General features: G+C 51.7%; 5 protein-coding genes across 5 annotated transcripts; all 5 read left to right on the top strand.

Annotated features, from left to right (window-relative positions):
- The first annotated feature begins 9,500 nt into the window (after positions 1-9,500).
- LOC133747647 (homeobox protein MIXL1-like) lies at positions 9,501-11,673 on the top strand. Its single transcript, XM_062175970.1, has 3 exons — positions 9,501-9,537; positions 10,379-10,527; positions 11,341-11,673. Exons 1-3 carry the CDS (start codon positions 9,501-9,503, stop codon positions 11,671-11,673), a joined length of 519 nt encoding a protein of 172 aa, XP_062031954.1.
- A 3,225-nt stretch (positions 11,674-14,898) lies between these two features.
- LOC133747646 (homeobox protein MIXL1-like) lies at positions 14,899-17,074 on the top strand. The gene is made up of 3 exons (XM_062175969.1): positions 14,899-14,935; positions 15,782-15,930; positions 16,742-17,074. The coding sequence occupies exons 1-3, from the start codon at positions 14,899-14,901 to the stop codon at positions 17,072-17,074; spliced, it is 519 nt and encodes a 172-aa protein (XP_062031953.1).
- Positions 17,075-20,270: 3,196 nt separating this feature from the next.
- Positions 20,271-22,403, top strand: LOC133747645 (homeobox protein MIXL1-like). Its single transcript, XM_062175968.1, has 3 exons — positions 20,271-20,307; positions 21,150-21,298; positions 22,071-22,403. The coding sequence occupies exons 1-3, from the start codon at positions 20,271-20,273 to the stop codon at positions 22,401-22,403; spliced, it is 519 nt and encodes a 172-aa protein (XP_062031952.1).
- Positions 22,404-26,408: 4,005 nt separating this feature from the next.
- Positions 26,409-28,546, top strand: LOC133747644 (homeobox protein MIXL1-like). Its single transcript, XM_062175967.1, has 3 exons — positions 26,409-26,445; positions 27,284-27,432; positions 28,214-28,546. The coding sequence occupies exons 1-3, from the start codon at positions 26,409-26,411 to the stop codon at positions 28,544-28,546; spliced, it is 519 nt and encodes a 172-aa protein (XP_062031951.1).
- A 4,021-nt stretch (positions 28,547-32,567) lies between these two features.
- Positions 32,568-34,707, top strand: LOC133747643 (homeobox protein MIXL1-like). The gene is made up of 3 exons (XM_062175965.1): positions 32,568-32,604; positions 33,443-33,591; positions 34,375-34,707. The coding sequence occupies exons 1-3, from the start codon at positions 32,568-32,570 to the stop codon at positions 34,705-34,707; spliced, it is 519 nt and encodes a 172-aa protein (XP_062031949.1).
- Positions 34,708-51,090: the final 16,383 nt, after the last annotated feature.

Genomic DNA, 51,090 nt, shown 5'->3' with positions numbered 1-51,090 from the left:
AGTTCAAGCCTGAGCCGGCGCTGGCGAGGACCGCGCCTGGTGGATGGAGCCACCCAGCCCGCGGGCGGCAGCCGAGAGCCGCCCGCACAGGCGGAGCAAACACGTGTGGTGCAGGGAGCGCCTGTACACATTGTATGTCTTTGCATTTGTTGGAGGAAACGCAATGAGACAGAATGTCTTTGTAAGATGTATTTAGTATTTCTTTGAAAGAGTTCGAGGCGGCATAGACCCCCATGGCCTAATGACCCCACCAGGCCTCCCCTCCGAGGGTCTCCGCACCTCTCAGTACTGTGTCCTTGGAGCCCGAGCTCCCAGAACGGGAGCCTTTGTGGTGCACACCCCAGCGCGGAAAGTTCTAGGTTCGCTTGGGAGCAGGGCAGAGGCAGCCCGGCCCCCTCCCCTGTACCTGACGCCTGCGGCTCGGGGGGGGGGGGGGGGCCGGCACAGCAGTTTAGAAAGAGGCTGAGCCGAGCGCTCCCACGCCACAAGGGCCCCGAGCTTCTGAGGCCCGTGGGGTCTCCCTGGGGTCGTTGCCGCTGGACTAACCTGTTCCCTCCCTTCCTCCCCAGACGTGGTTTAAAAATCAGCGCGCCAAGCAAAGAAAACTGCAGCGAAAGGGCCAGCCCCACCAGCCCAGCGAGTCCACACCTCAGCCTCCTGCTCCACTGCCGCCGCCGCCAGGCTCAGAGCACAGCGCGCCTGCGCAGGAAGATCACGGCCTGGGAGCTCCCAGGCGCAGGGCCCCGAGGCGGCTGCCGAGGCCCCGCTGCCCGCCGACCTCCAGGACATCCATCTGGACTCCTCTGCGCCCTGGGCTTCGCTGCCCCACGACTTCGGGGAGCTCGTGCGGATGTGCAGCTTGTTCGCTGGCGAGGAGCCCGACGACCTAGCAGATATCTGAAGCCCCAGACTTAAAGGGCCTAATGTTGTCCAGGAATAGAAACAAGAACAAGAAAAACCAATGAAGCAGTCTGTAGGAGCCCCTGCCAGCGACCTGGAGACAGCCCTGGAGGGACCACTCCTCTGCCTTGTGCTCTACCAAAGCCAACGTGATGGGAGTTTGGGGGATCTCTGGGCTGGGCCGAGGCATCACAGCCTGGAGGCTGGTGTTCTGCAGTGTGTGGCCATTCTGTCACGGTGAACTTAGACGCTTGTGAAGGGCTCAAGGAGAGGATTGATGGGATTCCTGAGGGCCAGTCAGGCGGGCCTGGGGAGCTCGCAGCGGCCTTGGCCCCCAGCCGCCGCCCGACAGTCGGGGGTCGCCGCCACCGTGGAGCGCCAGGGGGCGCCATCGTAGACAACAAGGCGAAAGCCGGGGCCGCGGGGGCGGGGCGCGGCGGCCGCGTTCGTGGGCTGCGGTCCTGCGCGTGCTCTCGGGCGGTGGGTGGGCAGCGGGCCCTCCCCGGGCCACGCACGAGGGGACGGGCTGAGACTCGGGCGCCCAGACCCGCTTTCCAGTGGTCAAGTTCTCCCGGAGTTCTGGGCTCTGCTTCCCGCAGGGCGCTCAGCGCTTCAGGCCCGCCCCCTTGCTCTTCCTGTCCAATCAGGAGCGAGGGAGGGATGCCTTCGGGCTCCAGCTGGGCAGGGGTTGTTTTCCGTGTTTCATTGTTTGCAGGCAGAGTTCCAGAGGGGTAGAGGGCGTGAGAGAGATAGCGGCAGAGAGATATGCAGAGTGATAGAGTTAGAGATAGAGAGTTAGAGGTAGAGAGAGAGACCGAGGTGGAGAGAGATAGATAGTGATAGTGATTGTGATAGTGATAAGAGCGGGAGACGAGAGAGAGAGAGAGAGAGAGAGAGAGAGAGAGAGAGAGAGAGGCCTGCAGTGCCTGCATGCCATAGGGGCCCCGGTCTTCCGATCCAGCTCTCTGCTATGGCTGGGAAAGCAGTAGAGGATTTGCCCAAGTCCTTGGGCCCCTGCGCCTGTGTGTGGGGGAGACCCAGAAGAAGCTCCGGATCCAGGCTTCGGAACAGCTCAGCTCTGGCTGGTGTGGCCATTTGGGGAGTGAAACAGCGGGTGGAAGACCTCTCTCTCCCTCTCTGGAACTCTGCCTTTCAAATCAATAAATACATCTTTAACAAAAAGTGTCTTTTGTTTGTTTGTTTGTTTGTTTTTAATGTGTTAATTTTTAGGTTTTTTTAATCTTTTATTTAATGAATATAAATTTCCAAAGTACAGCGTATGGATTACAATGGCTCCCCCCCCCCATAACTTCCCTGCCACCCGCAACCCTCCCCTTTCCCACTCGCTCTCCCTTCCATTCACATCAAGATTCATTTTCAATTCTCTTTAGACACAGAAAATCAGTTTAGTATATATACAGATTTCAACAGTTTGCCCTCACATAGCAGCACAAAGTGAAAAAATGCTGTTGGAGTACTAGTTCTAGCATTAAATAACAGTGTACAGCACATTAGTGACAGAGATCCTGCATGATACTTTTTAAAAAATTGATTTATTTTCTATTTAATTTCCAATTTAACACCAAGGTTTTTTTTTTCATTTACAATTATCTTTATATACAGGAGATCAATTCAGTATCTACTAAGTAAAGATTTCATCAATTTGCACCCACACATAAACACAAAGTGTAAAAATACTGTTTCATTTTAGTACTAGCTATATCATTACTTCACCTTGGACAACCCATTAAGCACAGATCCCACATGGGATGTAAGTACACAGTGACTCTTGATGTTGATTTAACAATTTAACACTCTTGTTTATGGTGTCAGTAATCTCCCTAGGCTCTAGGCATGAGTTGCCGAGGCTATGGAAGCATTTAGGGTTCACCGACTTCGATCTTATTCGACAGGGTCATAGTCAAAGGGTCACACTCGCTGAGATCCTTCATTTAGGTCTCCCTCTCCCTCTCCCTCTCCCTCTCCCTCTCCCTCTCCCTCTCCTCCCCCTCCCCTCCCCCTCCCCCTTCTTCTTCTTCTTCTTCTTCTTCTTCTTCTTCTTCTTCTTCTTCTTCTCCTCCTTCCCCAGAGTGTCTTGGCTTTCCATGCCTAAAATACTCTCATAGGCTCTTCAGCCAGATCCGAATGCCTTAAGGGCTGATTCTCAGTCATGCTAACTCACATACCACCTCCTCACTCTCTGATGATTGTTTTTCAGAAAGATGATTGTATTTTCTTTTTTAAAGATTTGATTGATTGGGGCCAGCGCTATAGCACAGCGGTTTCAACCTCCAGCCTGCAGCGCCTACAGCCCATATGGGCACTGGTCTTTCAAATAAAATAAAATGAAATAAAATGAAATCAATCGTTGTTTTCGGACATTGTTATTTAATTCTTTGAGAGGTAGAGTTGCAGACATTGAGAAGAAGAGCCAAGAGAGAAGGTGTCCCTTCCGTTGCTTCACTCCCCAAATGGCCACAACGGTGAGAGCTGTGCCAGTCCGGAGCCAGGAGCCAGGGGCTGAGGTCAAGCTCTTCAAGTGCCACATCTGTCAGTGAGGTCTAGGTTGTGACTTAGGGAGGGTCCATCAAAGCCTTACTCGCATCCCAAGTGGGCTTCCTTGTCTAAAGGAGCCCTCCGGGAGGGCGGGCGGGCGGGCGGGCGGGGCCGGCCGGCGGGAGGGCGGGCGGGCGGGTCCGCGGGCGGCAAGGGGCAGATGAGCGCAGACGCTGGAGAAGCAGCAGCTTCGGAAATCCAGCCTGCCGGTCCGCGTCCTGATGTCCAGTGAGCAAGTGGCCGAGGCGGCTGGGCCAGAGGTTGGCTGTGCAGGGCTGGCTTGGTGGTAGACCAAGCCATGGCGGCACCGGGTTGCCCATTTGCGGGATCGCTGGCTTAGAGCAATGGAGAAAACAGGAGCACCGTTTGCTGCAGGGCTCCCCGCCAGCACTGAGTTGTCAGTGTCCGCCTCTCCCATCCTTTTGGATGCCCGTGACTGTCGTGACTGTCGTGACTGTCGTCCAGCGAACACGGCAGCCAGTTGCGTCTCCGGAAAACTCGGATGTTGGTTGCACAGAAAACCTTCCAGTCTTTGGCTTGTGTTTTCCGTTTGCTTCCGAGTTGCACTGTTGAGATATTTTCCAGGTCGATGTGATACAAGGTACTAAGTACCCTTGTACTTGGAATTTTAAAACATGGACTTTGGGAAAAACTCTTTGGAAACCTATGCAGGTAAGAGGTCTTCAGAAAGTACGGGGGAAAATAGGTATAAAGAAAAAGTTATGCATGGCGTTCAAAACAATTCTTTTTTTTTTTTTTTTGACAGGCAGAGTGGACAGTGAGAGAGTGACAGAGAGAAAGGTCCTTCCTTTTTCCGTTGGTTCACCCTCCAATGGCCGCCGCGGTAGCGCGCGCTGCGGCCGGCGCACCGCGCTGATCCGATGGCAGGAGCCAGGTGCTTCTCCTGGTCTCCCATGGGGTGCAGGGCCCAAGCACTTGGGCCATCCTCCACTGCACTCCCTGGCCACAGCAGAGAGCTGGCCTGGAAGAGGGGCAACCGGGACAGGATCGGTGCCCCGACCGGAACTAGAACCCGGTGTGCCGGCGCCGCAAGGCGGAGGATTAGCCTAGTGAGCCGCGGCGCCGGCCCAAAACAATTCTTTTTGCACCAGAATGAGCTCGTTTTTTGACTCCTATTTCCATGCATTTCTTAGTCTCTCTGTATGCGTGTGGGGGGAGGGGGGGCGTGGGGGGATGTGTGGGTGTGTTCTTGTGTATGTATGTATGTGTATTTCTGTGTGTCTGTCTGTCTGTCTCTCTCTCTCTCTCTGTGTTTGTGTGTGCGTGTGTGGCAGTAGAACATGTATGCCTCGTGAAGTTCCAGCTCACGTCGAAAATGCATGACCATGAGATCAGGCTCTGCCTCCACGGTGCTTTTTCCAAAATTCCTTTGCGAGACCCTGGCAAAGAGGAGAGCCCCCGAGAGCGCTGGTGTCTACCGACATCAGGAACTCCAATGGATTCTTTCTTGCTGAAAGCAAACCAAAGCCCTTTGTTCCTGTTCCCTCTGCAGCGCCCAGGTCCTCTCGCCGCAGCCGCACGGCCTTTACCCCCGACAGCTGGGGATGCTGCAAGCTGTTTTCCAAAGCACCGCCTGTCCTGACTGGGAGAAGATACAAGAGTTATCGTCAAAACTCCATCTGGATGAGTGCGTCATAAAGGTATGTGCTGAGCCCCGCGCCCTCCACGCCGCGCACTCACTGGCGGTCCCCAATGTGCGCGCTGCGCTTCGCAGTCCCCGCGAGGCTGGCAGGCAGAGGCTGCCCCTTTGGGGCTTGTGCCCAACTTCCTGCGCTTGGGCGCTTGACAAGAGAGACTCCCCCGGGCGCTCGCGGCTGCCTGGCGGGTGGCGGTGGCGGTGGCGGTGGCTGGTGGCGGTGGCGGTGGCGGTGGCGGTGGCGGGCGGAAGAGTTCAAGCCTGAGCCGGCGCTGGCGAGGACCGCGCCTGGTGGATGGAGCCACCCAGCCCGCGGGCGGCAGCCGAGAGCCGCCCGCACAGGCGGAGCAAACACGTGTGTGCAGGGAGCGCCTGTACACATTGTATGTCTTTGCCTTTGTTGGAGGAAACGCAATGAGACAGAATGTCTTTGTAAGATGTATTTAGTATTTCTTTGAAAGAGTTCGAGGCGGCATAGACCCCATGGCCTAATGACCCCACCAGGCCTCCCCTCCGAGGGTCTCCGCACCTCTCAGTACTGTGTCCTTGGAGCCCGAGCTCCCAGAACGGGAGCCTTTGTGGTGCACACCCCAGCGCGGAAAGTTCTAGGTTCGCTTGGGAGCAGGGCAGAGGCAGCCCGGCCCCCTCCCCTGTACCTGACGCCTGCGGCTCGGGGCGGGGGGGGGGGCCGGCACAGCAGTTTAGAAAGAGGCTTGAGCCGAGCGCTCCCACGCCACAAGGGCCCCAAGCTTCTGAGGCCCGTGGGTCTCCCTGGGGTCGTTGCCGCTGGACTAACCTGTTCCCTCCCTTCCTCCCCAGACGTGGTTTAAAAATCAGCGCGCCAAGCAAAGAAAACTGCAGCGAAAGGGCCAGCCCCACCAGCCCAGCGAGTCCACACCTCAGCCTCCTGCTCCACTGCCACCGCCGCCAGGCTCAGAGCACAGCGCGCCTGCGCAGGAAGATCACGGCCCTGGGAGCTCCCAGGCGCAGGGCCCCGAGGCGGCTGCCGAGGCCCCGCTGCCCGCCGACCTCCAGGACATCCATCTGGACTCCTCTGCGCCCTGGGCTTCGCTGCCCCACGACTTCGGGGAGCTCGTGCGGATGTGCAGCTTGTTCGATGGCGAGGAGCCCGACGACCTAGCAGATATCTGAAGCCCCAGACTTAAAGGGCCTAATGTTGTCCAGGAATAGAAACAAGAACAAGAAAAACCAATGAAGCAGTCTGTAGGAGCCCCTGCCAGCGACCTGGAGACAGCCCTGGAGGGACCACTCCTCTGCCTTGTGCTCTACCAAAGCCAACGTGATGGGAGTTTGGGGGGATGGATGGGCTGGGCCGAGGCATCACAGCCTGGAGGCTGGTGTTCTGCAGTGTGTGGACATTCTGTCACGGTGAACTTAGACGCTTGTGAAGGGCTCCAAGGAGAGGATTGATGGGATTCCTGAGGGCAGTCAGGCGGGCCTGGGGAGCTGGCAGCGGCCTTGGCCCCCAGCCGCCGCCCGACAGTCGGGGGTCGCCGCCACCGTGGAGCGCCAGGGGGCGCCATCGTAGACAACAAGGCGAAAGCCGGGGCCGCGGGGGCGGGGCGCGGCGGCCGCGTTCGTGGGCTGCGGTCCTGCGCGTGCTCTCGGGCGGTGGTGGGGCAGCGGGCCCTCCCCGGGCCACGCACGAGGGGACGGGGCTGAGACTCGGGCGCCCAGACCCGCTTTCCAGTGGTCAAGTTCTCCCGGAGTTCTGGGCTCTGCTTCCCGCAGGGCGCTCAGCGCTTCAGGCCCGCCCCCTTGCTCTTCCTGTCCAATCAGGAGCGAGGGAGGGATGCCTTCGGGCTCCAGCTGGGCAGGGATTGTTTTCCGTGTTTCATTGTTTGCAGGCAGAGTTCCAGAGGGGTAGAGGGGCGTGAGAGAGAGAGCGGCAGAGAGATATGCAGAGTGATAGAGTTAGAGATAGAGAGTTAGAGGGAGAGAGAGAGACCGAGGTGGAGAGAGAGAGATAGTGATAGTGATTGTGATAGTGATAAGAGCGGTAGACAGAGAGAGAGAGAGAGAGAGAGAGAGGCCTGCAGTGCCTGCATGCCATAGGGGCCCCGGTCTTCCGATCCAGCTCTCTGCTATGGCTGGGAAAGCAGTAGAGGATTTGCCCAAGTCCTTGGGCCCCTGCGCCTGTGTGTGGGGGAGACCCAGAAGAAGCTCCGGATCCAGGCTTCGGAACAGCTCAGCTCTGGCTGGTGTGGCCATTTGGGGAGTGAAACAGCGGGTGGAAGACCTCTCTCTCCCTCTCTGGAACTCTGCCTTTCAAATCAATAAATACATCTTTAACAAAAAGTGTCTTTTGTTTGTTTGTTTGTTTGTTTTTAATGTGTTAATTTTTAGGTTTTTTTAATCTTTTATTTAATGAATATAAATTTCCAAAGTACAGCGTATGGATTACAATGGCTTCCCCCCCCCCCATAACTTCCCTGCCACCCGCAACCCCTCCCCTTTCCCACTCGCTCTCCCCTTCCATTCACATCAAGATTCATTTTCAATTCTCTTTAGACACAGAAAATCAGTTTAGTATATATACAGATTTCAACAGTTTGCCCTCACATAGCAGCACAAAGTGAAAAAATGCTGTTGGAGTACTAGTTCTAGCATTAAATAACAGTGTACAGCACATTAGTGACAGAGATCCTGCATGATACTTTTTTAAAAAATTGATTTATTTTCTATTTAATTTCCAATTTAACACCAAGGTTTTTTTTTCATTTACAATTATCTTTATATACAGGAGATCAATTCAGTATCTACTAAGTAAAGATTTCATCAATTTGCACCCACACATAAACACAAAGTGTAAAAATACTGTTTCATTTTAGTACTAGCTATATCATTACTTCACCTTGGACAACCCATTAAGCACAGATCCCACATGGGATGTAAGTACACAGTGACTCTTGATGTTGATTTAACAATTTAACACTCTTGTTTATGGTGTCAGTAATCTCCCTAGGCTCTAGGCATGAGTTGCCGAGGCTATGGAAGCGTTTAGGGTTCACCGACTTCGATCTTATTCCGACAGGGTCATAGTCAAAGGGTCACACTCGCTGAGATCCTTCATTTAGGTCTCCCTCTCCCTCTCCCTCTCCCTCCTCCCTCTCCCTCTCCCTCCTCCCTCCTCCCTCTCCCCTCTCCCTCCTCCCTCCCTCCCCCTCCCCTCCCCCCTCCCCCCTCCCCCTTCTTCTTCTTCTTCTTCTTCTTCTTCTTCTTCTTCTTCTTCTTCTTCTTCTTCTTCTTCTTCTCCTCCTTCCCCAGAGTTGTCTTGGCTTTCCATGCCTAAAATACTCTCATAGGCTCTTCAGCCAGATCCGAATGCCTTAAGGGCTGATTCTCAGTCATGCTAACTCACATACCACCTCCTCACTCTCTGATGATTGTTTTTCAGAAAGATGATTGTATTTTCTTTTTTAAAGATTTGATTGATTGGGGCCAGCGCTATAGCACAGCGGGTTCAACCTCCAGCCTGCAGCGCCTACAGCCCATATGGGCACTGGTCTTTCAAATAAAATAAAATAAAATAAAATGAAATAAAATGAAATCAATCGTTGTTTTCGGACGTTGTTATTTAATTCTTTGAGAGGTAGAGTTGCAGACAGTGAGAAGAAGAGCCAGAGAGAAAGGTGTCCCTTCCGTTGCTTCACTCCCCAAATGGCCACAACAGTGAGAGCTGTGCCAGTCCGGAGCCAGGAGCCAGGGGCTGAGGTCAAGCTCTTCAAGTGCCACATCTGTCAGTGAGGTCTAGGGTGTGACTTAGGGAGGGTCCATCAAAGCCTTACTCGCATCCCAAGTGGGCTTCCTTGTCTAAAGGAGCCCTCCGGGAGGGCGGGCGGGCCGGCCGGCGGGAGGGCGGGCGGGCGGGTCCGCGGGCGGCAAGGGGCAGATGAGCGCAGACGCTGGAGAAGCAGCAGCTTCGGAAATCCAGCCTGCCGGTCCGCGTCCTGATGTCCAGTGAGCAAGTGGCCGAGGCGGCTGGGCCAGAGGTTGGCTGTGCAGGGCTGGCTTGGTGGTAGACCAAGCCATGGCGGCACCGGGTTGCCCGTTTGCGGGATCGCTGGCTTAGAGCAATGGAGAAAACAGGAGCACCGTTTGCTGCAGGGCTCCCGCCAGCACTGAGTTGTCAGTGTCCGCCTCTCCCATCCTTTTGGATGCCCGTGACTGTCGTGACTGTCGTGACTGTCGTCCAGCGAACACGGCAGCCAGTTGCGTCTCCGGAAAACTCGGATGTTGGTTGCACAGAAAACCTTCCAGTCTTTGGCTTGTGTTTTCCGTTTGCTTCCGAGTTGCACTGTTGAGATATTTTCCAGGTCGATGTGATACAAGGTACTAAGTACCCTTGTACTTGGAATTTTAAAACATGGACTTTGGGAAAAACTCTTTGGAAACCTATGCAGGTAAGAGGTCTTCAGAAAGTACGGGGGAAAATAGGTATAAAGAAAAAGTTATGCATGGCGTTCAAAACAATTCTTTTTTTTTTTTTTTTGACAGGCAGAGTGGACAGTGAGAGAGTGACAGAGAGAAAGGTCTTCCTTTTTCCGTTGGTTCACCCTCCAATGGCCGCCGCGGTAGCGCGCGCTGCGGCCGGCGCACCGCGCTGATCCGATGGCAGGAGCCAGGTGCTTCTCCTGGTCTCCCATGGGGTGCAGGGCCCAAGCACTTGGGCCATCCTCCACTGCACTCCCTGGCCACAGCAGAGAGCTGGCCTGGAAGAGGGGCAACCGGGACAGGATCGGTGCCCCGACCGGAACTAGAACCCGGTGTGCCGGCGCCGCAAGGCGGAGGATTAGCCTAGTGAGCCGCGGCGCCGGCCCAAAACAATTCTTTTTGCACCAGAATGAGCTCGTTTTTGACTCCTATTTCCATGCATTTCTTAGTCTCTCTGTATGCGTGTGGGGGGAGGGGGGCGTGGGGGGATGTGTGGGTGTGTTCTTGTGTATGTATGTATGTGTATTTCTGTGTGTCTGTCTGTCTGTCTCTCTCTCTCTCTCTCTGTGTTTGTGTGTGCGTGTGTGGCAGTAGAACATGTATGCCTCGTGAAGTTCCAGCTCACGTCGAAAATGCATGACCATGAGATCAGGCTCTGCCTTCCACGGTGCTTTTTCCAAAATTCCTTTGCGAGACCCTGGCAAAGAGGAGAGCCCCCGAGAGCGCTGGTGTCTACCGACATCAGGAACTCCAATGGATTCTTTCTTGCTGAAAGCAAACCAAAGCCCTTTGTTCCTGTTCCCTCTGCAGCGCCCAGGTCCTCTCGCCGCAGCCGCACGGCCTTTACCCCCGACCAGCTGGGGATGCTGCAAGCTGTTTTCCAAAGCACCGCCTGTCCTGACTGGGAGAAGATACAAGAGTTATCGTCAAAACTCCATCTGGATGAGTGCGTCATAAAGGTATGTGCTGAGCCCCGCGCCCTCCACGCCGCGCACTCACTGGCGGTCCCCAATGTGCGCGCTGCGCTTCGCAGTCCCCGCGAGGCTGGCAGGCAGAGGCTGCCCCTTTGGGGCTTGTGCCCAACTTCCTGCGCTTGGGCGCTTGACAAGAGAGACTCCCCCGGGCGCTCGCGGCTGCCTGGCGGTGGCGGTGGCGGTGGCGGTGGCGGTGGCGGTGGCGGTGGCGGTGGCGGTGGCGGGCGGAAGAGTTCAAGCCTGAGCCGGCGCTGGCGAGGACCGCGCCTGGTGGATGGAGCCACCCAGCCCGCGGGCGGCAGCCGAGAGCCGCCCGCACAGGCGGAGCAAACACGTGTGTGCAGGGAGCGCCTGTACACATTGTATGTCTTTGCCTTTGTTGGAGGAAACGCAATGAGACAGAATGTCTTTGTAAGATGTATTTAGTATTTCTTTGAAAGAGTTCGAGGCGGCATAGACCCCATGGCCTAATGACCCCACCAGGCCTCCCCTCCGAGGGTCTCCGCACCTCTCAGTACTGTGTCCTTGGAGCCCGAGCTCCCAGAACGGGAGCCTTTGTGGTGCACACCCCAGCGCGGAAAGTTCTAGGTTCGCTTGGGAGCAGGGCAGAGGCAGCCCGGCCCCCTCCCCTGTACCTGACGCCTGCGGCTCGGGGCGGGGGGGGGGGCCGGCACAGCAGTTTAGAAAGAGGCTTGAGCCGAGCGCTCCCACGCCACAAGGGCCCCGAGCTTCTGAGGCCCGTGGGGTCTCCCTGGGGTCGTTGCCGCTGGACTAACCTGTTCCCTCCCTTCCTCCCAGACGTGGTTTAAAAATCAGCGCGCCAAGCAAAGAAAACTGCAGCGAAAGGGCCAGCCCCACCAGCCCAGCGAGTCCACACCTCAGCCTCCTGCTCCACTGCCACCGCCGCCAGGCTCAGAGCACAGCGCGCCTGCGCAGGAAGATCACGGCCCTGGGAGCTCCCAGGCGCAGGGCCCCGAGGCGGCTGCCGAGGCCCCGCTGCCCGCCGACCTCCAGGACATCCATCTGGACTCCTCTGCGCCCTGGGCTTCGCTGCCCCACGACTTCGGGGAGCTCGTGCGGATGTGCAGCTTGTTCGATGGCGAGGAGCCCGACGACCTAGCAGATATCTGAAGCCCCAGACTTAAAGGGCCTAATGTTGTCCAGGAATAGAAACAAGAACAAGAAAAACCAATGAAGCAGTCTGTAGGAGCCCCTGCCAGCGACCTGGAGACAGCCCTGGAGGACCACTCCTCTGCCTTGTGCTCTACCAAAGCCAACGTGATGGGAGTTTGGGGGGATGGATGGGCTGGGCCGAGGCATCACAGCCTGGAGGCTGGTGTTCTGCAGTGTGTGGACATTCTGTCACGGTGAACTTAGACGCTTGTGAAGGGCTCCAAGGAGAGGATTGATGGGATTCCTGAGGGCAGTCAGGCGGGCCTGGGGAGCTGGCAGCGGCCTTGGCCCCCAGCCGCCGCCCGACAGTCGGGGGTCGCCGCCACCGTGGAGCGCCAGGGGGCGCCATCGTAGACAACAAGGCGAAAGCCGGGGCCGCGGGGGCGGGGCGCGGCGGCCGCGTTCGTGGGCTGCGGTCCTGCGCGTGCTCTCGGGCGGTGGGTGGGCAGCGGGCCCTCCCCGGGCCACGCACGAGGGGACGGGGCTGAGACTCGGGCGCCCAGACCCGCTTTCCAGTGGTCAAGTTCTCCCGGAGTTCTGGCTCTGCTTCCCGCAGGGCGCTCAGCGCTTCAGGCCCGCCCCCTTGCTCTTCCTGTCCAATCAGGAGCGAGGGAGGGATGCCTTCGGGCTCCAGCTGGGCAGGGATTGTTTTCCGTGTTTCATTGTTTGCAGGCAGAGTTCCAGAGGGGTAGAGGGCGTGAGAGAGAGAGCGGCAGAGAGATATGCAGAGTGATAGAGTTAGAGATAGAGAGTTAGAGGGAGAGAGAGAGACCGAGGTGGAGAGAGAGAGATAGTGATAGTGATTGTGATAGTGATAAGAGCGGTAGACAGAGAGAGAGAGAGAGAGAGAGAGAGGCCTGCAGTGCCTGCATGCCATAGGGGCCCCGGTCTTCCGATCCAGCTCTCTGCTATGGCTGGGAAAGCAGTAGAGGATTTGCCCAAGTCCTTGGGCCCCTGCGCCTGTGTGTGGGGGAGACCCAGAAGAAGCTCCGGATCCAGGCTTCGGAACAGCTCAGCTCTGGCTGGTGTGGCCATTTGGGGAGTGAAACAGCGGGTGGAAGACCTCTCTCTCCCTCTCTGGAACTCTGCCTTTCAAATCAATAAATACATCTTTAACAAAAAGTGTCTTTTGTTTGTTTGTTTGTTTGTTTTTAATGTGTTAATTTTTAGGTTTTTTTTAATCTTTTATTTAATGAATATAAATTTCCAAAGTACAGCGTATGGATTACAATGGCTTCCCCCCCCCCATAACTTCCCTGCCACCCGCAACCCTCCCCTTTCCCACTCGCTCTCCCCTTCCATTCACATCAAGATTCATTTTCAATTCTCTTTAGACACAGAAAATCAGTTTAGTATATATACAGATTTCAACAGTTTGCCCTCACATAGCAGCACAAAGTGAAAAAATGCTGTTGGAGTACTAGTTCTAGCATTAAATAACAGTGTACAGCACATTAGTGACAGAGATCCTGCATGATACTTTTTTAAAAAATTGATTTATTTTCTATTTAATTTCCAATTTAACACCAAGGTTTTTTTTTTCATTTACAATTATCTTTATATACAGGAGATCAATTCAGTATCTACTAAGTAAAGATTTCATCAATTTGCACCCACACATAAACACAAAGTGTAAAAATACTGTTTCATTTTAGTACTAGCTATATCATTACTTCACCTTGGACAACCCATTAAGCACAGATCCCACATGGGATGTAAGTACACAGTGACTCTTGATGTTGATTTAACAATTTAACACTCTTGTTTATGGTGTCAGTAATCTCCCTAGGCTCTAGGCATGAGTTGCCGAGGCTATGGAAGCGTTTAGGGTTCACCGACTTCGATCTTATTCCGACAGGGTCATAGTCAAAGGGTCACACTCGCTGAGATCCTTCATTTAGGTCTCCCTCTCCCTCTCCCCTCTCCCTCTCCCTCTCCCTCTCCCTCTCCCTCTCCCTCTCCCTCTCCCTCTCCCTCCCCCTCCCCCTCCCCCTCCCCCTCCCCCTTCTTCTTCTTCTTCTTCTTCTTCTTCTTCTTCTTCTTCTTCTTCTTCTTCTTCTTCTTCTTCTTCTCCTCCTTCCCCAGAGTGTCTTGGCTTTCCATGCCTAAAATACTCTCATAGGCTCTTCAGCCAGATCCGAATGCCTTAAGGGCTGATTCTCAGTCATGCTAACTCACATACCACCTCCTCACTCTCTGATGATTGTTTTTCAGAAAGATGATTGTATTTTCTTTTTTAAAGATTTGATTGATTGGGGCCAGCGCTATAGCACAGCGGGTTCAACCTCCAGCCTGCAGCGCCTACAGCCCATATGGGCACTGGTCTTTCAAATAAAATAAAATAAAATAAAATGAAATAAAATGAAATCAATCGTTGTTTTCGGACGTTGTTATTTAATTCTTTGAGAGGTAGAGTTGCAGACAGTGAGAAGAAGAGCCAGAGAGAAAGGTGTCCCTTCCGTTGCTTCACTCCCCAAATGGCCACAACAGTGAGAGCTGTGCCAGTCCGGAGCCAGGAGCCAGGGGCTGAGGTCAAGCTCTTCAAGTGCCACATCTGTCAGTGAGGTCTAGGGTGTGACTTAGGGAGGGTCCATCAAAGCCTTACTCGCATCCCAAGTGGGCTTCCTTGTCTAAAGGAGCCCTCCGGGAGGGCGGGCGGGCCGGCCGGCGGGAGGGCGGGCGGGCGGGTCCGCGGGCGGCAAGGGGCAGATGAGCGCAGACGCTGGAGAAGCAGCAGCTTCGGAAATCCAGCCTGCCGGTCCGCGTCCTGATGTCCAGTGAGCAAGTGGCCGAGGCGGCTGGGCCAGAGGTTGGCTGTGCAGGGCTGGCTTGGTGGTAGACCAAGCCATGGCGGCACCGGGTTGCCCGTTTGCGGGATCGCTGGCTTAGAGCAATGGAGAAAACAGGAGCACCGTTTGCTGCAGGGCTCCCGCCAGCACTGAGTTGTCAGTGTCCGCCTCTCCCATCCTTTTGGATGCCCGTGACTGTCGTGACTGTCGTGACTGTCGTCCAGCGAACACGGCAGCCAGTTGCGTCTCCGGAAAACTCGGATGTTGGTTGCACAGAAAACCTTCCAGTCTTTGGCTTGTGTTTTCCGTTTGCTTCCGAGTTGCACTGTTGAGATATTTTCCAGGTCGATGTGATACAAGGTACTAAGTACCCTTGTACTTGGAATTTTAAAACATGGACTTTGGGAAAAACTCTTTGGAAACCTATGCAGGTAAGAGGTCTTCAGAAAGTACGGGGGAAAATAGGTATAAAGAAAAAGTTATGCATGGCGTTCAAAACAATTCTTTTTTTTTTTTTTTTGACAGGCAGAGTGGACAGTGAGAGAGTGACAGAGAGAAAGGTCTTCCTTTTTCCGTTGGTTCACCCTCCAATGGCCGCCGCGGTAGCGCGCGCTGCGGCCGGCGCACCGCGCTGATCCGATGGCAGGAGCCAGGTGCTTCTCCTGGTCTCCCATGGGGTGCAGGGCCCAAGCACTTGGGCCATCCTCCACTGCACTCCCTGGCCACAGCAGAGAGCTGGCCTGGAAGAGGGGCAACCGGGACAGGATCGGTGCCCCGACCGGAACTAGAACCCGGTGTGCCGGCGCCGCAAGGCGGAGGATTAGCCTAGTGAGCCGCGGCGCCGGCCCAAAACAATTCTTTTTGCACCAGAATGAGCTCGTTTTTTGACTCCTATTTCCATGCATTTCTTAGTCTCTCTGTATGCGTGTGGGGGGAGGGGGGCGTGGGGGGATGTGTGGGTGTGTTCTTGTGTATGTATGTATGTGTATTTCTGTGTGTCTGTCTGTCTGTCTGTCTCTCTCTCTCTCTCTCTGTGTTTGTGTGTGCGTGTGTGGCAGTAGAACATGTATGCCTCGTGAAGTTCCAGCTCACGTCGAAAATGCATGACCATGAGATCAGGCTCTGCCTTCCACGGTGCTTTTTCCAAAATTCCTTTGCGAGACCCTGGCAAAGAGGAGAGCCCCCGAGAGCGCTGGTGTCTACCGACATCAGGAACTCCAATGGATTCTTTCTTGCTGAAAGCAAACCAAAGCCCTTTGTTCCTGTTCCCTCTGCAGCGCCCAGGTCCTCTCGCCGCAGCCGCACGGCCTTTACCCCCGACCAGCTGGGGATGCTGCAAGCTGTTTTCCAAAGCACCGCCTGTCCTGACTGGGAGAAGATACAAGAGTTATCGTCAAAACTCCATCTGGATGAGTGCGTCATAAAGGTATGTGCTGAGCCCCGCGCCCTCCACGCCGCGCACTCACTGGCGGTCCCCAATGTGCGCGCTGCGCTTCGCAGTCCCCGCGAGGCTGGCAGGCAGAGGCTGCCCCTTTGGGGCTTGTGCCCAACTTCCTGCGCTTGGGCGCTTGACAAGAGAGACTCCCCCGGGCGCTCGCGGCTGCCTGGCGGTGGCGGTGGCGGTGGCGGTGGCGGTGGCGGTGGCGGTGGCGGTGGCGGGCGGAAGAGTTCAAGCCTGAGCCGGCGCTGGCGAGGACCGCGCCTGGTGGATGGAGCCACCCAGCCCGCGGGCGGCAGCCGAGAGCCGCCCGCACAGGCGGAGCAAACACGTGTGTGCAGGGAGCGCCTGTACACATTGTATGTCTTTGCCTTTGTTGGAGGAAACGCAATGAGACAGAATGTCTTTGTAAGATGTATTTAGTATTTCTTTGAAAGAGTTCGAGGCGGCATAGACCCCATGGCCTAATGACCCCACCAGGCCTCCCCTCCGAGGGTCTCCGCACCTCTCAGTACTGTGTCCTTGGAGACCGAGCTCCCAGAACGGGAGCCTTTGTGGTGCACACCCCAGCGCGGAAAGTTCTAGGTTCGCTTGGGAGCAGGGCAGAGGCAGCCCGGCCCCCTCCCCTGTACCTGACGCCTGCGGCTCGGGGGGGGGGGGGGGGGGGCCGGCACAGCAGTTTAGAAAGAGGCTTGAGCCGAGCGCTCCCATGCCACAAGGGCCCTGAGCTTCTGAGGCCCGTGGGGTCTCCCTGGGGTCGTTGCCGCTGGACTAACCTGTTCCCTCCCTTCCTCCCCAGACGTGGTTTAAAAATCAGCGCGCCAAGCAAAGAAAACTGCAGCGAAAGGGCCAGCCCCACCAGCCCAGCGAGTCCACACCTCAGCCTCCTGCTCCACTGCCGCCGCCGCCAGGCTCAGAGCACAGCGCGCCTGCGCAGGAAGATCACGGCCCTGGGAGCTCCCAGGCGCAGGGCCCCGAGGCGGCTGCCGAGGCCCCGCTGCCCGCCGACCTCCAGGACATCCATCTGGACTCCTCTGCGCCCTGGGCTTCGCTGCCCCACGACTTCGGGGAGCTCGTGCGGATGTGCAGCTTGTTCGCTGGCGAGGAGCCCGACGACCTAGCAGATATCTGAAGCCCCAGACTTAAAGGGCCTAATGTTGTCCAGGAATAGAAACAAGAACAAGAAAAACCAATGAAGCAGTCTGTAGGAGCCCCTGCCAGCGACCTGGAGACAGCCCTGGAGGGACCACTCCTCTGCCTTGTGCTCTACCAAAGCCAACGTGATGGGAGTTTGGGGGGATGGATGGGCTGGGCCGAGGCATCACAGCCTGGAGGCTGGTGTTCTGCAGTGTGTGGACATTCTGTCACGGTGAACTTAGACGCTTGTGAAGGGCTCCAAGGAGAGGATTGATGGGATTCCTGAGGGCAGTCAGGCGGGCCTGGGGAGCTGGCAGCGGCCTTGGCCCCCAGCCGCCGCCCGACAGTCGGGGGTCGCCGCCACCGTGGAGCGCCAGGGGGCGCCATCGTAGACAACAAGGCGAAAGCCGGGGCCGCGGGGGCGGGGCGCGGCGGCCGCGTTCGTGGGCTGCGGTCCTGCGCGTGCTCTCGGGCGGTGGGTGGGCAGCGGGCCCTCCCCGGGCCACGCACGAGGGGACGGGGCTGAGACTCGGGCGCCCAGACCCGCTTTCCAGTGGTCAAGTTCTCCCGGAGTTCTGGGCTCTGCTTCCCGCAGGGCGCTCAGCGCTTCAGGCCCGCCCCCTTGCTCTTCCTGTCCAATCAGGAGCGAGGGAGGGATGCCTTCGGGCTCCAGCTGGGCAGGGATTGTTTTCCGTGTTTCATTGTTTGCAGGCAGAGTTCCAGAGGGGTAGAGGGCGTGAGAGAGAGAGCGGCAGAGAGATATGCAGAGTGATAGAGTTAGAGATAGAGAGTTAGAGGGAGAGAGAGAGACCGAGGTGGAGAGAGAGAGATAGTGATAGTGATTGTGATAGTGATAAGAGCGGTAGACAGAGAGAGAGAGAGAGAGAGAGAGAGAGGCCTGCAGTGCCTGCATGCCATAGGGGCCCCGGTCTTCCGATCCAGCTCTCTGCTATGGCTGGGAAAGCAGTAGAGGATTTGCCCAAGTCCTTGGGCCCCTGCGCCTGTGTGTGGGGGAGACCCAGAAGAAGCTCCGGATCCAGGCTTCGGAACAGCTCAGCTCTGGCTGGTGTGGCCATTTGGGGAGTGAAACAGCGGGTGGAAGACCTCTCTCTCCCTCTCTGGAACTCTGCCTTTCAAATCAATAAATACATCTTTAACAAAAAGTGTCTTTTGTTTGTTTGTTTGTTTGTTTTTAATGTGTTAATTTTTAGGTTTTTTTAATCTTTTATTTAATGAATATAAATTTCCAAAGTACAGCGTATGGATTACAATGGCTTCCCCCCCCCCCCATAACTTCCCTGCCACCCGCAACCCTCCCCTTTCCCACTCGCTCTCCCCTTCCATTCACATCAAGATTCATTTTCAATTCTCTTTAGACACAGAAAATCAGTTTAGTATATATACAGATTTCAACAGTTTGCCCTCACATAGCAGCACAAAGTGAAAAAATGCTGTTGGAGTACTAGTTCTAGCATTAAATAACAGTGTACAGCACATTAGTGACAGAGATCCTGCATGATACTTTTTTAAAAAATTGATTTATTTTCTATTTAATTTCCAATTTAACACCAAGGTTTTTTTTTCATTTACAATTATCTTTATATACAGGAGATCAATTCAGTATCTACTAAGTAAAGATTTCATCAATTTGCACCCACACATAAACACAAAGTGTAAAAATACTGTTTCATTTTAGTACTAGCTATATCATTACTTCACCTTGGACAACCCATTAAGCACAGATCCCACATGGGATGTAAGTACACAGTGACTCTTGATGTTGATTTAACAATTTAACACTCTTGTTTATGGTGTCAGTAATCTCCCTAGGCTCTAGGCATGAGTTGCCGAGGCTATGGAAGCATTTAGGGTTCACCGACTTCGATCTTATTCCGACAGGGTCATAGTCAAAGGGTCACACTTGCTGAGATCCTTCATTTAGGTCTCCCTCTCCCTCTCCCTCTCCCTCTCCCTCTCCCTCTCCCTCCCCCTCCCCCTCCCCCCTCCCCCTCCCCCTCCCCCTTCTTCTTCTTCTTCTTCTTCTTCTTCTTCTTCTTCTTCTTCTTCTCCTCCTTCCCCAGAGTGTCTTGGCTTTCCATGCCTAAAATACTCTCATAGGCTCTTCAGCCAGATCCGAATGCCTTAAGGGCTGATTCTCAGTCATGCTAATTCACATACCACCTCCTCGCTCTCTGATGATTGTTTTTCAGAAAGATGATTGTATTTTCTTTTTTACAGATTTGATTGATTGGGGCCAGCGCTATAGCACAGCGGGTTCAACCTCCAGCCTGCAGCGCCTACAGCCCATATGGGCACTGGTCTTTCAAATAAAATAAAATAAAATAAAATGAAATAAAATGAAATCAATCGTTGTTTTCGGACGTTGTTATTTAATTCTTTGAGAGGTAGAGTTGCAGACAGTGAGAAGAAGAGCCAGAGAGAAAGGTGTCCCTTCCGTTGCTTCACTCCCCAAATGGCCACAACGGTGAGAGCTGTGCCAGTCCGGAGCCAGGAGCCAGGGGCTGAGGTCAAGCTCTTCAAGTGCCACATCTGTCAGTGAGGTCTAGGGTGTGACTTAGGGAGGGTCCATCAAAGCCTTACTCGCATCCCAAGTGGGCTTCCTTGTCTAAAGGAGCCCTCCGGGAGGGCGGGCGGGCGGGCGGGCGGGCCGGCCGGCCGGCAGGAGGGCGGGCGGGTCCGTGGGCGGCAAGGGGCAGATGAGCGCAGACGCTGGAGAAGCAGCAGCTTCGGAAATCCAGCCTGCCGGTCCGCGTCCTGATGTCCAGTGAGCAAGTGGCCGAGGCGGCTGGGCCAGAGGTTGGCTGTGCAGGGCTGGCTTGGTGGTAGACCAAGCCATGGCGGCACCGGGTTGCCCGTTTGCGGGATCGCTGGCTTAGAGCAATGGAGAAAACAGGAGCACCGTTTGCTGCAGGGCTCCCGCCAGCACTGAGTTGTCAGTGTCCGCCTCTCCCATCCTTTTGGATGCCCGTGACTGTCGTGACTGTCGTGACTGTCGTCCAGCGAACACGGCAGCCAGTTGCGTCTCCGGAAAACTCGGATGTTGGTTGCACAGAAAACCTTCCAGTCTTTGGCTTGTGTTTTCCGTTTGCTTCCGAGTTGCACTGTTGAGATATTTTCCAGGTCGATGTGATACAAGGTACTAAGTACCCTTGTACTTGGAATTTTAAAACATGGACTTTGGGAAAAACTCTTTGGAAACCTATGCAGGTAAGAGGTCTTCAGAAAGTACGGGGGAAAATAGGTATAAAGAAAAAGTTATGCATGGCGTTCAAAACAATTCTTTTTTTTTTTTTTTTGACAGGCAGAGTGGACAGTGAGAGAGTGACAGAGAGAAAGGTCTTCCTTTTGCCGTTGGTTCACCCTCCAATGGCCGCCGCGGTAGCGCGCGCTGCGGCCGGCGCACCGCGCTGATCCGATGGCAGGAGCCAGGTGCTTCTCCTGGTCTCCCATGGGGTGCAGGGCCCAAGCACTTGGGCCATCCTCCACTGCACTCCCTGGCCACAGCAGAGAGCTGGCCTGGAAGAGGGGCAACCGGGACAGGATCGGTGCCCCGACCGGAACTAGAACCCGGTGTGCCGGCGCCGCAAGGCGGAGGATTAGCCTAGTGAGCCGCGGCGCCGGCCCAAAACAATTCTTTTTGCACCAGAATGAGCTCGTTTTTTGACTCCTATTTCCATGCATTTCTTAGTCTCTCTGTATGCGTGTGGGGGGAGGGGGGCGTGGGGGGATGTGTGGGTGTGTTCTTGTGTATGTATGTATGTGTATTTCTGTGTGTCTGTCTGTCTGTCTGTCTGTCTCTCTCTCTGTGTTTGTGTGTGCGTGTGTGGCAGTAGAACATGTATGCCTCGTGAAGTTCCAGCTCACGTCGAAAATGCATGACCATGAGATCAGGCTCTGCCTTCCACGGTGCTTTTTCCAAAATTCCTTTGCGAGACCCTGGCAAAGAGGAGAGCCCCCGAGAGCGCTGGTGTCTACCGACATCAGGAACTCCAATGGATTCTTTCTTGCTGAAAGCAAACCAAAGCCCTTTGTTCCTGTTCCCTCTGCAGCGCCCAGGTCCTCTCGCCGCAGCCGCACGGCCTTTACCCCCGACCAGCTGGGGATGCTGCAAGCTGTTTTCCAAAGCACCGCCTGTCCTGACTGGGAGAAGATACAAGAGTTATCGTCAAAACTCCATCTGGATGAGTGCGTCATAAAGGTATGTGCTGAGCCCCGCGCCCTCCACGCCGCGCACTCACTGGCGGTCCCCAATGTGCGCGCTGCGCTTCGCAGTCCCCGCGAGGCTGGCAGGCAGAGGCTGCCCCTTTGGGGCTTGTGCCCAACTTCCTGCGCTTGGGCGCTTGACAAGAGAGACTCCCCCGGGCGCTCGCGGCTGCCTGCTGGTGGCGGTGGCGGGCGGAAGAGTTCAAGCCTGAGCCGGCGCTGGCGAGGACCGCGCCTGGTGGATGGAGCCACCCAGCCCGCGGGCGGCAGCCGAGAGCCGCCCGCACAGGCGGAGCAAACACGTGTGTGCAGGGAGCGCCTGTACACATTGTATGTCTTTGCATTTGTTGGAGGAAACGCAATGAGACAGAATGTCTTTGTAAGATGTATTTAGTATTTCTTTGAAAGAGTTCGAGGCGGCATAGACCCCATGGCCTAATGACCCCACCAGGCCTCCCCTCCGAGGGTCTCCGCACCTCTCAGTACTGTGTCCTTGGAGCCCGAGCTCCCAGAACGGGAGCCTTTGTGGTGCACACCCCAGCGCGGAAAGTTCTAGGTTCGCTTGGGAGCAGGGCAGAGGCAGCCCGGCCCCCTCCCCTGTACCTGACGCCTGCGGCTCGGGGGGGGGGGGGGGGCCGGCACAGCAGTTTAGAAAGAGGCTTGAGCCGAGCGCTCCCACGCCACAAGGGCCCCGAGCTTCTGAGGCCCGTGGGGTCTCCCTGGGGTCGTTGCCGCTGGACTAACCTGTTCCCTCCCTTCCTCCCCAGACGTGGTTTAAAAATCAGCGCGCCAAGCAAAGAAAACTGCAGCGAAAGGGCCAGCCCCACCAGCCCAGCGAGTCCACACCTCAGCCTCCTGCTCCACTGCCGCCGCCGCCAGGCTCAGAGCACAGCGCGCCTGCGCAGGAAGATCACGGCCCTGGGAGCTCCCAGGCGCAGGGCCCCGAGGCGGCTGCCGAGGCCCCGCTGCCCGCCGACCTCCAGGACATCCATCTGGACTCCTCTGCGCCCTGGGCTTCGCTGCCCCACGACTTCGGGGAGCTCGTGCGGATGTGCAGCTTGTTCGCTGGCGAGGAGCCCGACGACCTAGCAGATATCTGAAGCCCCAGACTTAAAGGGCCTAATGTTGTCCAGGAATAGAAACAAGAACAAGAAAAACCAATGAAGCAGTCTGTAGGAGCCCCTGCCAGCGACCTGGAGACAGCCCTGGAGGGACCACTCCTCTGCCTTGTGCTCTACCAAAGCCAACGTGATGGGAGTTTGGGGGGATCTCTGGGCTGGGCCGAGGCATCACAGCCTGGAGGCTGGTGTTCTGCAGTGTGTGGCCATTCTGTCACGGTGAACTTAGACGCTTGTGAAGGGCTCCAAGGAGAGGATTGATGGGATTCCTGAGGGCAGTCAGGCGGGCCTGGGGAGCTCGCAGCGGCCTTGGCCCCCAGCCGCCGCCCGACAGTCGGGGGTCGCCGCCACCGTGGAGCGCCAGGGGGCGCCATCGTAGACAACAAGGCGAAAGCCGGGGCCGCGGGGGCGGGGCGCGGCGGCCGCGTTCGTGGGCTGCGGTCCTGCGCGTGCTCTCGGGCGGTGGGTGGGCAGCGGGCCCTCCCCGGGCCACGCACGAGGGGACGGGGCTGAGACTCGGGCGCCCAGACCCGCTTTCCAGTGGTCAAGTTCTCCCGGAGTTCTGGGCTCTGCTTCCCGCAGGGCGCTCAGCGCTTCAGGCCCGCCCCCTTGCTCTTCCTGTCCAATCAGGAGCGAGGGAGGGATGCCTTCGGGCTCCAGCTGGGCAGGGATTGTTTTCCGTGTTTCATTGTTTGCAGGCAGAGTTCCAGAGGGGTAGAGGGCGTGAGAGAGATAGCGGCAGAGAGATATGCAGAGTGATAGAGTTAGAGATAGAGAGTTAGAGGGAGAGAGAGAGACCGAGGTGGAGAGAGAGAGATAGTGATAGTGATTGTGATAGTGATAAGAGCGGTAGACAGAGAGAGAGAGAGAGAGAGAGAGAGAGAGAGGCCTGCAGTGCCTGCATGCCATAGGGGCCCCGGTCTTCCGATCCAGCTCTCTGCTATGGCTGGGAAAGCAGTAGAGGATTTGCCCAAGTCCTTGGGCCCCTGCGCCTGTGTGTGGGGGAGACCCAGAAGAAGCTCCGGATCCAGGCTTCGGAACAGCTCAGCTCTGGCTGGTGTGGCCATTTGGGGAGTGAAACAGCGGGTGGAAGACCTCTCTCTCCCTCTCTGGAACTCTGCCTTTCAAATCAATAAATACATCTTTAACAAAAAGTGTCTTTTGTTTGTTTGTTTGTTTTTAATGTGTTAATTTTTAGGTTTTTTTAATCTTTTATTTAATGAATATAAATTTCCAAAGTACAGCGTATGGATTACAATGGCTCCCCCCCCCATAACTTCCCTGCCACCCGCAACCCTCCCCTTTCCCACTCGCTCTCCCCTTCCATTCACATCAAGATTCATTTTCAATTCTCTTTAGACACAGAAAATCAGTTTAGTATATATACAGATTTCAACAGTTTGCCCTCACATAGCAGCACAAAGTGAAAAAATGCTGTTGGAGTACTAGTTATAGCATTAAATAACAGTGTACAGCACATTAATGACAGAGATCCTGCATGATACTTTTTTAAAAAATTGATTTATTTTAGCCGGCGCCGCTGCTCACTAGGCTAGTCCTCCGCCTTGCGGCGCCTGCACACCGGGTTCTAATCCCGGTCAGGGCACCGATTCTATCCTGGTTGCCCCTCTTCCAGGCCAGCTCTCTTCTGTGGCCCAGGAGTGCAGTGGAGGATGGCCCAAGTCCTTGTGCCCAGTACACCATGGGAGCCCAGGAAAAGCACCTGGCTCCTGCCATCGGATCAGCGCGGTGTGCCGGCTGCAGTGCTCCTACCGCGGCGGCCATTGGAGCGTGAACCAATGGCAAAAAGGAAGATCTTTCTCTCTTTCTCTCTCTCACTGTCCACTCTGCCTGTCAAAAAAAATTGATTTATTTTCTATTTAATTTCCAATTTAACACCAAGGTTTTTTTTTCATTTACAATTATCTTTATATACAGGAGATCAATTCAGTATCTACTAAGTAAAGATTTCATCAATTTGCACCCACACATAAACACAAAGTGTCAAAATACTGTTTCATTTTAGTACTAGCTATATCATTACTTCACCTTGGACAACCCATTAAGGACAGATCCCACATGGGATGTAAGTACACAGTGACTCTTGATGTTGATTTAACAATTTAACACTCTTGTTGATGGTGTCAGTAATCTCCCTAGGCTCTAGGCATGAGTTGCCGAGGCTATGGAAGCATTTAGGGTTCACCAACTTCGATCTTATTCCGACAGGGTCATAGTCAAAGTGGAAGTTCTCTCCTCCCTTCAGAGAAAGGTACCTCCTACCTTGATGGCCCCGTTCTTTCCACTGGGATCACACTCGCTGAGATCCTTCATTTAGGTCTTCTCCTTCTCCTTCTCCTTCTCCTTCTCCTTCTCCTTCTCCTTCTCCTTCTCCTTCTCCTTCTCCTTCTCCTTCTCCTTCTCCTTCTCCTTCTCCTTCTCCTTCTCCTTCTTCTTCTTCTTCTTCTTCTTCTTCTTCTTCTTCACCAGAGTGTCTTGGCTTTCCATGTCTAAAATACTCTCATAGGCTCTTCAGCCAGATCCGAATGCCTTATGGGCTGATTCTCAAAAAGTGTTTTTTTTTAAAAAGATTGATTTGATTGTTACCACCACAGACACGCGAATTATCATACCACCTCCTCGCTCTCTGAAGATTGTTTATCAGAAAGATGATTTTATTTTCCTTTTTCTTTTTTATTTCTTTTTTTTTTTTTGACAGGCAGAGTGGACAGTGAGAGAGAGAGACAGAGAGAATGGTCTTCCTTTTGCTGTTGGTTCACCCTCCAATTTCCGCCACGGTAGGCGCGCTGCCGTTGGCGCACCACGTGATCGGATGGCAGGAGCTAGGTGCTTCTCCTGGTCTCCCATGGGGTGCAGGGCCCAAGGATGTTGGGCCATCCTCCACTGCACTCTCTGGCCTCTTCAGAGAGCTGGCCTGGAAGAGGGGCAACCGGGACAGGATCAGTGCCCCGACTGGGACTAGAACCCGGTGTGCCTGTGCTGCAAGGCAGAGGATTGGCCTAGTGAGCCGCGGCGCCGGCTGTATTTTCTTTTTTAAAGAAATGATTGATTGGGGCCAGCGCTATAGCACAGCGGGTTCAACCTCCAGCCTGCAGTGCCTACAGCCCATATGGGCACTGGTCTTTCAAATAAAATAAAATAAAATGAAATGAAATCAATCGTTGTTTTCGGACGTTGTTATTTAATTCTTTGAGAGGTAGAGTTGCAGACAGTGAGAAGAAGAGCCAGAGAGAAAGGTGTCCCTTCCGTTGCTTCACTCCCCAAATGGCCACAATGGTGATAGCTGTGCCAGTCCGGAGCCAGGAGCCAGGGGCTGAGGTCAAGCTCTTCAAGTGCCACATCTGTCAGTGAGGTCTAGGGTGTGACTTAGGGAGGGTCCATCAAAGCCTTACTCGCATCCCAAGTGGGCTTCCTTGTCTAAAGGAGCCCTCCGGGAGGGCGGGCGGGCCGGCCGGCAGGAGGGCGGGCGGGTTCGCGGGCGGCAAGGGGCAGATGAGCGCAGACGCTGGAGAAGCAGCAGCTTCGGAAATCCAGCCTGCCGGTCCGCGTCCTGATGTCGAGTGAGCAAGTGGCCGAGGCGGCTGGGCCAGAGGTTGGCTGTGCAGGGCTGGCTTGGTGGTAGACCAAGCCATGGCGGCACCGGCTTGCCCGTTTGCGGGATCGCTGGCTTAGAGCAATGGAGAAAACAGGAGCACCGTTTGCTGCAGGGCTCCCGCCAGCACTGAGTTGTCAGTGTCCGCCTCTCCCATCCTTTTGGATGCCCGTGACTGTCGTGACTGTCGTGACTGTCGTCCAGCGAACACGGCAGCCAGTTGCGTCTCCGGAAAACTCGGATGTTGGTTGCACAGAAAACCTTCCAGTCTTTGGCTTGTGTTTTCCGTTTGCTTCCGAGTTGCACTGTTGAGATATTTTCCAGGTCGATGTGATACAAGGTACTAAGTACCCTTGTACTTTGAATTTTAAAACATGGACTTTGGGAAAACCTCTTTGGAAACCTATGCAGGTAAGAGGTCTTCAGAAAGTACGGGGGAAAATAGGTATAAAGAAAAAGTTATGCATGGCGTTCAAAACAATTTTTTTTTTTGACAGGCAGAGTGGACAGTGAGAGAGTGACAGAGAGAAAGGTCTTCCTTTTGCCGTTGGTTCACCCTCCAATGGCCGCCGCGGTAGCGCGCGCTGCGGCCGGCGCACCGCGCTGATCCGATGGCAGGAGCCAGGTGCTTCTCCTGGTCTCCCATGGGGTGCAGGGCCCAAGCACTTGGGCCATCCTCCACTGCACTCCCTGGCCACAGCAGAGAGCTGGCCTGGAAGAGGGGCAACCGGGACAGGATCGGTGCCCCGACCGGAACTAGAACCCGGTGTGCCGGCGCCGCAAGGCGGAGGATTAGCCTAGTGAGCCGCGGCGCCGGCCCAAAACAATTCTTTTTGCACCAGAATGAGCTCGTTTTTTGACTCCTATTTCCATGCATTTCTTAGTCTCTCTGTATGCGTGTGGGGGGAGGGGGGCGTGGGGGGATGTGTGGGTGTGTTCTTGTGTATGTATGTATGTGTATTTCTGTGTGTCTGTCTGTCTGTCTGTCTCTCTCTCTCTGTGTGTGTGTGTGTGTGTGCGTGTGTGGCAGTAGAACATGTATGCCTCGTGAAGTTCCAGCTCACGTCGAAAATGCATGACCATGAGATCAGGCTCTGCCTTCCACGGTGCTTTTTCCAAAATTCCTTTGCGAGACCCTGGCAAAGAGGAGAGCCCCCGAGAGCGCTGGTGTCTACCGACATCAGGAACTCCAATGGATTCTTTCTTGCTGAAAGCAAACCAAAGCCCTTTGTTCCTGTTCCCTCTGCAGCGCCCAGGTCCTCTCGCCGCAGCCGCACGGCCTTTACCCCCGACCAGCTGGGGATGCTGCAAGCTGTTTTCCAAAGCACCGCCTGTCCTGACTGGGAGAAGATACAAGAGTTATCGTCAAAACTCCATCTGGATGAGTGCGTCATAAAGGTATGTGCTGAGCCCCGCGCCCTCCACGCCGCGCACTCACTGGCGGTCCCCAATGCGCGCGCTGCGCTTCGCAGTCCCCGCGAGGCTGGCAGGCAGAGGCTGCCCCTTTGGGGCTTGTGCCCAACTTCCTGCGCTTGGGCGCTTGACAAGAGAGACTCCCCCGGGCGCTCGCGGCTGCCTGGCGGTGGCGGTGGCTGTGGCGGTGGCGGGCGGAAGAGTTCAAGCCTGAGCCGGCGCTGGCGAGGACCGCGCCTGGTGGATGGAGCCACCCAGCCCGCGGGCGGCAGCCGAGAGCCGCCCGCACAGGCGGAGCAAACACGTGTGTGCAGGGAGCGCCTGTACACATTGTATGTCTTTGCATTTGTTGGAGGAAACGCAATGAGACAGAATGTCTTTGTAAGATGTATTTAGTATTTCTTTGAAAGAGTTCGAGGCGGCATAGACCCCATGGCCTAATGACCCCACCAGGCCTCCCCTCCGAGGGTCTCCGCACCTCTCAGTACTGTGTCCTTGGAGACCGAGCTCCCAGAACGGGAGCCTTTGTGGTGCACACCCCAGCGCGGAAAGTTCTAGGTTCGCTTGGGAGCAGGGCAGAGGCAGCCCGGCCCCCTCCCCTGTACCTGACGCCTGCGGCTCGGGGGGGGGGGGGGGCCGGCACAGCAGTTTAGAAAGAGGCTTGAGCCGAGCGCTCCCACGCCACAAGGGCCCCGAGCTTGAGGCCCGTGGGGTCTCCCTGGGGTCGTTGCCGCTGGACTAACCTGTTCCCTCCCTTCCTCCCCAGACGTGGTTTAAAAATCAGCGCGCCAAGCAAAGAAAACTGCAGCGAAAGGGCCAGCCCCACCAGCCCAGCGAGTCCACACCTCAGCCTCCTGCTCCACTGCCGCCGCCGCCAGGCTCAGAGCACAGCGCGCCTGCGCAGGAAGATCACGGCCCTGGGAGCTCCCAGGCGCAGGGCCCCGAGGCGGCTGCCGAGGCCCCGCTGCCCGCCGACCTCCAGGACATCCATCTGGACTCCTCTGCGCCCTGGGCTTCGCTGCCCCACGACTTCGGGGAGCTCGTGCGGATGTGCAGCTTGTTCGCTGGCGAGGAGCCCGACGACCTAGCAGATATCTGAAGCCCCAGACTTAAAGGGCCTAATGTTGTCCAGGAATAGAAACAAGAACAAGAAAAACCAATGAAGCAGTCTGTAGGAGCCCCTGCCAGCGACCTGGAGACAGCCCTGGAGGGACCACTCCTCTGCCTTGTGCTCTACCAAAGCCAACGTGATGGGAGTTTGGGGGGATCTCTGGGCTGGGCCGAGGCATCACAGCCTGGAGGCTGGTGTTCTGCAGTGTGTGGCCATTCTGTCACGGTGAACTTAGACGCTTGTGAAGGGCTCCAAGGAGAGGATTGATGGGATTCCTGAGGGCAGTCAGGCGGGCCTGGGGAGCTCGCAGCGGCCTTGGCCCCCAGCCGCCGCCCGACAGTCGGGGGTCGCCGCCACCGTGGAGCGCCAGGGGGCGCCATCGTAGACAACAAGGCGAAAGCCGGGGCCGCGGGGGCGGGGCGCGGCGGCCGCGTTCGTGGGCTGCGGTCCTGCGCGTGCTCTCGGGCGGTGGGTGGGCAGCGGGCCCTCCCCGGGCCACGCACGAGGGGACGGGGCTGAGACTCGGGCGCCCAGACCCGCTTTCCAGTGGTCAAGTTCTCCCGGAGTTCTGGGCTCTGCTTCCCGCAGGGCGCTCAGCGCTTCAGGCCCGCCCCCTTGCTCTTCCTGTCCAATCAGGAGCGAGGGAGGGATGCCTTCGGGCTCCAGCTGGGCAGGGATTGTTTTCCGTGTTTCATTGTTTGCAGGCAGAGTTCCAGAGGGGTAGAGGGCGTGAGAGAGAGAGCGGCAGAGAGATATGCAGAGTGATAGAGTTAGAGATAGAGAGTTAGAGGGAGAGAGAGAGACCGAGGTGGAGAGAGAGAGATAGTGATAGTGATTGTGATAGTGATAAGAGCGGGAGACAGAGAGAGAGAGAGAGAGAGAGAGAGAGAGAGAGGCCTGCAGTGCCTGCATGCCATAGGGGCCCCGGTCTTCCGATCCAGCTCTCTGCTATGGCTGGGAAAGCAGTAGAGGATTTGCCCAAGTCCTTGGGCCCCTGCGCCTGTGTGTGGGGGAGACCCAGAAGAAGCTCCGGATCCAGGCTTCGGAACAGCTCAGCTCTGGCTGGTGTGGCCATTTGGGGAGTGAAACAGCGGGTGGAAGACCTCTCTCTCCCTCTCTGGAACTCTGCCTTTCAAATCAATAAATACATCTTTAACAAAAAGTGTCTTTTGTTTGTTTGTTTGTTTGTTTGTTTTTAATGTGTTAATTTTTAGGTTTTTTTAATCTTTTATTTCATGAATATAAATTTCCAAAGTACAGCGTATGGATTACAATGGCTCCCCCCCCCATAACTTCCCTGCCACCCGCAACCCTCCCCTTTCCCACTCGCTCTCCCCTTCCATTCACATCAAGATTCATTTTCAATTCTCTTTAGACACAGAAAATCAGTTTAGTATATATACAGATTTCAACAGTTTGCCCTCACATAGCAGCACAAAGTGAAAAAATGCTGTTGGAGTACTAGTTATAGCATTAAATAACAGTGTACAGCACATTAATGACAGAGATCCTGCATGATACTTTTTTAAAAAATTGATTTATTTTAGCCGGCGCCGCTGCTCACTAGGCTAGTCCTCCGCCTTGCGGCGCCTGCACACCGGGTTCTAATCCCGGTCAGGGCACCGATTCTATCCTGGTTGCCCCTCTTCCAGGCCAGCTCTCTTCTGTGGCCCAGGAGTGCAGTGGAGGATGGCCCAAGTCCTTGTGCCCAGTACACCATGGGAGCCCAGGAAAAGCACCTGGCTCCTGCCATCGGATCAGCGCGGTGTGCCGGCTGCAGTGCTCCTACCGCGGCGGCCATTGGAGCGTGAACCAATGGCAAAAAGGAAGATCTTTCTCTCTTTCTCTCTCTCACTGTCCACTCTGCCTGTCAAAAAAAATTGATTTATTTTCTATTTAATTTCCAATTTAACACCAAGGTTTTTTTTTCATTTACAATTATCTTTATATACAGGAGATCAATTCAGTATCTACTAAGTAAAGATTTCATCAATTTGCACCCACACATAAACACAAAGTGTCAAAATACTGTTTCATTTTAGTACTAGCTATATCATTACTTCACCTTGGACAACCCATTAAGGACAGATCCCACATGGGATGTAAGTACACAGTGACTCTTGATGTTGATTTAACAATTTAACACTCTTGTTGATGGTGTCAGTAATCTCCCTAGGCTCTAGGCATGAGTTGCCGAGGCTATGGAAGCATTTAGGGTTCACCAACTTCGATCTTATTCCGACAGGGTCATAGTCAAAGTGGAAGTTCTCTCCTCCCTTCAGAGAAAGGTACCTCCTACCTTGATGGCCCCGTTCTTTCCACTGGGATCACACTCGCTGAGATCCTTCATTTAGGTCTTCTCCTTCTCCTTCTCCTTCTCCTTCTCCTTCTCCTTCTCCTTCTCCTTCTCCTTCTCCTTCTCCTTCTCCTTCTCCTTCTCCTTCTCCTTCTCCTTCTCCTTCTCCTTCTCCTTCTTCTTCTTCTTCTTCTTCTTCTTCTTCTTCTTCACCAGAGTGTCTTGGCTTTCCATGTCTAAAATACTCTCATAGGCTCTTCAGCCAGATCCGAATGCCTTATGGGCTGATTCTCAAAAAGTGTTTTTTTTTAAAAAGATTGATTTGATTGTTACCACCACAGACACGCGAATTATCATACCACCTCCTCGCTCTCTGAAGATTGTTTATCAGAAAGATGATTTTATTTTCCTTTTTCTTTTTTATTTCTTTTTTTTTTTTTGACAGGCAGAGTGGACAGTGAGAGAGAGAGACAGAGAGAATGGTCTTCCTTTTGCTGTTGGTTCACCCTCCAATTTCCGCCACGGTAGGCGCGCTGCCGTTGGCGCACCACGTGATCGGATGGCAGGAGCTAGGTGCTTCTCCTGGTCTCCCATGGGGTGCAGGGCCCAAGGATGTTGGGCCATCCTCCACTGCACTCTCTGGCCTCTTCAGAGAGCTGGCCTGGAAGAGGGGCAACCGGGACAGGATCAGTGCCCCGACTGGGACTAGAACCCGGTGTGCCTGTGCTGCAAGGCAGAGGATTGGCCTAGTGAGCCGCGGCGCCGGCTGTATTTTCTTTTTTAAAGAAATGATTGATTGGGGCCAGCGCTATAGCACAGCGGGTTCAACCTCCAGCCTGCAGTGCCTACAGCCCATATGGGCACTGGTCTTTCAAATAAAATAAAATAAAATGAAATGAAATCAATCGTTGTTTTCGGACGTTGTTATTTAATTCTTTGAGAGGTAGAGTTGCAGACAGTGAGAAGAAGAGCCAGAGAGAAAGGTGTCCCTTCCGTTGCTTCACTCCCCAAATGGCCACAATGGTGATAGCTGTGCCAGTCCGGAGCCAGGAGCCAGGGGCTGAGGTCAAGCTCTTCAAGTGCCACATCTGTCAGTGAGGTCTAGGGTGTGACTTAGGGAGGGTCCATCAAAGCCTTACTCGCATCCCAAGTGGGCTTCCTTGTCTAAAGGAGCCCTCCGGGAGGGCGGGCGGGCCGGCCGGCAGGAGGGCGGGCGGGTTCGCGGGCGGCAAGGGGCAGATGAGCGCAGACGCTGGAGAAGCAGCAGCTTCGGAAATCCAGCCTGCCGGTCCGCGTCCTGATGTCGAGTGAGCAAGTGGCCGAGGCGGCTGGGCCAGAGGTTGGCTGTGCAGGGCTGGCTTGGTGGTAGACCAAGCCATGGCGGCACCGGCTTGCCCGTTTGCGGGATCGCTGGCTTAGAGCAATGGAGAAAACAGGAGCACCGTTTGCTGCAGGGCTCCCGCCAGCACTGAGTTGTCAGTGTCCGCCTCTCCCATCCTTTTGGATGCCCGTGACTGTCGTGACTGTCGTGACTGTCGTCCAGCGAACACGGCAGCCAGTTGCGTCTCCGGAAAACTCGGATGTTGGTTGCACAGAAAACCTTCCAGTCTTTGGCTTGTGTTTTCCGTTTGCTTCCGAGTTGCACTGTTGAGATATTTTCCAGGTCGATGTGATACAAGGTACTAAGTACCCTTGTACTTTGAATTTTAAAACATGGACTTTGGGAAAACCTCTTTGGAAACCTATGCAGGTAAGAGGTCTTCAGAAAGTACGGGGGAAAATAGGTATAAAGAAAAAGTTATGCATGGCGTTCAAAACAATTTTTTTTTTTGACAGGCAGAGTGGACAGTGAGAGAGTGACAGAGAGAAAGGTCTTCCTTTTGCCGTTGGTTCACCCTCCAATGGCCGCCGCGGTAGCGCGCGCTGCGGCCGGCGCACCGCGCTGATCCGATGGCAGGAGCCAGGTGCTTCTCCTGGTCTCCCATGGGGTGCAGGGCCCAAGCACTTGGGCCATCCTCCACTGCACTCCCTGGCCACAGCAGAGAGCTGGCCTGGAAGAGGGGCAACCGGGACAGGATCGGTGCCCCGACCGGAACTAGAACCCGGTGTGCCGGCGCCGCAAGGCGGAGGATTAGCCTAGTGAGCCGCGGCGCCGGCCCAAAACAATTCTTTTTGCACCAGAATGAGCTCGTTTTTTGACTCCTATTTCCATGCATTTCTTAGTCTCTCTGTATGCGTGTGGGGGGAGGGGGGCGTGGGGGGATGTGTGGGTGTGTTCTTGTGTATGTATGTATGTGTATTTCTGTGTGTCTGTCTGTCTGTCTGTCTCTCTCTCTCTGTGTGTGTGTGTGTGTGTGCGTGTGTGGCAGTAGAACATGTATGCCTCGTGAAGTTCCAGCTCACGTCGAAAATGCATGACCATGAGATCAGGCTCTGCCTTCCACGGTGCTTTTTCCAAAATTCCTTTGCGAGACCCTGGCAAAGAGGAGAGACCCCGAGAGCGCTGGTGTCTACCGACATCAGGAACTCCAATGGATTCTTTCTTGCTGAAAGCAAACCAAAGCCCTTTGTTCCTGTTCCCTCTGCAGCGCCCAGGTCCTCTCGCCGCAGCCGCACGGCCTTTACCCCCGACCAGCTGGGGATGCTGCAAGCTGTTTTCCAAAGCACCGCCTGTCCTGACTGGGAGAAGATACAAGAGTTATCGTCAAAACTCCATCTGGATGAGTGCGTCATAAAGGTATGTGCTGAGCCCCGCGCCCTCCACGCCGCGCACTCACTGGCGGTCCCCAATGCGCGCGCTGCGCTTCGCAGTCCCCGCGAGGCTGGCAGGCAGAGGCTGCCCCTTTGGGGCTTGTGCCCAACTTCCTGCGCTTGGGCGCTTGACAAGAGAGACTCCCCCGGGCGCTCGCGGCTGCCTGGCGGTGGCGGTGGCTGTGGCGGTGGCGGGCGGAAGAGTTCAAGCCTGAGCCGGCGCTGGCGAGGACCGCGCCTGGTGGATGGAGCCACCCAGCCCGCGGGCGGCAGCCGAGAGCCGCCCGCACAGGCGGAGCAAACACGTGTGTGCAGGGAGCGCCTGTACACATTGTATGTCTTTGCATTTGTTGGAGGAAACGCAATGAGACAGAATGTCTTTGTAAGATGTATTTAGTATTTCTTTGAAAGAGTTCGAGGCGGCATAGACCCCATGGCCTAATGACCCCACCAGGCCTCCCCTCCGAGGGTCTCCGCACCTCTCAGTACTGTGTCCTTGGAGACCGAGCTCCCAGAACGGGAGCCTTTGTGGTGCACACCCCAGCGCGGAAAGTTCTAGGTTCGCTTGGGAGCAGGGCAGAGGCAGCCCGGCCCCCTCCCCTGTACCTGACGCCTGCGGCTCGGGGGGGGGGGGGGGGGCCGGCACAGCAGTTTAGAAAGAGGCTTGAGCCGAGCGCTCCCACGCCACAAGGGCCCCGAGCTTGAGGCCCGTGGGGTCTCCCTGGGGTCGTTGCCGCTGGACTAACCTGTTCCCTCCCTTCCTCCCCAGACGTGGTTTAAAAATCAGCGCGCCAAGCAAAGAAAACTGCAGCGAAAGGGCCAGCCCCACCAGCCCAGCGAGTCCACACCTCAGCCTCCTGCTCCACTGCCGCCGCCGCCAGGCTCAGAGCACAGCGCGCCTGCGCAGGAAGATCACGGCCCTGGGAGCTCCCAGGCGCAGGGCCCCGAGGCGGCTGCCGAGGCCCCGCTGCCCGCCGACCTCCAGGACATCCATCTGGACTCCTCTGCGCCCTGGGCTTCGCTGCCCCACGACTTCGGGGAGCTCGTGCGGATGTGCAGCTTGTTCGCTGGCGAGGAGCCCGACGACCTAGCAGATATCTGAAGCCCCAGACTTAAAGGGCCTAATGTTGTCCAGGAATAGAAACAAGAACAAGAAAAACCAATGAAGCAGTCTGTAGGAGCCCCTGCCAGCGACCTGGAGACAGCCCTGGAGGGACCACTCCTCTGCCTTGTGCTCTACCAAAGCCAACGTGATGGGAGTTTGGGGGGATCTCTGGGCTGGGCCGAGGCATCACAGCCTGGAGGCTGGTGTTCTGCAGTGTGTGGCCATTCTGTCACGGTGAACTTAGACGCTTGTGAAGGGCTCCAAGGAGAGGATTGATGGGATTCCTGAGGGCAGTCAGGCGGGCCTGGGGAGCTCGCAGCGGCCTTGGCCCCCAGCCGCCGCCCGACAGTCGGGGGTCGCCGCCACCGTGGAGCGCCAGGGGGCGCCATCGTAGACAACAAGGCGAAAGCCGGGGCCGCGGGGGCGGGGCGCGGCGGCCGCGTTCGTGGGCTGCGGTCCTGCGCGTGCTCTCGGGCGGTGGGTGGGCAGCGGGCCCTCCCCGGGCCACGCACGAGGGGACGGGGCTGAGACTCGGGCGCCCAGACCCGCTTTCCAGTGGTCAAGTTCTCCCGGAGTTCTGGGCTCTGCTTCCCGCAGGGCGCTCAGCGCTTCAGGCCCGCCCCCTTGCTCTTCCTGTCCAATCAGGAGCGAGGGAGGGATGCCTTCGGGCTCCAGCTGGGCAGGGATTGTTTTCCGTGTTTCATTGTTTGCAGGCAGAGTTCCAGAGGGGTAGAGGGCGTGAGAGAGAGAGCGGCAGAGAGATATGCAGAGTGATAGAGTTAGAGATAGAGAGTTAGAGGGAGAGAGAGAGACCGAGGTGGAGAGAGAGAGATAGTGATAGTGATTGTGATAGTGATAAGAGCGGTAGACAGAGAGAGAGAGAGAGAGAGAGAGAGAGAGAGGCCTGCAGTGCCTGCATGCCATAGGGGCCCCGGTCTTCCGATCCAGCTCTCTGCTATGGCTGGGAAAGCAGTAGAGGATTTGCCCAAGTCCTTGGGCCCCTGCGCCTGTGTGTGGGGGAGACCCAGAAGAAGCTCCGGATCCAGGCTTCGGAACAGCTCAGCTCTGGCTGGTGTGGCCATTTGGGGAGTGAAACAGCGGGTGGAAGACCTCTCTCTCCCTCTCTGGAACTCTGCCTTTCAAATCAATAAATACATCTTTAACAAAAAGTGTCTTTTGTTTGTTTGTTTGTTTTTAATGTGTTAATTTTTAGGTTTTTTTAATCTTTTATTTCATGAATATAAATTTCCAAAGTACAGCGTATGGATTACAATGGCTCCCCCCCCCATAACTTCCCTGCCACCCGCAACCCTCCCCTTTCCCACTCGCTCTCCCCTTCCATTCACATCAAGATTCATTTTCAATTCTCTTTAGACACAGAAAATCAGTTTAGTATATATACAGATTTCAACAGTTTGCCCTCACATAGCAGCACAAAGTGAAAAAATGCTGTTGGAGTACTAGTTATAGCATTAAATAACAGTGTACAGCACATTAATGACAGAGATCCTGCATGATACTTTTTTAAAAAATTGATTTATTTTAGCCGGCGCCGCTGCTCACTAGGCTAGTCCTCCGCCTTGCGGCGCCTGCACACCGGGTTCTAATCCCGGTCAGGGCACCGATTCTATCCTGGTTGCCCCTCTTCCAGGCCAGCTCTCTTCTGTGGCCCAGGAGTGCAGTGGAGGATGGCCCAAGTCCTTGTGCCCAGTACACCATGGGAGCCCAGGAAAAGCACCTGGCTCCTGCCATCGGATCAGCGCGGTGTGCCGGCTGCAGTGCTCCTACCGCGGCGGCCATTGGAGCGTGAACCAATGGCAAAAAGGAAGATCTTTCTCTCTTTCTCTCTCTCACTGTCCACTCTGCCTGTCAAAAAAAATTGATTTATTTTCTATTTAATTTCCAATTTAACACCAAGGTTTTTTTTTCATTTACAATTATCTTTATATACAGGAGATCAATTCAGTATCTACTAAGTAAAGATTTCATCAATTTGCACCCACACATAAACACAAAGTGTCAAAATACTGTTTCATTTTAGTACTAGCTATATCATTACTTCACCTTGGACAACCCATTAAGGACAGATCCCACATGGGATGTAAGTACACAGTGACTCTTGATGTTGATTTAACAATTTAACACTCTTGTTGATGGTGTCAGTAATCTCCCTAGGCTCTAGGCATGAGTTGCCGAGGCTATGGAAGCATTTAGGGTTCACCAACTTCGATCTTATTCCGACAGGGTCATAGTCAAAGTGGAAGTTCTCTCCTCCCTTCAGAGAAAGGTACCTCCTACCTTGATGGCCCCGTTCTTTCCACTGGGATCACACTCGCTGAGATCCTTCATTTAGGTCTTCTCCTTCTCCTTCTCCTTCTCCTTCTCCTTCTCCTTCTCCTTCTCCTTCTCCTTCTCCTTCTCCTTCTCCTTCTCCTTCTCCTTCTCCTTCTCCTTCTCCTTCTTCTTCTTCTTCTTCTTCTTCTTCTTCTTCTTCTTCTTCTTCACCAGAGTGTCTTGGCTTTCCATGTCTAAAATACTCTCATAGGCTCTTCAGCCAGATCCGAATGCCTTATGGGCTGATTCTCAAAAAGTGTTTTTTTTTAAAAAGATTGATTTGATTGTTACCACCACAGACACGCGAATTATCATACCACCTCCTCGCTCTCTGAAGATTGTTTATCAGAAAGATGATTTTATTTTCCTTTTTCTTTTTTATTTCTTTTTTTTTTTTGACAGGCAGAGTGGACAGTGAGAGAGAGAGACAGAGAGAATGGTCTTCCTTTTGCTGTTGGTTCACCCTCCAATTTCCGCCACGGTAGGCGCGCTGCCGTTGGCGCACCACGTGATCGGATGGCAGGAGCTAGGTGCTTCTCCTGGTCTCCCATGGGGTGCAGGGCCCAAGGATGTTGGGCCATCCTCCACTGCACTCTCTGGCCTCTTCAGAGAGCTGGCCTGGAAGAGGGGCAACCGGGACAGGATCAGTGCCCCGACTGGGACTAGAACCCGGTGTGCCTGTGCTGCAAGGCAGAGGATTGGCCTAGTGAGCCGCGGCGCCGGCTGTATTTTCTTTTTTAAAGAAATGATTGATTGGGGCCAGCGCTATAGCACAGCGGGTTCAACCTCCAGCCTGCAGTGCCTACAGCCCATATGGGCACTGGTCTTTCAAATAAAATAAAATAAAATAAAATGAAATCAATCGTTGTTTTCGGACGTTGTTATTTAATTCTTTGAGAGGTAGAGTTGCAGACAGTGAGAAGAAGAGACAGAGAGAAAGGTGTCCCTTCCGTTGCTTCACTCCCCAAATGGCCACAACGGTGAGAGCTGTGCCAGTCCGGAGCCAGGAGCCAGGGGCTGAGGTCAAGCTCTTCAAGTGCCACATCTGTCAGTGAGGTCTAGGGTGTGACTTAGGGAGGGTCCATCAAAGCCTTACTCGCATCCCAAGTGGGCTTCCTTGTCTAAAGGAGCCCTCCGGGAGGGCGGGCGGGCCGGCCGGCAGGAGGGCGGGCGGGTTCGCGGGCGGCAAGGGGCAGATGAGCGCAGACGCTGGAGAAGCAGCAGCTTCGGAAATCCAGCCTGCCGGTCCGCGTCCTGATGTCCAGTGAGCAAGTGGCCGAGGCGGCTGGGCCAGAGGTTGGCTGTGCAGGGCTGGCTTGGTGGTAGACCAAGCCATGGCGGCACCGGCTTGCCCGTTTGCGGGATCGCTGGCTTAGAGCAATGGAGAAAACAGGAGCAGCGTTTGCTGCAGGGCTCCCGCCAGCACTGAGTTGTCAGTGTCCGTCTCTCCCATCCTTTTGGATGCCCGTGACTGTCGTGACTGTCTTGACTGTCGTCCAGCTAACACGGCAGCCAGTTGGGTCTCCTGGAAACTCTGATGTTGGTTGCACAGAAAACCTTCCAGTCTTTGGCTTGTGTTTTCCGTTTGCTTCCGAGTTGCACTGTTGAGATATTTTCCAGGTCGATGTGACACAAGGTACTAAGTCCCTGAGCAGAGTGAAAAACAAAAACTGTCCAAGCCCCTGAGCTTCTGGCCTTCTGTTTGGCATTTAGGCCTTGGCCACCACTGGTCAGGACCATGGCCAGCGCCATGCACACAGCATCAGCACTGTGGACAGCTCAGAGGTTGACAGGGGTTGCAATGCTCTGAGATAAAAACTGCATAAGCCCAGGCCAGACAAGGAATCCAAAGTTGCCATGGAAGGATGGATTTGGTGATTTCCTTGAGGACCATTTAGACAATCTAGGATGACATTTGGGACAATGAGCCACTGTTCTTTGTATGTGGGACCAACTGGGCCCAAGGTATGAGGCACTTGAATAAGCGTGGTAGTACAGGGAGCTTCCCAGGGGAGTGAAATGTATTTGTGTAATGGGCATGAGCATTAGATTCAGTGGAAGATAACTTCAGAAGGAGCACTTGCCATATCTTTGTTGAGAATAAGGCACAAAGCTAGCCCAGCTTCAGAGAAAATGGACGCATAAGGGTATGTATTCAGAGGCTGAGAGAAAGGACCAAGAGTCCCAGGGAAAGAGGGAAACTGAAATGAGAGAGCCCTGTGTGCACTGCAGCCCTGTGTGTGCTGCACAAGCCCCATTCCCATCATCCACCAGTGCCATGACTCCTGGGAAATGCCCAAAAGTTGGCACGCAGATGGAATCCCCTCAAACCACACCCCAAGCCCCACCCTACTTGAGTGTTCACTTAAGGCACAGACAGTGGCCCTGTGCTTCCAGGTACTAGGTACAGCCCCAAACCCTGCTAGCAGCAGCGTTCTCTCCCTGGAGGTTAACCCTGCTCCCACCTGTGGACTTTCCCTCTGTCTTGAAGTAGTTTGCTTCTCTGCTCACCTTTATCCACACGTCTTCCTTGGTTCTCCCTCACCTGGAGGCAGGAACGTGGTCCAAGCCTAGCCAGGGCTCAAGCACTTGATGCCCTTCTGGTTACATGTCAGACACAGGTGGAGTTCAGGGGCCGTGGCCTCCACTAGGTCCAGTCTTGGCTTGCTGTGGGCTTTTGGGGGAGTGGACCAGAAGAACCAGAACGTCTTTCTCTTTCTTTCAAAAAAGTGAAAATAATTTATAAAAAAGGAGAGCTTGTAACTTCCAATTAAATGGAGAATATGTTGTCAAGGGGCTGGCTTTGTGGTAGAGTGAGTTAATCTGCTGCCTATGAGGCCAGCATCCCACATGAGCACTGGTTCTAGTCCTGGCTGTTCCACTTCCGATCCACTTACTGCTATAGCCCAAGAAAGCAGTGGAAGATGGCCCAAGTGCTTGGGCCCCTGCGCCTGTGGGGAGACCTGGACAGAAACTCCTGGCTCCTAGCTTTGGGTTGGCCCAGCTCCAGCTATTGCAGCCATTTGGGGTGTGAACCAGAGGATGGAAGACCTTTCTCTATGTCTCTCACTCTATATATTTCTATAACAAAGAAAGACTGAGTCACCAGGAAAATGTTTTTTTTTTTTTAAAAAAAAAGATGTGAAAGAGATGGCTTCACTGGTGAATTCTACTAAGCATTTAAAGAGAAACTAACAGCAATCCTTTTCACACACTTGCAGGTATAGAAGAGGAGCACTTCCTCCTTGGTAGTTCTCATGAGAGGTTTGATTATTAGAGTTCCAGTTGGGTCTAGGTTGTCTCTCTTCCTCCTGGTTCATGATATTATTGCTCCCCTACACCTGCCAGGAGCAGCTGCCACAGACAACAGACTGTGGGGATGCCTACCCTGAAGTGTAGCCTGCAAGCTGGAGGCTAAAATAAGCTTTGAATATCCCAAAACTCTTTCAGATATTTTACTTAAAGTCATGAAAATCTGTGAGAGAGAGAGGTCTTCCATCTGCTGGTTCACTCCCCATATGGCTGCAACAGCTGGAGCTGTGCCCATTTGAAGCCAGGAGCCAATAGCTTCTTCCAGGTCTCCCACGTGGGTGCATGATGGCAATGCCAGTGGATTCACACTGCTGGGAGCCCTGGATCGCCTCCTCCCACCAACTAGACATCTGACAACTTAGCGTCTGCCCTACAGGATGTCTACCAGATTGGTGGCATTGGTGCTGTCCCCGTGGCTGAGTGGAGACTGCTGTTCTCACACCTGGCATGCTGGTGACCTTTTCACAAGTCAATCTCATAACTGAAGTGAAGCCTACTGAAATGCACATGAAGTCCTTGGGCCCCTGCACCCACGTGGGAGACCTGGAGGAAGCTCTCGCTCTCTCTCTGCCTCTGCCTCTCTGTAGCTCTGCCTTTCAAATGAATAAATAAATCCTTTAAAAAAAGTGATCGAGAGAGAGAGAGAGAGAAAGATTATGATGTCTATCTGCTGCTGTCTGCATTGGGTGAGTGTGAGTGTTGAGCAGCTTCGTCGAGCATTCCCCAAGATCCCCTCAAGGCCTCTGGCTGAGCTCCAGGAAGGATGGGAGACACCCAACCACAGAGCCCCACCTTCACCTTCTGAACCGAATCCGGTTTGGGGCACTAAGAAAGATCCGACACCAGCTTGTTCCTTAAAACTAGCAACCAACTACTTTTAACATCCCATTACTTGAGGAAACAACTTTTGCAGGTTTAACCTCAGAATAAATATATGTTTACATTTATCTCTTGGTTAAGTTGCAAATTGCAGTTTTAACACTTATGGTAATAGGCAGTAGCAGACTTTGTGTGTGTATATATATTGTATGTTTTATTTTTAATTGACATATAATAATTATTTATATTTATAGGGTACAGTGTGATGTGTTGATACATATATACATAGTGTATTGGTCAAGTCAGAGTAATTAGCATTTCCCTCACCTCAAAATCATTTCTGTTTTTGAAACATTCAAAATCTTCTTGTAGCTCACTTGAATTGTACAATATATCATCATTGACTATGGTCACAATGCTGTAAATACAACTCCATACTTATTGCTTCTTAAGCAACCTCTTTCTATGAGCCTCTTCCTTTCATCTCCATCCCCAGCCTCTGGTTACTTTCTCTCTGTTTAAGATTGTGTTCTAGATTCTATGCATGAGTGAGACTTTGTGTTACTTATCTTCCTGTGCCTGGTTCGCTTTACTTAACATAATATTCTCCAGATTCATCCATATTTTCACAAATGAGAGGATCTCACTTTTTTTTAAGCCAAATAGTATTCTATTATGGAAACATACCATATTTTCTTTATTCATTCATTTGTTGATAGACACCAAGTTGATTTGATATCTTGGCTTAGTTACTAATCCTATGATAATATAAATTATTGAAGTTAACTATTATTTCAAGTAGATAAACCTTCAAAGGGCAAAGAGTTCTTCTGAGTTAGGCAAGTCAAGTAATCCTGATTCTTCAGTTACAGTTTCTTTTTTCTGCAAATGTCTAAATCTAAAAAAAATTTTTTATCTCCTATGTTCTCTCTTTTTAAAAAGATTTTTCTACTTATTTGTGTGACAGGCAGAGAGAGATATGAGATAAAAACTGTGTTTTGCATTATGGGATACAGTTTTATTGGCAGATGTTTACTTATGAACGTTCTTTCATTCAACAGGTAACTATTGAGTACCTACTGAGTGCCAGTACTGGGTTTGCTGCTCAGTGGAACTACATTTGTGGAGGCAGAGTGTGGGCAGGCAGTTAAAAAAGTGAGGTGGCTTTAGATAAGGACAATAAGAAGAAAATAAAACAAGATTGTATAGTGGGAATGGGAGTAGAAGAGGTAGGTATGGTCTAGGGTAGATGTTTCATTAGGGAGATCAGATAACATCCACTGGACACAGACCTTTAGGGAGTCAATGAAAAGTCTAGGAAGTTGTGAAAGGTTTTAATTCCCAGATCATATTCTTTATAAAAAGTTTTCATGTATGAAGATTGGAACTAATCATTATCTGAATTTATTATAGAATTTGCAATAAGCTTTGTGAGAATTTTAGTTACCTAAAAATAGTAACTTTGGAAGCACGCCTTTTGTATTTTGAAACTCAGAGTGATATTTTTATCTTGCAAAATGAAGGAAAAAATTGTATCAGGCACAGAAATGTTTGCATGGTATTGCTAATGTTAACAAGTATAGTTCTGAATAAAAAAAGATAAAATGAGCTAGTTTATAACTGATTGCCCCCACCCATCCCTTTTTAAAGAAACTGATCACCCATGAGAAGTTTGAAAGTGCATGTGAAGAACTCAATAATGCATTACTCCAGGAACAACAGGCACAAATGCTATTGAAGGAACAGGCACAACAATTACAGGAGTTGAATTATAGACTGGAACTGCACTCCAGTGAGGAAGCTGACAAAAACCAAACTCTTGGAGAAGCTGTTAAGGTAGGAGAACACCTCTTGTGTAATGGCTTGTTTCTTCTATTGTGTGTGACTCTTTGAGAAATTCATGCATGTCTACTAAATCAGGAACAGATTCCAAGATGTGAAATTTAATTCTATGGGAGCTTATTTAGGAGGAATGAAACATGGCTCTGAACCTAACTTACAAGAATGCGTTCTCATGTATTGCATATCTAAAAGTAGGCTTTCCTCATTGATTGAGAACAAAGTGGAGATTTTTCCAGTCATAATTTGTTTTTGTTTTCTCTTTTTTGCTTCATCTCTTTGGTTCTTTTCCTTTTCTTGTTTTGTGCTGTTAGACTTTGGAAAACTCCAAGTATCTTCTGGGTTCTGGCAGGTTTTGCGTCTTGTTCTGTCATTGTTATGTAAGTGCATGTTTAGAGGGAAGGGAAGTTTGGGTAGGAAGAGTTGTGTTCTACCTGTTACATATTCCTGACAATGGTGTTTGGAAGGGAACAGAGAAGTTAGTATAAGAGCAACACTGCCTCTTGAACTGCTCTCTGGTTTCCTGTCTTGGGATGCAGTGACTCATCCCATGCATTGCCATTCACCATGAAGTCCTTATAAGAGCCGCCCAGTGTTGGTGCCATGCCCTTGAATTTTCAGAATTGTGAGACAAGAAACCTCTTTTCCTTATAAAGTTACCCAACATCAAATGTTTTGTTAGAGTAGTGAAAAATGAACTAATATAATACTAATGTAGCTAAATCTTTATATAAATACCTGAGATTTTTTCATTAGGATAAATTCCCAGAAGAGGAATTATTAGGTTAAAAGCCTGCCGGTGCTGCGGCTCACTAAGCTAATCCTCCGCCTGTGGCTCCGGCACCTCGGGTTCTAGTCCCGGTCGGGGCACCAGATTCTGTCCCAGTCACTCCTCTTCCTGTCCAGCTCTCTGCTGTGGCCCGGGAAGGCAGTGGAGGATGGCCCAAGTGCTTGGGTCCTACACCCGCATGGGAGACCAGGAGAAGCACCTGGCTCCTGGCTTCAGATCAGCACAGTGCACTGGCCACAGCGGCCATTGGGGGGTGAACCAACGGAAAAGGAAGACCTTTCTCTCTGTCTCTCTCTCACTGTCCACTCTGCTTGTCCAAAAAAAAAAAAAAACCAACTAAGTAAAAAGCCAAATATGTTTTTCATGTGCATGTATCATTTGTTCTTGAGCAAATTTTTACCAATTACATTATATCCTAACATATATGATAATTTTACTTTTTGTCTAATCTGGTTATTCCTATTTTATATTTTTGCCAATTTGATAGATATATCATTGTTACTGTAATTTGTGTTTCTCTGTTAAGCAAATTGATCATGTTTATAAACATATTGGTCAGTAAACAGCATTTTTATGCTTTATCTTCTAATAAATAATGTAATTAATCCTGTTTTGTAAAAGCATCATAACTGTGTCACATTGGAGACTTTTTTCTGTAATAGTATGTAATTTGTGTTTAGATACAGTATCTTCCGTTAGATAAACAGCTGCTCATATTAATTTCTTTAAAGTGCTGATAGCTTAAATATTATTGTCAAAAGCAGAGAATTGTGTAATTACTATCTCTTGATTAGAACTGGCAGGTGGTAATGTGAAAATGCTCTCTTGTGGGAGTCAGCATAGTTATGTAGAAAAAGCACTGGCCTTGGAATAAGTATTCCTAAATGTAAATTCCCGTTCTTGGACAAATTACTCAACATTTCTGGCCCTCAATACCCTGCAAAAATAAGGATAATGATATTTGTTCTAGGATTTTTTTTTTTTGCCAGGCAGAGTGGACAGTGAGAGAGAGAGAGACAGAGAGAAAGGTCTTCCTTTTTGCCATTGGTTCACCCCCCAATGGCCGCTGCAGCTGATGCATCGCACTGATCCGAAGCCAGGAGCCAGGTGCTTCTCCTGGTCTCCCATGCGGGTGCAGGGCCCAAGCACTTGGGCCATCCTCCACTGCCTGACCGGGACATAGCAGAGAGCTGGCCTGGAAGAGGGGCAACCGGGACAGAATCCGGCGCCCCAACCGGGACTAGAACCTGGTGTGCCGGCGCCGCAAGGCGGAGGATTAGCCTGTAAAGCCACGGCACTGGCCTGTTCTAGGATTTTTATGAGAATGAATTCAGATACTATTTAAAAAGCAGGTATATATTTGATAAATGTTCTTTGATGTTTTCAGAAATACTTTTAAAAAGCTTTTGAGGCCGGCACCGCGGCTCACTAGGCTAATCCTCCGCCTTGCGGCGCCGGCACACCGGGTTCTAGTTCCGGTCGGGGCACCGATCCTGTCCCAGTTGCCCCTCTTCCAGGCCAGCTCTCTGCTGTGGCCAGGGAGTGCAGTGGAGGATGGCCCAAGTCCTTGGGCCCTGCACCCCTGGGAGACCAGGAGAAGCACCTGGCTCCTGCCATCGGATCAGCGCGGTGCACCGTCTGCAGCGCACCAACCGCGGCGGCCATTGGAGGGTGAACCAACGGCAAAAGGAAGACCTTTCTCTCTGTCTCTCTCTCTCACTGTCCACTCTGCCTGGCAAAAAAAAAAAAAGCTTTTGAACCATGTCCTGTACACAACTTCTTTTTAAAAATTAAATATATTATTTCTTTGTTATAAAAATGAACAAATTATATATAGATGATATGGAAATGCGGAAGAGAAAACAAGTTATCTATGATGTATCATCTGAAAAGATTGTTTCCAATCTTTTTTTGAATGTAATAATTTTTATAAATCACACTTTGGTCTAGAATATCTTTCTATAAAATATAGCAAGATCTTGAAAAAGGTACTGTGGGTATCAGAAAAATCTCCAAGGTCAAAAATCTAACAAGCAGCAATGCCAATCAGCTCCAGCATTTGGAAATCAAAGTTAGCATGGTGAACAGATGCTGGGTTTATCCTGGAGGCAAGTAGCAACAACAATGCCAGCAGCAGGAGACTAAATGTTGGGTTCCATCGCTGGATAGGAGCTTGAACTTGAGATCTTCACATTGAGGAATTGCTGAGTCATCTAAGCGGGATAATCTCAGGTCACTAGTTCCCACTGCTCTTGGCAGAAGTGAGCGCAGGATTCTCTGTGGAAGAAGGCTTGCTTAATATAGTTCCTTTGGGAGCTCCTAAAGAGTAAGATCACCCAAGTAACTGACACATGGATAGACAGATATATTAATCTTATGAACCTCTAAACTCTCTTGTCAATCCCAATTATTTGTACTTTCTGAGCTTTTCTGCATAAACAATGATATCATTTGTTCTACAGTGAGAGTGTTGTTTATCCCCACTTCTAAATGTTATATCATTAGTATTTTTTTCCTAGTAGAAGTAGCTATGGTAGGAATCCTTTTCTTGTTCCCAATGTTAAAGAAAATCTTTCTGAGACTCCATGAAGACGGGAAGTTTGCCATAAATTTCTAGTTGATAGTCTTTGTCAGGTTAAAGGAGTTATGTTCTTAGAGTATGCATAAGTTTTAAAAAAGCATGAATAGATATTGGATATTATCAGACACATTTTGTGTATTTATTGAGATAATGATACGGTTTTGAATTGTAAAGGTTGGACATCCCTAACTGGAAATCTAAAACCTGTAATTATCTAAAATCCAAAACTTCTTGACTACCTAAATGACACTTTAAATTTTTCAAGTTTTAGAACATTACAGATTGAGATTTTTAGAAGAGAAATGCCCAGCTGATAAAATTTGTGAAATATCCCAAACTCTGAAAAACGCTTTACAATCTGTAGCACTTCTTGTCCCAAGCCTTTTAGATATGGAATAATCCACCTATATCTTGTGTTGCCAAACTGGTCTTCATTTTGGACTGTGAGCTATGAATGGTTTCTGTATGTTTAAGGGATTAGAAAGCCAAACAGACAAACAGAACTAAAGAAGACTGTATCACACAGGTTGCATGTGGCACACAAAACCTGAAGTATTTTCTATCTGAAGTTTGCTAGCTCCTGGATTATATTATTCACTATTCTCATGTTAATCCAGCCTTGTGTTACTGAGATAAACCCGTTGTGCTTATTTATATGTAATATACTGCTGTACTCTAATTTTTAATTTTAAATTCATGACGTTTAGGTCTACAGTCTTAATTGGGACTGTCTTGGAACTTTATCTCTCATACTATCATTGAAATTTTTTGTATCAAGTTTGTGCTAACATACAAGGACTTCTTGTAGGTCTGCATTCCAAACACCTGAAGTGGTGTCTGCTATATGCTGTGGTAACTGTGTTTTATAAACTGGATAATTCAAAAACAAGAGACAATTGTTTCTCATGGTCCTAGAGGCTGGGAACTCCAGTATCAGAGTGTCAGCATGTGGTGAGGGCCTTCCTGATACATCATTCCATGGCAGAGGGTGGAAAAGCAAGAACCACAAATGCATCTACAAGCAGGAAGACAGCCAAACTCATCCATTTATTTATTTATTTATTTATTTATTTAATATTTTTTATTATTTATTTGAGAGGTAGTGTTACAGACAGTGAGAGGGAGAGACAGAGAGAAAGATTTTCTGTCCGTTGGTTCACTCCCCAAATAGCCACAACGGCCGGAGCTGCATTGATCTGAAGCTAGGAGCCAGGAGCTAGGAGTTTCTTTCAGTCTCCCACACGGGTGCAGGGACCCAAGGAGTTGGGCCATCTTCTACTGCTTTCCCTGGCCATAGCAGAGAGCTGGATTGGAAGAGGAGCAGCCTGGACTAGAACCAGTGCCCATATGGGATGCTGGTGCCGCAGTCCGGTGATTAACCTACTGCACCACCACACAGGTCCTTATTTTTAATATTTACTTATTTATTGAATTACACAGAGAAAGAGAGAATGAAACATTCACACGCAGAGAGAATAAAAGAGTCAATGAGAGAGAACTCTCCTGTCCACTGGTATATTTCACAAATAGCCTTTCACAAAGGCTAGGATTAGGACAGGCTGAAGCTGGAAACCAGGAACTCAATCCAGGTCTCCCATGTGGTTGGCAGTGACTTAAGCACTTGAGCCAGGGTGTGCATTCGCAGGAAGGTGGAGTTGGGAGTGGAGCTAGGAGCGGTACCCAGGAACTCCAACATGGAATGAGAGCTTCCCGTGTGGTTTCTTAACCACTGTGCCAAATGCCTGCCCCAAAGTTAGCCATTTATAAGGAATCCACTCCCGTGGTAACTTACGCCTGTCATTAATCCATTCATGAGGGGTCAGATCCTTCATGAACTAATGACCTCTTAAAGGTCCTACCTCTCAATAGTTAGATTAGTGATTGAATTTCCAACACTTAAACTTTGTGGGGACATATTTACCTTATAGCAAATGGAAACTAGATAAAATGAAGTTTGAGGTATATAGCCTCACTTAGAGTGAGCAACATATTCAGGCACTCGAAATGAAGAGGATATCCAAAACCAAATGTGAGAAGGTGCTGAAGTCCAGACAGCTCACTGAAGTATGCAAACCTGGCTGTAGGCTAGAGTTGCTAACATAACATTAGGGAAATCTAGGGCTCCAAGCCTCATGAACAAGAGGAGACCTAGCTGTGTAAAGCTGAGAGTGAAGAAGGGCTGCCCCACTGTGAAATGGGGTCTAGGAAACCCTGCTACCAGCTACATGAGAATTTGGCATCTACTATGGACTGTGGGTAGGAAAAATGTTGCTAAATATATTGGAACCCTAGGCTATGTCACAAATGATGATGGGGCCTCAGTTTACACTAGCTTTTGACTGGTTAGCTGAGGAGTGGCCTTTAAAATGGTCCAGTTCTTAAAGAATCAAAGTGATCTTGTAAAAGGAAACTTGAAAATATTCAGTAGAGTTGCTTCTGTAACTCAGAGAACACAAACAAGACTTTATTGGAAAATTCAGTATTAGCAGTCATGTAAAGAACTGCACAAATGAGAAGATGTGTGCTTCCAGAGGTATAAATGTTAGAAATGATGCCATCAGGGACTTGAAAACACACTTTTAAAGTGTTTTTAAATGTGCTAAGAGATATGAATATCTATCATTTGGATACATATTTCCTTTATAGGCCCTTGTTTCCATTTAGAATCATTTTCCTTCTGTTTGAAGAACTATCTTTCATGTTTCAGATAATGCATTGTTTTGAAAACTATTTCTTATACATGTTGTGTCAACATTTTTTTCAGTACTTGAAAAATATCATTCCTTTTTCTTCTGGCTTGCATAGTTTCTGACAAGAAATAGGTATTTATCTTATCTTGTTAATCTTGGTGTAATGTGACTTCTTTCCAGCTGCTTTTAAGGTTTTCTTTTTGTATTTGGTATCTGGAAGGTTGATTATGGTGGGTTTTCTGTGATTTCTTTGTGTTTTTCCTACTGGGAGTTTACTGAGTTTTTAAAAAGTGGTTTCTTGTATAAGTTTTTTTTTACTTTTATTTAATAAATTATAAATTTCCAAAGTACAGCTTATGGATTACAGTGGCTTCCCCCCCCCCATAACTTCCCTCCCACCCGCAACTCTCCCATCTCCCACTCCCTCTCCCATTCCATTCACATCAAGATTCATTTTCAATTTAGTATATATTAAGTAATGATTTCAACAGTTTTCACCCACACATAAACACAATGTGTAAAGTACTGTTTGAGTACTAGTTATAGCATTAATTTGCATTGTACAACACATTAAGGACAGAGGTCCTACATGAGGAGTAAGTGCAAAGTAACTCCTGTTGTTGGCTTAACAAATTGACACTCTCGTTTATGGCATCAGTAATCACCCTAGGCTCTTGTCATGAGTTGCCAAGGCTATGAGAGCCTTTTAAGTTCGCTGACTCCGATCTTATTTAGACAAGGTCATAGTCAAAGTGGAAGTTCTTTCCTCCCTACAGAGAAAAATACCTCCTTCTTTGATGACCTGTTCTTTCCACTGGGATCTCACTAGCAGAGATCTTTAATTTAGGTCTTCTTTTTTTTGCCAGAATGTCTTGGCTTTCCATGCCTAAAATACTCTCATGGGCTCTTCAGCCAGATCCAAATGCCTTAAGGGCTGATTCTGAGGCCAGAGTGCTGTTTAGGACATCTGCCATTCTATGAGACTGCTTGTATCCCACTTCCCATGTTGGATCATTCTATCCTTTTTAATTCTATCAGTTAGTATTAGCAGACATTAGTCTTATTTATGTGATCCCTTTGACTCTTAGTCCTATCATTATGATCAATTGTGAACTGAAATGGATCATTTTGACTAGTGAGATGGCATTGGTACATGCCACCTTGATGGGATTGAATTGGAATCCCCTGGAACATTTCCAACTCTACCATTTGGGGCAAGTCAGCTTGAGCATGTGCCAAATTGTACATCTCCTACCTCTCTAATTCTCACTCTTATATTTAACAGAGATCACTTTCCAGTTAAATTTAAACACCTAAGAATAATTGTGTGTTAATTAAAGAGTTCAACCAATAGTATTAAGTAGAACCAAAAAAATACTAAAAGGGATAAAGTATTGAGTTGTTCATCAACATTCAGGACAAGGGCTGATCAAGTCACTGTTTCTCGTAGTGTCCATTTCACTTCAAGAGGTTTCCTTTTTGGTGCTTGGCTAGTTGTCACCGATCAGGGAGAACACATGATATTGTCCCTCTGGGACTGGCTTATTTCACTCAACATGATGTTTTCCAGATTCCTCCATTTTGTTGCAAATGACCGGATTTCATTGTTTTTGACTGCTGTATAGTATTCTATAGAGTACACGTCCCATAATTTCTTTATCCAGCCTACTGTTGATGGGCATTTAGGTTGATTCCAGGTCTTAGCTATTGTGAATTGAGCTGCAATAAACATTAAGGTGCAGACAGCTTTTTTGTTTGCCAATTTAATATCCTTTGGGTAAATTCCAAGGAGTGGGATGGCTGGGTTGTGTGATAGGATTATATTCAGGTTTCTGAGGAATCTCTAGACTGACTTCCATAGTGGCTTTACCAGTTTGCATTCCCACCAACAGTGGATTAGTGTCCCTTTTTCCCCACATCCTCGCCAGCATCTGTTGTTGGTAGATTACTGTATGTGAGCCATTCTAACCAGGGTGAGGTGAAACCTCATTGTGGTTTTGATTTGCATTTCCCTG

The sequence above is a fragment of the Lepus europaeus genome, chromosome 19, assembly GCF_033115175.1.
Source record: "Lepus europaeus isolate LE1 chromosome 19, mLepTim1.pri, whole genome shotgun sequence".
Taxonomy (NCBI): Eukaryota; Metazoa; Chordata; class Mammalia; order Lagomorpha; family Leporidae; genus Lepus; species Lepus europaeus.
This window is presented reverse-complemented; position numbering and strand designations above follow the sequence as displayed.

Bases quoted from the DNA above. Each gene is read 5' to 3' on its own strand.
- LOC133747647 (XM_062175970.1), top strand. From the start codon at position 9,501: ATGGACTTTGGGAAAAACTCTTTGGAAACCTATGCAG. The intron at 9,538-10,378 runs GTAAGAGGTCTT...TTCCCTCTGCAG, and splicing joins CTCTTTGGAAACCTATGCAG to CGCCCAGGTCCTCTCGCCGC. The intron at 10,528-11,340 runs GTATGTGCTGAG...CCTTCCTCCCAG, and splicing joins TGGATGAGTGCGTCATAAAG to ACGTGGTTTAAAAATCAGCG.
- LOC133747646 (XM_062175969.1), top strand. From the start codon at position 14,899: ATGGACTTTGGGAAAAACTCTTTGGAAACCTATGCAG. The intron at 14,936-15,781 runs GTAAGAGGTCTT...TTCCCTCTGCAG, and splicing joins CTCTTTGGAAACCTATGCAG to CGCCCAGGTCCTCTCGCCGC. The intron at 15,931-16,741 runs GTATGTGCTGAG...CTTCCTCCCCAG, and splicing joins TGGATGAGTGCGTCATAAAG to ACGTGGTTTAAAAATCAGCG.
- LOC133747645 (XM_062175968.1), top strand. From the start codon at position 20,271: ATGGACTTTGGGAAAAACTCTTTGGAAACCTATGCAG. The intron at 20,308-21,149 runs GTAAGAGGTCTT...TTCCCTCTGCAG, and splicing joins CTCTTTGGAAACCTATGCAG to CGCCCAGGTCCTCTCGCCGC. The intron at 21,299-22,070 runs GTATGTGCTGAG...CTTCCTCCCCAG, and splicing joins TGGATGAGTGCGTCATAAAG to ACGTGGTTTAAAAATCAGCG.
- LOC133747644 (XM_062175967.1), top strand. From the start codon at position 26,409: ATGGACTTTGGGAAAACCTCTTTGGAAACCTATGCAG. The intron at 26,446-27,283 runs GTAAGAGGTCTT...TTCCCTCTGCAG, and splicing joins CTCTTTGGAAACCTATGCAG to CGCCCAGGTCCTCTCGCCGC. The intron at 27,433-28,213 runs GTATGTGCTGAG...CTTCCTCCCCAG, and splicing joins TGGATGAGTGCGTCATAAAG to ACGTGGTTTAAAAATCAGCG.
- LOC133747643 (XM_062175965.1), top strand. From the start codon at position 32,568: ATGGACTTTGGGAAAACCTCTTTGGAAACCTATGCAG. The intron at 32,605-33,442 runs GTAAGAGGTCTT...TTCCCTCTGCAG, and splicing joins CTCTTTGGAAACCTATGCAG to CGCCCAGGTCCTCTCGCCGC. The intron at 33,592-34,374 runs GTATGTGCTGAG...CTTCCTCCCCAG, and splicing joins TGGATGAGTGCGTCATAAAG to ACGTGGTTTAAAAATCAGCG.